This window comes from Rana temporaria, chromosome 1, assembly GCF_905171775.1.
Source record: "Rana temporaria chromosome 1, aRanTem1.1, whole genome shotgun sequence".
In the NCBI taxonomy this organism is placed as follows: Eukaryota; Metazoa; Chordata; class Amphibia; order Anura; family Ranidae; genus Rana; species Rana temporaria.
Window position 1 is genome coordinate 5,648,613 of NC_053489.1, and position 72,089 is coordinate 5,720,701.

At 41.9% G+C, this 72,089-nt stretch overlaps 1 protein-coding gene across 1 annotated transcript; it reads left to right on the forward strand.

Moving 5' to 3' along the window:
* Positions 1-13,056: 13,056 nt before the first annotated feature.
* LOC120923183 (vomeronasal type-2 receptor 26-like) lies at positions 13,057-29,289 on the forward strand. Its single transcript, XM_040334922.1, has 3 exons — positions 13,057-13,495; positions 26,494-26,617; positions 28,323-29,289. Exons 1-3 carry the CDS (start codon positions 13,319-13,321, stop codon positions 29,234-29,236), a joined length of 1,215 nt encoding a protein of 404 aa, XP_040190856.1. The 5' UTR covers positions 13,057-13,318; the 3' UTR covers positions 29,237-29,289.
* The last annotated feature ends 42,800 nt before the right edge of the window (positions 29,290-72,089 follow it).

The following is a 72,089-nucleotide window of genomic DNA, read 5'->3' on the forward strand; positions in this document are numbered from 1 at the left end:
GGGCTGTGAGTCTGTGCACGGGGGCTTGATAGGGATTTGCCAAGGATAGTCAAAGTGTAGCCGTGGTCCAGGATTCCTGAGAGAGTCAGGTAACTACTGACGGAAAGTTCAGGGTTTGCAGACAGGAACCAAAGACAAGTCCGGGGCACAAGCCGTGGGTCAAGGGCTGGAGAAGGCAGGGAAAATCCGTAAGTACAGGCAGGGGTCAAAGGGCAGGAGACAGCAGCATTCCAGGGTACATAAGCCAAAAAGTCAGAAGCCGGGGTCAGTCTTGTAGCTGAAGACAACCAGAGGAACACAGGAACCGTTGGCACAGACAGGACAATCAGAGAACAATGAACTGACAAATCCCTCAGAGTGAGGCAGTGCTTTATACCCTGGTTGATTGGGTAATCTGCCTCAGCTGGACCAGGATAGACAGGTGCAGATTGCAGGGAGATTCAAAGACAGGCAATCAGCACATAGTTCAGAACCAGACATCAATGGACAGCAAGCAGAATACCAACTGAGGAGTGGCTCAGAGGCAAAGAACTGGAGCAGCAACAGAGAGGTCCTGGGTTCAATTCCACCCAGAGCCACTTGGGGTGTGACCACGCCTCGCTGTCTGTTTGGCACGGTAGCGATCATGACAGTTCCCCCCCCTTAAAAACGCCCTCCGGGCGTTGGAAGGAGCTTCCTCATAGACACAGTCTGTAAAGTCCAAACCACCCTCTTCACTAGAGTAGTCAAACACATCGTCCGACAGGAGAGATATGTTGCCATAGGCATCCATGCCATATAAACAGTTCTCGTCCAAACCATGGGGAAACAAAGCACCAATGACAGAGTCCGAAGACTTTTTCTTTTTGGACTTCGTTGCTTTTGAAGTTCTGGTAGGGGGTGCACTCACTGCTTGTAAAGCTTGTTCAAACACTGCTAGATCCTGCTTACGGACCATAGTACCATTCGAGGCATATGTGCAGTCAGGTGGAAGAACTTCACTTGGGGACACCGGAGCTGGAACTTCAACCGGAGACACAGGAACTGGGGACACTGGAGACACAGGAACTGGGGACACTGGAACTGGAGACACCGGAGCCAGAACTGGAGACACAGGAACTGGGGACACCGGAGACACAGGAACTGGGGACACCGGAGACACAGGAACTGGGGACACCGGAGACACAGGAACTGGGGACACTGGAACTGGAGACACAGGAGACACAGGAGACACTGGAGCCGGAACTGGGGACACTGGAGCCGGAACATCAACTGGGAAGGTAGGTACAGAAAGCTGAAGAACAGGTACATCGGACTGGACAGTAGTCACCGGAATGTCAGACTGGGGCAAAGGAACTTCAAGCTGCATAGCAGGCAAAGATTCTGGGGTAGAGAAAAAACTCCCAATAGTACCCACCTGAAGAACCTTTGGCCGAGGTGGGCGAGTTGGGCAGAGAGATATAAAGTGCCCGCTAACACCACAATAAAAACAAAGTCCATAGCCTCTCCTCTGCTCTCTTTCTACCTTAGATAGGCTGGGCCGGATGGCCCCGATCTGCATGGGTTCCTCATCCTCCAAGGTAGGCATGTGTGCATCAACAGGAGCGTCAAGGCTTTGTGGTGTTGGAGCTTCATGGCTGGGCACATACAGAGCTTCATAGCTTGGCACATGCTGGGCTGGCTTGGTGTCATATCTGTACTGAGAATTCCTGTCCCTGGATACCCGTAGGCCACGTGAACTGAGCGCAGACTTGGGAACACTGGTTCTGTTAGAAACAGGAGTGTGAGAGTCTAGAGCAAACATGAAGGTTTCCCAGCTGTCCAAGACTGGACTCTTTTCCTGCAACAACTGATGAGCCCAAGATTTGATTTGCCCTGTTAGCAGGTTGATGGAAGCGCGAACCTTAACATAGTCCGTGGCATAGGTCTTAGGTTTAAGGGAAAACAGCAGCTTACAATCCATCTTAAAACATGAGAAGGATGCACGGCTACCGTCAAATTTCTCTGGCATAACAACAAACGTCTCAGGATATGCTGGTTCCGGGGCTGGGCGTGCTGTCCCTTTAAGTATTTGAGCTTCTTGCTATAGTTCCAGAATGGTATGGCCCAAGCTGGAGACTTGCAGAGCCAGGGAGGTGAGCATTTTGTACAAGTCTGCGGACTCCATGTTATTGGTCAGTTCATTATGTAAGGGCTTACCTTGAGTGGAGTCCATTTTGCAGATTTGTATGCTCACCCTTGCAAGTACACACAGCCCACAGTAATAAGGTAAGACACTACCTGGGCTGTGAGTCTGTGCACGGGGGCTAGATAGGGATTTACCAAGGATAGTCAAAGTATAGCCGTGGCCCAGGATTCCAGAATTCAGAGTAAACGATAAACATAGCCAGGGTCAGAAGCCAGGGTCAGTCTTGTAGCTGAAACAAACACAGGAACCTTTGGCATAGACAGGACAATCACAGAACAATGAACTGACCAATCCCTTAGAGTGAGTCAGTGCTTTATACCCTGGTTGATTGGGTAACCTGCCTCAGCTGGACCAGGATAGACAGGTGCAGATTGCATTGAGATTCAAAGACAGGCAATCAGCACATAGTTCAGAACCAGACATCAATGGACAGCAAGCAGAATACCAACTGAGGAGTGGCTCAGAGGCAAAGAACTGGAGCAGCAACGGAGAGGTCCTGGGTTCAATTCCACCCAGAGCCACTTGGGGTGTGACCACGCCTCGCTGTCTGTTTGGCACGGTAGCGATCATGACAACATTTATAGATACAGTCCCTTATCATCTCCTCCAATAATTTACCTACTATCGATGTTAGGCTGACTGGCCTGTAGTTTACAGGGATTTGTCTCTGCCCTTTTTTTTATATTGGTACCATATTGGCTTTTCTCCAATCAGTTGGGACAATTCCTGTCAGTAAAGATTAGGAGCAAAGGTCTGGCTATAATCTGACTGAGTTCTCTAAGGACTCTCTGGTGCAAGCCATCTGGTCCTGGGGATTTATTTGTATTAAGTATATTAAGTCTTCCCTTCACTCCGGCCTCTGTTAGCCACAAGGGTGTGTCCTGCATTGTGTTACTAACAGCAATGTCACAATATACCTCTTCTTTTCCTGCATAAAAACTGAGGAGAGGAAGGAATTTTGTACAGTTGCCTTCTCTGTGTCATCCATAACCATCCTCCCATCATCGTCTTTTATGTGGGAAATGTGCTCTGATCTCACTTTTTTACTGTTTTTATATATATATATATATATATATATATATATATATATATATATATATATATATATATAAATATTTATAATATATATACGTTTTTTTACTCTTCTCCACTATGTTTCTCTTGTGGTCTTTTTTTTAACCACCCTAATTGCGTTCTTACAAGTTTTATTGCATTCCTTGTAGTGTGGGCACCTCTCCCACAACTGATAAAAGTGATCTCATGGCGAATCTTTATCTTAAAAAGAAGTGCACAGCATCCCCAAAAATACCAGGGTTATGGCACCTAGCTGTTGGCATAACCCCGGTATTTAGCATCAAAATACCAACGTACGGGTACATTGTTTTGTTTGAAATGGTTAACCAGTTGGTAACGGCCCTATAGCCAAAATACGGCTACAGAGCGGTTCCCTAACTCTAGGAGGGCGTCAATGTACGTCCTCCCAGAGAGTGAGTTGTGCGCGCCCGAGCGGGCGCGCAAACGCGATCGCCGGTGCTCGCCGGGTCTACGGGACCCGCAGCAACAGCACTCGCGGTAAGGAGCCAATGGAAGCGGCTCCTTACCACGTGATCGCGCCGTCCAATGATGGCGCGATCACATTTGTAAACAAACCCTGCGGCTGGGTCACCTGCAGGTCATCTCTCTCCTCTCCTCACACCGTTGCAGCGTGAGAGAAGAGGAGAGAGATTTTTTTGAATAAAAGTAAGTGCTAGCAGTGCCCAGCAGTGCCCCATCTGTTCCCCAGCAGTGCCATCTGTACCCCAGGCAGTGCCATCTGTACCCCAGGCAGTGCCATCTGTGCCCCACTAGTGCCATCTGTGCCCCACTAGTGCCATCTGTGCCCCACTAGTGCCATCTGTGCCACCTGTGCCCCTCAAGTGCCCCACCAGTGCCACCTGTCCTACACCAGTGCACACCAGTGCCACAACAGTGCCACAACACTGCCACATCAGTGCCACAACACTGCCACATCAGTGCCACCTGTGCCCATAAGTGCCACCTGTGCCCATAAGTGCCACCTGTGCCCATAAGTGCCCACGGGTGCCGCCTGTGCCCACGAGTGCCGCCTGTGCCCACGAGTGCCGCCTGTGCCACACCAGTGCCGCATGTGCCACACCAGTGCCGCCTGTGCCACACCAGTGCCGCCTGTACCAAACCAGTGCCGCACCAGTGTCATCTGAGCCACACCAGTGCCACACCAGTGTCATCTGAGCCACATCAGTGCCGCCTGTGCCCATCAGTGCCACCTGTGCCCATCAGTGCCGCCTGTGCCCATCAGTGCCACCTGTGCCACACCAGTGCCGCCTGTACCAAACCAGTGCCGCCTGTACCAAACCAGTGCCGCACCAGTGTCATCTGAGCCACACCAGTGCCACACCAGTGTCATCTTTGCCACATCAGTGCCGCCTGTTCCCATCAGTGCCACCTGTGCCCATCAGTGCCGCTTGTGCCCATCAGTGCCACCTGTGCCACACCAGTGCCGCCTGTACCAAACCAGTGCCGCCTGTACCAAACCAGTGCCGCACCAGTGTCATCTGAGCCACACCAGTGCCACACCAGTGTCATCTGAGCCACATCAGTGCCGCCTGTGCCCATCAGTGCCACCTGTGCCCATCAGTGCCACCTGTGCCCATCAGTGCCACCTGTGCCCATCAGTGCTCATCTGCACGCCACCAGTGCTCATCTGCACCCCACCAGTGCTCATCTGCACCCCACCAGTGCTGCCTGTGCCCCACCAGTGCCATCTGTGCCCCACCAGTGCCATCTGTGCCCCACCAGTGCCATCTGTGCCCACCAGTGCCACACCAGTTCCACCTGCACCACTGCAGTGACGCCTGTGCCCACCAGTGCCGCCTGCTAATCAGTGACCCCAGAGCCACAGCAGTGCAACCAGACCCACACCAGTGCCACATTTGCCCATCAGTTACACCTGCGCCACTGCAGTGCCACTAGTGCCCACCAGTGTTCTGCAGTCCAGCCTCACTAGCCACCAGTATGGCAAAACAATTTTTTACCACCGAGCAGGCCTTCCAGAAACTATGGGCGTCTGATGACAGCTGCGAGGAGTCTCTGTCCGATTCCGATTCGGCCTATGAGCCCGTAACAGGAAGCGGGTCTGATACGGATTCAGAGGAGGAACCTGTGCCCGTTAAAAGAAGGCGTTCTGGCGTGGAGCAGCCTACTACTAGTGCAGTGCCGTCCACCTCGCGAGCAGTGCCGTCCACCTCGCGAGCAGTGCCGTCCACCTCGCAAGCAGTGCCGTCCACCCCGCAAGCAGTGCCGTCCACCCCGCAAGCAGTGCCGTCCACCCCGCAAGCAGTGCCATCCACCCCGCAAGCAGTGCAACAAAGGTCAGGCACCAGTAGGGTGTCCTATCTGCCCCAAAGGGATAGGGGCCATGCCAGCCTTCCCTATGGCCTTCAAAACCCCCTGTGGCTGCCTTCGAATTCTGGAGCATCAAGTATCCCCCCTTTCACCGCCCAACCAGGTGTACAGGTGAACACCGATAATTTTGACATGATTGATTTTTTTCATTTAGTTATTACAGAAGAATTATTGTCATCTATTGTGGCCCAGTGCAACCTCTACGCTCAGCAATTTATTGTAAGCAACCCCGATTCCAGCTATGCCCGCCCCTTTCATTGGAGAGACCTGACCGTAGAGGAGTTTAAAATATTCTTAGGCCTGACCTTCAATATGGGTCTCTCAAAAAAAAACAAAGGGTACTCCTATTGGTCTACCAAAGCCATCCACCACATGCCCGTCTTCTCATCCCGTGTGCCCAGATCCCGATACTTTATTATTCTACGATTCCTCCACTTCAATGACAACACCCAGTGCCCTCCCCGAAATGACCCTGCTTTTGACAAATTATTTAAAATTCGGCCACTTCTAAAAAAAAAATCTGAAAAATTCCCCCAGTTATATACCCCTCAACAAAATATATCAATAGATGAGTCCCTTGTAAAATTCCACGGCAGGCTGGGCATCAAACAATTCATCCCCAGCAAAAGGGCCCGATATGGGGTGAAGATGTATAAACTGTGTGACCGAGACACGGGGTACATCTACTCCTTCATTGTATATGAAGGGAAGGACTCCCAACTACATCCCCCCGAATGCCCCGAATACATCGGAACAAGTGGATAAGTCGTCTGGGAGCTCATCTATCCACTACTTGGAAAAGGATACCACCTTTACGTGGACAATTTTTATACCAGCTTGCCCCTGTTTAGAAATCTTTACCGGAGAGACACCCCAGCATGTGGCACAGTGAGAATAAACAGAAAGGGCTTCCCCCAAAAATTGTTGAATCAGAAGCTGAGACGAGGAGAGACGACGTCTTTACGGAACCAGGAGCTATTGGCTGTCAAGTGGAGGGACAGACGAGATGTCCACATGCTCACCACCATCCACAATGACACCTACGTGGAAGTCCCCAAAAGAAGCGGCCCAGTGCAGAAACCATCTTGTGTCTACGATTACAATTTATTTATGGGTGGCGTAGACTTCAATGACCAGATGATTGAACCCTATCTTCCCTCCCGAAAATCCCGTCACTGGTATAAAAAAGTGTCCATTTACTTTTTCAGTTTGGCCTTCTATAACTCTTATGTTATCTACAAAAAAGCAACACAGAATCCCGTTCCATATCTACTCTACCAAGAAGACGTTATCACCGCCCTTTTGTTCCCTGAAATGCCACCAGACATTCTTTGCACTGATTGCGTGAGCAGACTTCACGAACGGCACTTTCCTGACAAAATCCCCCCGTCGAACAGGTGCAGCCCGTCAGAAGAAATGCCGGGTGTGCGCCAGAGGAGGAGTCAGAAGAGACACAACAGTTTATTGTCCCGATTGTCCCTCCCAACCAGGCCTCTGTTTAGGTGCATGTTTCCGCCGTTACCACACTATTGAAAATTATTAGGTAAACAAAATTCAAATTTCCTGCCTCCACACCCCTGATGCCACTGCACTGTACCTACCTCTGCCTTCTCCGTTACCGACCCTGGACTGTTACATGACCACGATTTTGCCTAATGCTAAAAATACCTCTGCTTTCTCTGGAACTGACCCAGGCTTGTTATACGACCACGCTTCTGCCTAACGCTTAACTGTACCTACCTCTGCCTGCTCTGGAATTGACCCTGGACTGTTTGACCACGTTTTTTGCCTGCCCCTTGGATTGATCTTTTACCCTGCTATGCTAGTGGGAACACAGGGGTCTCACACATGTGAGGGGCTCCAGAATTGTTTTTCTGGATGAAAAAACTAATTTTTTAGTTTTCTCATTCCCAGATTAGGGTCTGGTTGCCCGGAGGCTTCAAAGAGATTTGGGTGGGAGAAGCCTCTACCCCTGTCCCCATTCTTTCCTGGCCTTACTACCAGGACCAATATTTTAGCACTGCTGGCTATGTACCAACTATGAACAATATTGCTGCCTGGACAATTCCATTCATTGTCGCTGACCACGTCCCTGCCTGCTGCCTGGATCAGGGCTCTCCTCCTGTGGACAATTGCACTACTAAAAACACAGGTAATCCTTTTTTTTTGTACCCATTACTCAGCAGAATGTATTTTAGGGTGTAACTCTTGGTATGTACATGCTGTGTTAGAAATATGAAGGGCCTTCAAAAATGTGATAGATTGTAAGGAAATTGGATGTGTAATTTGTGTCCCTACAACACCTGATGGTGCTTCTTGGATGTCGGGTCTCTATGTGGCCAGGCTGTGTAAAAGTCTCACACATGTGGTATCGCCATACTCAGGAGGAGCAGCAGAATATATTTTGGGGTGTAATTTTTGCTATGTATATGCTATGTGTTGGAAATATCCTATAAATGGACAACTTTGTGTAAAAAAAATGCGTTTTAATTTTTTTTCCACATTTTCCAAAAACATCTGCAAAAAAATGAACTGTTCAAAATACTCATTATGCCTCATAGATTATACGTTGGGGTGTTAGCTTTCCAAAATGGGGTCACTTTGTGGGCGTTTCCATTGTCCTGGTGCTCCAGGGCCTTCAAAAGTGTAATAGGTGGTTGAGAGATTAGATGTGTAAATTATGCTCCTAGAATGCTTGAAGTTGCTACTTCTGTGTTGGGCCTCTGTATGTGGCCACGCTGTGTAAAAGTCTCACACATGTGGTATCGCCATACTCAGGAGGAGCAGCAGAATAAATTGTGGGGTGTAATTTTTGCTATGTACATGCTATGTGTTGGAAATATCCTATAAATGGACAACTTTGTGTAAAAAAAATGCGTTTTCATTTTTTTTCCACATTTTCCAAAAACATCTGCAAAAAAATGAACTGTTCAAAAGACTCATTATGCCTCATAGATTATACGTTGGGGTGTTAGATTTCCAAAATGGGGTCACTTTGTGGGCGTTTCCATTGTCCTGGTGCTCCAGGGCCTTCAAAAGTGTAATAGGTGGTTGAGAGATTAGATGTGTAATTTATGCTCCTAGAATGCTTGAAGTTGCTACTTCGGTGTTGGGCCTCTGTATGTGGCCACGCTGTGTAAAAGTCTCACACATGTGGTATCGCCATACTCAGGAGGAGCAGCAGAATATATTTTGGGGTGTCATTTGTGGAATATACATGCCATGTGAGAGAAATAACCTGTTATAATGACAATATTGGTATGAAAAAAAAAAAAAATCTTAATTTTGCAAAGAATTGTGGGAACAAATGACAACTTCAAAAAACTAACTATGACTCTTACTAACTACCTTGGAATGTCTACTTTCCAAAAAGGGGTCATTTGGGGGGTATTTGTACTTTATTGGCTTGTTAGGGTCTCAAGAAATGAGAGAAGCTGTCAGTACTTCAGGTGTGATCAAATTGTTCAATTTTCAGAAATTGGTACCAAAGCTTGTAGACCCTATAACTTTCACCCAGACTAAATAATATCCAAATTTTTTTTTTTTTTACCAAAAATATGTAGCAGTTTGCATTTTAGGCCAAATGTATGAGGAAAATTACTTTTTTACAAAATGATATGATAGAAATGAAGAAAAATTCATTTTTTTACAAAATTTTCGTTCTTTTTTCATTAATAGCGGGGAAAAAAAAAAGCAGAGGTGATCAAATACCACCAAAAGAAAGCTCTATTTGTGGGAAAAAAAGGACAAAAATTTTATTTGGTTACAGTGTTGTATGACTGAGTTATTGTCATTCAAAACATGAGAGCACCGAAAGCTGAAAATTGGTCTGGTTATTAAGGGTGTTTAAGTGCCCAGTTGTCAAGTGGTTAATATGCTCCTGAAGCATTGCCATTTTTCGTCAGTTTTCAATGTTTCTAGGATTTGATCCTAATTTATGTCATGTAGTAATGACAGCAGTTCAGAAAAATTGCCTCGTGGGCGGTAACGCGTTTCAGAGCATGCATGGCTCCTTTGTCAGACCTGCATCCATGCTTGCCTGGTGGGCGTATGAGAGGGGAGGGGGAGGAGAGGGGAGGGGCTGGTGTCTGCTGATAGGCTGGGGGAAAGCGAGGAGGAGTGTAGACCTGTGGATTGAATGGATCTGGAGCCAGGGATATGTAGCCGAGACTCAATCGGGATGTAGTCTGTCAAGGGCATAGACATAGAGATCCCATTGTGGAAATGAGAGAGATTGGTGATACAAGTCTGGGTGCAGCTCCGGGGCATTGGAAGGTGGTGAAGAATATATATGAGCCAGTGTTCATGGAATATAGTATTAATCATAAACTGCAGCATGCTGAACATGGGAGTATTATGTTTAAATTGATGGATGTTGGTTCCATACAGGGACATAGTCATGTGACTGGACATGTGACATATTAAGTACATTAGATTTAGTGTGTGTCTGGTCTTAAAGGGGTTGTAAAGGTTCATGTTTTTTTCACCTTAATGGCCCCTGAACGCCGAGTGTATGACACGGGAGCACGCCCGCAAGGTAACTCCCCTTGGGAGAGAGCTTCCCAGAGGGGGTCAGCTATTACGGAGAGGAGCCGCGAGAGCCGCTGTGGTACCCCAGAACAGGAGGATCAGGGGCACTCTGTGCAAAACAAACTTCACAGGGGAGGTAAGTATGACATGTTTGTTATAAAAAAAAAAACTTTAAAACTTTAACAAACAAAGTGACACCATTGTGCACATCTGTGTATCACCCCCAAACAGATGGGTTGGTTGAACGATTCAATAAAACCCTAAAACAAATGTTAAAGAAGGTGGTGGATAGAGATAGAAAGGATTAGGACTGTCTAATACCCTATTTGATGTCTGCCATTAGGGAGGTATCTCAATCCTCTATGGGTTTCTCACCCTTCGAGTTACTCTATGGGAGACACTCAAGAGGGCTGTTGGATATTGCCAAGGAAACTTAGGAAAGTGAGAGATCTCCCCACAGGATTGTGATTGAGCATGTCGCCCTGATGCAAGATAGAATTGCACAGGTAATGCCAATCGTAAAGGAACATTTGGCCCAAGCGCAGTTAGCACAACAAAGAATGTATAACCATGGGGCCAAGACCCGTACCTTCTTCCCGGGGGATAGGGTATTGGTACTAATCCCTGCGGTTGAAAGCAAATTCCTCGCCAAATGGCAAGGCCCCTATGAGATAATGGAGAAATTGAGCAAAGTGAATTACAAGGTCAGACAACCAGGAAGGCAAAAGCCCAAACAGATTTGTCACCAGCTCAGTCTGATTGCATGATTCCTGAGGTTGGAATAGCAGTTACCTTGTCAAAGCCCCAACAACAGGAGGTTAAGGAGTTTGTGCTTCGCAACAAAGAGGTTTTCTCTGAGCTGCCAGGACAAACGTTTGGGGTAGAGCATGATATTATCAGCCCGCCCGGAGAAAGGGTGAAGCTCAAACCCTATTGCATCCCATAGGCCCAACAGGAGGCAATACGTGAGGAAGTACAGAGAATGCTTAAGTTGGGGGTGATAGAGGAATCCCAAAGTGATTGGTCCAGTCCCATAGTCTTAGTGCCTAAACCGGATGGGAGCTGGCGATTTTGTAACGATTTTCGACAGCTGAACAAAGTTACAAAATTTGACACCTACCCCATGCCACATATAGATGAGTTGATCGACCGGCAGGGAACAGCCCGATACATGACAACTCTCTATCTCACCAAAGGGTATTGGCAAATTCCCCTTGCCGATTCGGCCAAGGAAGAGACCACGTTTGTAACCACAGATGGGGCGTTCCAATATAAAAGAATGCCGTTTGGGTTACAAAATGCACCGGCAACATTCCAGCGGAAAATGGACCAGATTCTGAGGCCCCATCAGAAGTATGCTGCAGCTTTCCTGGATGATAAAATTATCCATAGCACAGATTGGGTCTCACATCTGCCAAAAGTGCAATAAGTCTCAGACTCTATCCGGGAAGCTGGGTTAACGGCCAACCCAAAGAAGTGCACCAATGGACAGGAGGGGGCCAAATATCTTGGGTACACCATTGGGAGGGGAGTGATAAAACCCCAAGTCAATAAAGTCGAGGCCATACAGAGTTGGCCATGTCCCAACAGCAAGAAGCAGATGCAAGTCTTTCTGGGAATCGCTGGCTATTATCGGCGAATCATTCCCTACTTTGCTTCTCAGGCTGTGCCCCTAACCAACCTGACAAAAGGGAAAGAGTCTGTCATGGTTAAATGGACCCCAGAGGCTGAAACAGCATTCCAGTCCCTAACCACTTAAGACCCGGACCAAAATGCAGGTAAAGGACCAGGCCCCTTTTTGCGATTCGGCACTGCGTCGCTTTAACTGACAATTGCGCGGTCTTGCGATGTGGCTCCCAAACAAAATTGGCGTCATTTTTTTTCCACAAATAGAGCTTTCTTTTGGTGGTATTTGATCAGTTTTTATTTTTTGCGCTATAAACAAAAATAGAGCGTAAATTTTGAAAAAAATGCAATATTTTTTACTATTTGCTATAATAAATATCCCCCAAAAACATATAATTTTTTTTTTTTTATGGACCCGACGGCAAAAGGGTTAAATGGCTCTTCTCCAGAATGAATACCTGTAATCTATCAGTCCTCATAGCTGAGATCCTCTGTCCTCCGTTTTAATTGTTTTGCCCTTCATGGAACTCTTTCTAATTCATCAACATCTTTCCTGAGGATTGGTCACCAAAACTGAACTGTATATTCAAGATGAGGCTGAGCCAGTGTATTGTAATGGGGAAGAATTATTGATTTATCTCTGGAGCGTTCACATTCACAAATCAAATTGTTTATAAATAGTCCCGTTACAATGTATCTGATTATAAATGCTCAGCAAACAGGTATTCTGATCCCGATGACATTCTCTGATTGAGATTGGGGATGAGCAAGTTCGCTCCAGAACATGCAAACAGGCAAAAAATGTTTCTTCTAACACATGAACATCATTAAATTCTATGGAACATGAACATGAAAAATCAAAAGTGCTCATTTTAAAAAAAGTTTTAAAAACAGCTGTTTTTTTGGGGAGCAGTGAAAAGTGAAATCTTCCTTTAAATTTCATACCTGTATTGCAGGGACCGACAATTTATTTATAGCCGCAAGTAGTTTTAAATGACTTTTTTCCTTTAGAAATGTCATTTTGTGCAGGGACAGTTCTAAACATAGGAAACATGCACTACTTTAAAGGCATACTATACACCCCCCCCCCCGTTACAAAATTTAAAGGAATATTTCACTTTTATTGTTTCACTTTAAGCATTATTAAAATCACTGCTCTCGAAAAAACTGCAGTTTTTAGAACTTTTGTTGCATTGATACATGTCCCCTGGGCAGGAACCATGTCCCCAAACACTTTTTATGACAATAACTTGCATATTAACCGTTGAAATTGACACTTTTGATTTCTCCCATAGACTTTTAAATGGTGTTCTGCGGCTTTTCGAATTTGCAGCGAACACCCCAAATTGTTTGCTTTTCGCCGAACGGGTGAACAGCCAACGTTCGAGTTGAACTAATGTTTGACTCAAACATAAAGCTCCTCCCTAATTGAGATATAACTAGATAAAAAATTTATAGTCAAAAAAATATTAAACATTCTATAAAAAAAGTTACCTATAATAATTTCTGTCATTATTTAAGCTGTCCCGCTATGTAAAAGAAGTCCAGTACAAGGATCCGAATGGTGAGGTCATGATTTTTAATGATAAAGGAGAACTACCCAGCCCAATGGAAATTGTAAATTGGATTACAAGAATTAAAGGTAGAAATATCACTGATTGGATGCATGTGGGTCACTTTGATGGGTCCCTTTCAGAGGGTCAGCAACTTACACTAGAAACAGAGCAAATATCATGGAAAGGAGACAAGGTGAGTTACACTGGGGAAGCTGAACATATACAATAAACATTCTAGTTTTGTCCCTAAACCCATCTCCAGACAAAATCTAACCCCCTCCCCCATCCTGTTCACAGACCACCAACATCTTCCCTGACTCATTCCATGGTGATTAGATGAAGGTGTCAGGTCTAGATGTGTGGATATAAATGCCGGGATATGTTCCCATCACTCATTATACCTGAAGAAGTGGATGAACTACAAAACATCTTCTAGACTTTGGAGTGGAATGACCACCAGTATTATCCATGGCCAGATTCTACCCAGACCTTCTGAATTCATTAGGCTGTAAACAGAACAAAAAAACAGTTCAGGGTAGTAATTCCCCTGATCAGAAATTTGCAGTTACTGTATATTCATAAAAAAAAACTAAACAACATGGAGCTACCTGGATTTCTGTACGAGTGACTCCTAAAATGCGGTCAAATGCGGTTGATTTTCTCTTTGGATTTTTAAAGCAGTATTTATACTTGGGACAAATTATTAGAGGTTACGTGAAATCACTGAGAAAACAACGTTAAAGGGCAATTGGATAACAAACTTCATGTGGTGGAAACAATAGTGTCAACATCAAAATTCTCAATGTGAACTCAAATCTAAAAGTCCAAAATGAATACAAATTGTTTTCCTGTCCATGCATTGCAACTGTGAGGCTTTGATTGCATGCAACCCTCAGTGATCACAGGCCGTCTGGCACATTTATTTCCACAGGGTAATCGGGATATTGCCTTTTAACTAGGGATGAGGCGAACACCACCCCGATCGGTTTGCACCAGAACCTGTGAACAGACCAAATGTTCGTGTGAACTTTAGAACTCCATTAAAGTTTATGGGACTCGAACGTTTAAAATCTAAAGTGCTAATTTTAAAGGCTAACATGCAAGTTATTGTCCTAAAAAGTGTTTGGGTCCCGGATCCTGCCCCAGGGGACATGTATCAATGCAAAAAAAAGTTTTAAAAATTGCCATTTTTTCGGGAGCAGTGAACTTAATAATGCGTAAAGTGAAACAAAAAAAGTGAAATATTCCTTTAAATTTCGTACCTGGGGGTGTATAGTATGCCTGTAAAGCAGCACATGTTTCCCGTGCTTAGAACTGTCTCTGCACAAAGTGTAATTTCTGAAGGAAAAAAAGTAATTTAAAATCATTAACGGCTATAATGAATTGTTGTCATTCATAAAAAAAAAATGCGTGGGGGTCCCCCCAAATTCAATTACCAGGCCCTTCAGGTCTGTTATGGATATTAAGGGGAACCCCGCGTCAAATTTAAAAAAGAATTACGTGGGGTTCCCCCCAAATATCCATTCCAGACCCTTCAGGTCTGGTAGGGATTTTTAGGGGAACTCCACCTCAAAATTTTAAAAAAATGGCGTGGAGTTCCCCCAAAAATCCACATCAGACCCCTTATCCAAGCACGCAACCTGACAGGCCGCAGGAAAAGAGGGGGACTGTACCAGTCCACATGCCCTCAACATTGGGAGGATGCTTTGGGGGTCTGCGACCCCCTCAAAGCAGCATGGCCCCATGTTGATGGGGACAAGGGCCTCATCCTCACAACCCTTTACTAGTGGTTGCTCACCCTGCTCCCGAAAAAACTGCAGTTTTTAAAACTTTTTTTGCATTGATACATGTCCTCTGGGGCAGGACCCGGGTCCCCAAACACTTTTTATGGCAATAACTTGCATATAAGCCTTTAAAATTAGCACTTTAGATTTCTCCCATAGGCTTTAACAGGGTGTTCCACGGCTTTTCGAATTTTCCACAAACACCCCAAATTGTTCACTGTTCGCCGAATAGGCGAACAGGCAATGTTTGAGTTGAACATGAGTTTGACTCGAAATCAAAGCTCATCCCTACTTTTAACATTGTTTTCACAGTGATTTCACGTAACCACTAATATTTTTTCACTTCATATATATTTAGTTTCTTGTAGATATCACTGATTGCACTACTATTAGTTGTTACAGAAGCTGCGTTTAACATTTATAATTTAACTATTTTTAGTAATCAAGGTGCGGGAACTATGGGCCAGATCCACAAAGCACTTACGCCGGCGTATCTCGAGATGGGCGCGTAAGTGTAGATATGCGCCGGCGTAACTATGCGCCTTATCCACAAAACTAGATACGCCTGAAAATCGGCTTCTTCCGACCGACGTAACTTTTCTGCGCCGGCGCATCGTGGGCGCATATATACGCTGGACGAGGTGTATCGCATCTTCCAATTCAGCCCTGATGCCATCCTGGAAATAGCCACAACCCTGCATGATGACATCACCAGCCAGACACATCGCTCACATGTAGTGGAGCCAATGGTCAAGGTACTGGCAACACTCCATTTCCTTGCCAGTGGCTCGTTCCAGCGTACAAGTGGAGTCGTGTTTGGGATGGCACAATCCACCATGAGCAGATGTGTGCACCAGGTTGTCCCCGAAATCCTCAGACGCATGTCCCACCACATCATCAGTGTCAAGGAAGCATGAATCAGACGTACAAAACAGATAAATGAATAAGAAGATTTTATTGGAAACCAAACAGCAAGGTCAAAGTCCACACTGACGGTTGAAACAGCCAGAAGAGTAGTCCAACGGTGCCAGGGTCGATAGCGAGGGATGAGAGTCAGCCAAGCCGGAGTCTGTAGCCAGAGACGGGGTGAAATGAAGCCGGGGATCAGGAACCAGAAGGAACGTCCGAAGCCGGGTCAGTGACCAGGAGCAGCAGCACGATCACAGAATGGGTGTCAGACAAAAGGCCCAAGCGAGGAAATGCTGCAGCTGCCGTCATATATATATGCTGAGCAGCCAGCTCCTCCCAGTGGGAAGGAGGAGCCGCAGGGTGTGGCAAGTTACAAGAACCCCATGAAGCAAGATGGCTGCTAGCACATGTCAGTGATGAGAAGCCTGCAAAGAGGCAAGACCATGACAGTACCTCCCCCTCAAGGGCCCGTCCTCCGCGGCGCAAAATACGGCTTCTGGGGAAAGCGCGCGTGGAAGGCTCGGAGGAGGACGGGAGCATGGACATCTGCAGAAGGAACCCAGGAATGCTCCTCTGGACCATACCCACGCCAGTGGACCAAGAACTGCAACCGGCCACAGACCAAGCGTGAGTCCAGGATATCGCTCACCTCGTATTCTTCATGATCGCCCACCTGGACAAGACGAGGCCGAGGAACCGAGGAGGTGAAACGATTGCATATTAGTGGTTTCAACAGGGAAACGTGAAACACATTGGAAACCCGCATACCAGATGGAAGCGCAAGAGCATAGGCAACCGGGTTCACCCTGCGGAGCACACGGAAAGGACCAACAAAGCGAGGAGGTTGAGATTGCGAGTGGACAACCATACACGATCTCCGACCTGGTAGGAAGGAGCAGGCAACCGTCTGCGATCAGCCTGGAGCTTCTGGCGCTGCGCAGAGGCCCTGAGGGACCTCTGGATATGTACTCATGAAGCACGTAGGGCAGAAAGGTGGTTCTCCACAGCCGGAACATCTTGGGGAGAGAATGACCATGGGCACTCCCCATTGGGAATGGGTTGCAGAAGTCCCAACGGAAGATGCAGAGGGGATTTATTCTGGGCACAAACAGAGCATGCCGCTACATATACGGCAATGTCGGACCGTAGAGAAGGCCACCAGAACAAGTGTGAGACAGCCCAGGACAGCTAAATCTTTCCAGGATGCCCCGCTGTCTTGGAGTTATGGTAGATTCGCAACAGCCGGGTGCGCAACTCCTCAGGCACGAAGCACCTACCATCGGGTCTCCCAGAGAGAGCACCAGATTGAGCCGCCAGAATCTGCTCTCCAAGGGGAGAGGTAAAGCTAGTGTTGATGGCGGCCAGGATCTGATTTGGAGGTATGACCGAAGTCGGTATCGAATCCTCTTTGGACAGCTTGGAGTATTGACGTGATGAGGCATCCGCCCTGACGTTCTTGGAACCGGGTAAGTAGGAGACAACGTAATTAAAGGTGTCAATCTCTTGGCCTCCGAAGGGTACGTCAGATTCTTGTGGTCCGTCAGGATGAGAACTGGAACCACAGAACCCTCGAGCAAGTGCCTCCATTCTTTGAGAGCCTGCACGATAGCTATAGCTGTCACCAATCTGGTAGTTGCATTCCGCGGGAGACAGTTTCCTGGAGTAGAACACACAGGGAAACAGAGGACCCTCTAGTGTCCGATGCTGAGACAGAAGGGTGCCTACTCCCGTCTCAGACGCATCCACCTCAAGGACGAAGGGCAACCCAGGATTGGGATGAGACAGTATTGGAGCCGAAGCAAAGGCTGATTTTAGAGCCTCAAAAGCCAGGATGGCCTCGGCCGGCCAATCATGGGAATTACTGCCCTTCCTGGTCAGATCCGTGAGAGGCTTGGCCAGCATGGAGAAGTCCCTGATGAACTTTCGATAATAATTGGCGAAGCCCAAAAAGCGCTGCAAGGAACGAAGACCAGTGGGCTGTGGCCACTGTAGGACTGCCGAAACCTTCTCAGGGTCCATGGAGAACCCCTCCGCGGAAATGATGTAACCTAAAAAGGTTACCTGGGACCGGTGAAATTCGCATTCTCAAGCTTACAGAAAAGCTTGTTCTCTCGTAACCGTTGCAACACTCGCTTGACATCCAGAATGTGGACCTCCACGGATTCAGAGTATACCAAGATATCGTCCAAGTAGACCACTACACACTGCTGCAACAGGTCACGAAAAACATCATTGATAAACTCCTGAAAGACTGCGGGCGCATTGCACAACCCAAAGGGGATAACCAGGGATTCGTAATGACCGGTCCTGGTGTTGAACGCGGTCATCCACTCATCACCCTCCCTGATCCTTACAAGGTTATAGGCAGCCCTCAGGTTGAGTTTGGTAAAGACCGTTGCCCCCTTGAGGCGGTCGAACAACTCGGAAATCAACGGGTATGCATTTTTAATCGTGATGCGATTTAGGCCCCTATAGTCGATGCAAGGCCTCAATTCTCCGCCCTTCTTCTTTACAAAGAAAAATCCAGCCCCCACTGGGGAAGAGGATTTGCGAATGTGCCCCTGGGAAAGCGCCTCCCTCACGTACTCCTCCATGGCTTCATTCTCAGCAACTGACAGTGGATATACCCTGCCACGAGGAGGAATGGCACCAGGTTGTAAGTCTATGGCACAATCGTATGGGCGGTGCGGACTCAGGGCACCAGCATGCACCTTATCGAATGCATCCAGATACTCCCTGTATTCAGAGGGCAACACGGAGTCTGAGGAGGCACACAACACCTTGACAGGCCCATGGATGCAACTAGCCCCACACTGTGGGGACCACGAGAGGATCTCAGCCGATCTCCAATTGAAAGTCGGATTATGCCTCTGGAGCCAGGGGTACCCCAAGACCACCGTAGTGAGGAGACGAAATGACCTGAAGACAGACCGACTCCCTGTGAACAGCCCCAATGGCTATCTCCACTGGAAGGGTCTCATGAGTCACCTGCGGCGGCTGAAGGGGTCTGCCATCAATCGCCTCAAGAACCAGCGGAGAAACTCGAGCCTGCAGAGGAATGGAGTTTGCGGCAGCAAATCTACTGTCAATGAAAAGACCACCAGCACCAGAATCCACCAACGCCTGAGCCATCACCGAACCTCCAGCCCAGGAGAGGACAACGGTGAGAAGTGGTTTATCAGCACGGAAAACCGGGGACGAAGAAACTCCACCCAAGATCTGTCCCCGACAGGATCTCAGGTGCGAGCGTTTCCCGGACGGTTCGGACATGACAACCGAAAATGCCCACTGAGGCCTCTCCCCCTCAGACAGGCGAGCAAACCTCAGCTGCATGGGTTCACCCTCAGGCACATCAACCCCAGGAGGCGTGGGAGGAGAGGGAGGTACGGGTGGGACAGCAAACGTAGGCGCCAATCTGTAGGAAGGCCTCCGCAGGCTCTCCTTAAAGGAAGGTCTCTCCCTGAGTCTGGTGTCAATCAATACCAGGAAAGAAATGAGAGCCTTGAGCTCCACGGGTAGGTCTTTAGCCGCAATCTCATCTTTCAAGGTGTCAGAGAGACCATGGGAGAAGGCAGCCACCAGGGCCTCATTATTCCAGCCCACCTCTGCTGCCAGGGTACGAAACTCAATGGCGTATTCGGCTACCGATCATGAACCCTGTCTAATGGACATGAGGAGCTTCGCAGCAGAGGCAGAGCGAGCCGGCACATCAAAAGCCCTCCGAAGAGAAGCAACAAAACCGGAAAACTCGGCAACCACCGGATTGTTGTTCTCCCATAAAGGACTTGCCCAGGCCAAGGCCTTGTCCGAGAGCAGAGAGATCAGGAAGCCCACCTTTGATCTCTCAGTGGGAAAAGCATGTGGCAGCAACTCGAAATAAATGCCCACTTGGTTAAAGAAGCCTCGGCACTGAGTTGGCTCACCCCCAAAGCGCTGTGAGAGGGGGGCAGAACCGGTCATACCCCGAGACACTGCAGGCGCAACAACGGGTGCCGGGGTAGACTCTGGCGCAACAACCGGAGCAGCAGTGGAAGCGGTAACAGGAGCGACAACCGGCCTAGCAGCAGCAGGAGCGAGATGAGCAGTGCGTGCAAGCAGGGTTTGCAACGCCTGAGCGAACTGACCCAGCAGGTGATCCTGCTGATCAAGTCTGGCAACTAGCATGGGTAGTGAGGATGGCCCTGTACCATCAGGATTCATGTCTTGGGCCTAATGTCAAGGAAGCATGAATCAGACGTACAAAACAGATAAATGAATAAGAAGATTTTATTGGAAACCAAACAGCAATGTCAAAGTCCACACTGACGGTCGGAACAGCCAGAAGAGTAGTCCAACGGTGCCAGGGTCGATAGCCAGGGATGAGAGTCAGCCAAGCCGGAGTCTGTAGCCAGAGACGGGGTGAAACAAAGCCGGGGATCAGGAACCAGAAGGAACGTCCGAAGCCGGGTCGGTGACCAGGAGCAACAGCACGATCACAGAAGGGGTGTCAGACAAAAGGCCCAAGCGAGGAAATGCTGCAGCTGCCTTCATATATATATATATAGAAAAAGAAAAAGTCGCGCCAGTCTATTAATTGACACTCAAAACTTTGTGTGAACACAAATAATGTTGTGAATAAATATAAAAAAAGTCCAAAAGAAAAATAATGTCCCTGGAACAGACGAGAATATCGCACCAGCCTGTATAGGAGACATTCAAATCCTTGGTGAAATATACATAATAGTGTGATGATAAAGTCCAAACAACTCTGAAGTTTCTTGGGACAAACAACACCCGGTGCACAAATGGTTAAGTGAGCCACCACCACATGGACTGGGGCTTACCAGAACACATATAAATAACAGCGTCATTTAATAGTTGCAGCAGGATATCCAGGGAGTATGCGGGAAAACCAGTGGCATGTCATGCAGAGAGAAAGCCGCACATAGCGTAATACGTCCAAAAATACGTTTATTAAAAGAATAAAAACCTACTTACATCATTAAAAATGAATACAGGCATATAAGAAGCAGTTTGCCGGCCGGCATAGATAGGAGCCCTTCCTCCTCGTACGAACGCGGTGACGTCACTGCACGCCGTCGACCCAGACGAGTTTCGTTATAGGATAACATTTTCAATGGGATGGGCTCTGCAGTGACTCACCGCTTTAAATAACCAGGCCTCGCTTTGATCGCCAGGAACCGGAAGTGGCGAAAACGCCATTTTGGAAGTGGGATACTGTATCGAAACAGCATACCGAGACAGGGATGCCTCGAATTAAAGACAGAGAGATTCCATGCCCTATAAGAACAGGATTATTTAAAAAATAAATAATATATATAGAACAAAAGTGAACCTAATTATCACAGATTGACAATGATCATTAGAGCAGCCAAAACTTATATAAATACCTGTGTAACATGCTACGAACACTCACTCCCCCTTGTGGGAAAGCGAGGAATTACGTGCACAAGTTAACTGGGAAAATAAATATTGAGCCTTCAACCAAAAAAGGCAGGAGGAATTAATTAATAACTCCTTTGCCAAATGTAATCCAGGGCCACAATAATTGGCCACTATAGATGTTACATGATGAATATACACTAATGAGTGCCAAAAATATAATTAAGTGAACAATATTTATGAATATTTAAATGTTCAAAAAACATTATGTTTTTAATTATCAATTGGATGGTGATCTGTTCTCAAATATATAACCACTAACCCTGAGAATCTAACATTAATCACCCTTATTGGATATGATCGGGAGTATTTATTTATATTTAATTATTTTATATTTACTCACAATTATTTGAGATCACTATAATTTATATTTTAATTGATAATTAAAAACATAATGTTTTTTGAACATTTAAATATTCATAAATATTGTTCACTTAATTATATTTTTGGCACTCATTAGTGTATATTCATCGTGTAACATCTATAGTGGCCAATTATTGTGGCCCTGGATTACATTTGGCGAAGGAGTTATTAATTAATTCCTCCTGCCTTTTTTGGTTGAAGGCCCAATATTTATTTTCCCAGTTAACTTTTGCACGTAATTCCTCGCTTTCCCACAAGGGGGAGTGAGTGTTCGTAGCCTGTTACACAGGTATTTATATACGTTTTTGGCTGCTCTAATGATCATTGTCAATCTATGATAATTCTCATTAGGTTCACTTTTGTTCTATATATATTATTTATTTTTTAAATAATCCTGTTCTTATAGGGCATGAATCTCCCTGTCTTTAATTCGAGGCATCCCTGTCTCGGTATGCTGTTTCGATACAGTATCCTACTTCCAAAATGGCGTTTTCGCCACTTCCGGTTCCTGGCGATCAAAGCGAGGCCTGGTTATTTAAAGCGGTGAATCACTGCAGAGCCCATCCCATTGAAAACGTTATCCTATAACGAAACGCGTCTGGGTCGACGGCGTGCAGTGACGTCACCGCGTTCGTACGAGGAGGAAGGGCTCCTATCTATGCCGGCCGGCAAACTGCTTCTTATATGCCTGTATTAATTTTTAATGATGTAAGTAGGTTTTTATTCTTTTAATAAACGTATTTTTGGACGTATTACGCTATGTGCGGCTTTCTCTCTGCATGACATGCCACTGGTTTCCCACAACGGTCCAAGAGTTTCTGTCTGTATCGAGTTTACCATATCCCTCCGTGGATTTATTATTGAAGGATACACGCTGTACATCCGATTGATCCTGTGTTGTAACCATACTCCCTGGATATCCTGCTGCAACTATTAAATGACGCTGTTATTTATATGTGTTCTGGTAAGCCCCAGTCCATGTGGTGGCGGCTCACTTAACCATTTGTGCACCGGGTGTTGTTTGTCCCAAGAAACTTCAGAGTTGTTTGGACTTTATCATCACACTATTATGTATATTTCACCAAGGATTTGAATGTCTCCTATACAGGCTGGTGCGATATTCTCGTCTGTTCCAGGGACATTATTTTTCTTTTGGACTTTTTTTTATATTTATTCACAACATTATTTGTGTTCACACAAAGTTTTGAGTGTCAATTAATAGACTGGCGCGATTTTTTCTTTTTCTATATTGTTTGTGTTATGACACGTTATTGCGGCCTTTCCCTATATTCACTTATTTAATCACATTGTTTTGGTTGGCGCAATTTTCTTTTTCCAATATATATATATATATATATAAATGCTGAGCAGCCAGCTCCTCCCAGTGGGAAGGAGGAGCCGCAGGGTGTGGCAGGTTACAAGAACCCCATGAAGCAAGATGGCTGCTAGCACATGTCAGCGATGAGAAGCCTGCAAAGAGGTAAGACCATGACAATCAGACCCACCCAGGAGCATCTGCGGCAGAAGGCAATGGCAAAGTTCTACAGTATTGCAGGAGGCCATTGATTGCACACATGTGGCACTACGCCCCCCCCCCCCCACCCCGTGACACAGAGCACATATACCGCAATCGTAAGCATTGGAATTCCATCAACGTACAGGTGATAGCCGATGCCCAATGCCTCATTTGGCACGTCCATGTCAAACACCCAGGGTCCAGACACGACAGCTACATATACCGTCAAAGCAACATCCCAACAGAATTTGAACAGAACGTGTACGGGAACAGCTGGCTGGTTGGTGAGTGACATGGCAGTCGGGCATGACTGTCCGACCCCATGATGCAGACATCACGAGGGGCACATGCATGACTAACATCCTCCTGTCTTTTCCCTTCCAGGTGACTCTGCATATGCACTTGGGCCCCATCTCATGACTCCCTTCCGGAATCCCGAAACCAGAGGAGAGCAAAAATACAATGAAGCACACGCACGTACCCGTGCAGTGGTGGAACGCACCTTTGGCCTCCTGAAGTTCCGTTTCCGATGCCTGGATAAGTCCGAGGGGACCCTGTTGTATTCCCCAAACTTTGTGTGCCAGATCATCGGTGCATGTTGCATGCTGCACAACTTCGCAGTGAGAAAGGGCCTGGAGACTGACATACATGATGACCTGACCCCTGAACCAGACATTCCCCCCCTAACCGAGGCTACCCCGTCTGCTGAGGGAAGAGCAGTCAGGAGATGCCTCACAGTAGGCATCTTTGCACGTTAAACACACACATTCATCATGGCACAAGAAGAATGCACGCATGCACACCACTGTGGTCCCTAGCTCACACACACCACATCCTCATCACATTGGATTAGCCCAAGTCCACCATGCAGGACTTGGGAGCAGCAACGCCACGTCAAGTCTCCAATTATGTCGCTGTCCATTTATACCACATTCACACGGTCCTGGGGATCACTTCTCCCTGACAACTGAGGGTGACACCCCTTTTCCGGCAGGAATGTCACCCCCACATTCAAACACCAGTCACACTGTAGCCTGCACTACTGACCGTGTGCTGGGTCTACCAAAAAAAAAAAAATACTCATAACCTGAGTTTTCACAAAACAAAAATAACTCATAACCTGAGTATTAAAAAAAAAAATTATAATCAACGGCGCTGTCGTGGCCCACACCTGGTGCCACGGCCCAGGCCCCGGCTCCTCATGGGAGACTCATGGGGTGGGAAATCAGGAGGAGGAGGAGCATCCCCTGGTCTCTCCACGGCTGACTGCCTGCCCTCCAACACCAGGGCGATGCAGGTGAGGACCGCATTGGTGTCGGCCTGCAGCAGCCTGGAATGCCTCCCCTCCGCCTGGATGGCTGCAATATTTTCCCTGACAGCCTCTGCCAGGGCGTGGACCTCATCCACGAGGCCTGCTGTGGTGGCCTGCAGATCCCCAGGCAGGTGACCACGGCAGCAGAATTGGAGCCAACATCCTGGACAGCTTCAATCATGGTGGCATAGGAGGCCATGCTGTCTTCCATACGCTCCATCTGCACGGCAACCTCACCCAGATGAGGCCTGTTCCCTCCTGAGGTGTTCCGGGAGGACATCAGACACCCCCCTAGTCTTCCTGGTCACCTTCCTGTGGCCAGAAGAGGCTTGGGGCCGTGTAGAAGGGGGGACCCTTGAGGTGGTAGCCCTGTTGGGGGAGGAGCCTGAGGGGCTTCCCCTGATGGAGGGCTGACTGGTCCCAGCCAAAGGGGGAGACCCCTCCAAATAGAGGCAGACCCCGTTGGCACTGGTCACCTCCTCCTCAACCACCTCCTGAGGAGAGGTGTGGCCACTCCCCTCCACTGATGAGTCATGGCTTGCCAGGGGGTCAGACTCTGACTGATGTCCGGGGGATGGTGTGAACTGGCCACTGGCATTAGATTGCCCAGCACCCTCCTACACATCTGTGGATGACACAAAACATTCACATGTTGGAGTACCCACACACTTGTCACATGTTCCCTTCCACCCCCACACTTGCTACACACCATATAGGAGATAAAACACACTTACCTGTCCTCAAGGCATCCTCAATGGAGTCAAAGCCCTCCACTCCCTCCACTTGATGCCTGTGGAGACACTGGGCAATCACCTGTTCCTCAGGAGTGAGCGTCAAAGTAGTTGCTGGTTCCCCTCCAGTGCCCCTGGCATGAGCCATCATCTTCGCCATCTTACCTTTGACCAGGCGACGCAGGTGGTTAATTTTTCGTTAATGTCATTGGTGGTCCTGACCTCGTATCCCAACACATTGACATCAGCCGCAATCTGCGCTAGGATCTCCGTCCTCCTGGCCTTTGTGGTGTTGGCACTCTCTGCACCATGGGACATGGCCCTGATGATCACCTCCTTCTCCTGTGGGGAAAAGTTCAGCTTCCTCCTCTTCTCTGAACCTGGAGCAGACATGGCTGAAAAAAAAACAGCACCAAACCAACCAGCAAAAAGTACCTTGCTTCAGGGGGGGAAACAAGCGGATGTACTTTTGCGCTCAATGGGCGCATGTCTGGGCGTATTTATGCCCTGGGCGTATCTCAGGGATTACGCCGGGCCAAGTTCTGAGTATGCGCAGAGAGGAGCGGGACATAGTCAGCGTCATGGCGCATGCGCCGTTCGTTCGGCCCTTCATTTGCATGGGGTCATGGTTCATTTAAAAGGAAAACGCCCACTTCCTTCCTACTTTGAATTACGACAGCTTACGCCGATGAATTTACGTCGCGCCGGCGCAAAGTTGGCCGGAAATGCTCTGAGGATACGGTACTTGCCTCTCTGAGTTGAGCCGGCATAGCGGAAATGAGATGCGCTAAGCCGGCCTATATATGCGCCGATGTACGTGGATCTGGTCCTATATGTTTAGCACATATACACATTTTTGAGTGTTTATGTTTGTACTGATAGTTTTGTTGCTATAACTTTTCTAATGAAAGGATTCTGCTAGTACTCCTAGATGTCTATTTCTGTCTTCTGGATCAGAACATATTCTGTGGTATCCAGACTAATGAAGGGCCACCTTCTGGAATGGTCCATGTGTTTCCACCAAGGTGTACTGTACATGCTGCATCATTGTAAACATCAGAAGCTCGGCTTCCCTACACTATTATATCTGTACTTTTACTCTTGAATAGATCATATAGCTCTATATTATCTCAGGTCCCAAGAGGTCAATGCTCCGAGGAATGTCTTCCGGGGTTCAGAAAATCTGTAAGAGAAGGATATCACCCATGTTGTTATAATTGTGCTCCGTGTTCAGAAGGAGAAATATCAAACCAATCTGGTAAGATTTATGTTTCTATAAGTATAAATTCTGATATTGAATTAGAAAATGAAAACATTTAAAGTCCTTTAACCACTTGCCGACCGGCCACCGCCGTTATACGTCGACAAGGTGGCTCGGATGGACGAGAGCACGTAGTATGACGTCCTCTCTCCCAGCCGTCACTAGGGGAACACTAGTAAGAACACACCCAGGCATACTTAACCCCTTCCCCGCCCCCTAGTGTTAACCCCTTCACTGCCAGTGGCATTTTTATAGTAATCCAATGCATTTTTATAGCACTGATCGCTATAAAAATGCCAATGGTCCCAAAAATGTGTCAAAAGTGTCCGAAGTGTCCGCCGTAATGTCACAGTACCGAAAAAAAAATCGCTGATCGCCGCCATTACTAGTAAAAAAAATATAATAAAAATGACATAAAAATACCCCCTATTTTGTAAACGCTATAACTTTTGCGCAAACCAATCAATAAACGCTTATTGCAATTTTTTTTTTACAAAAATTTGTAGAAGAAAACGTATCGGCCTAAACTGGGGAAAAAAATGTTTTTTTTTTATATATTTTTGGAGGATATTTATTATAGCAAAATGTAAAAAATATTCATTTTTTTCAAAATTGTCGCTCTATTTTTGTTTATAGCGCAAAAACTAAAAACCGCAGAGGTGATCAAATACCACCAAAAGAAAGCTCTATTTGTGGGAAAAAAAGGACGCCAATTTTGTTTGGGAGCCATGTCGCACGACCGCGCAATTGTCTGTTAAAGCGACGCAGTCCCGAATCGCAAAAAGTACTCTGGTCTTTGGGCAGCATTATGGTCCGGGGGGTAAGTGGTTAAAGTGATTCTGTACACACTTTACACTTTGCAGGCCGAACATCTCCCTAAATTGTATGAAATTAATGATTACTGATGAGGCCTTTCTGCACTTTTCTTCTACCTCTGACCTTAGTAAAAACAACACACAGTACACAAAAACACTGGCTAGCCACACAGTTAATCCTTTTATCTCCCCTGATGTTTAACCCCTTCCCAGCCAGTGTCATTATTACAGTGACAGTGCATATTTTTAGCACAGATTACTGTATTAGTGTCACTGGTTCCCGCAAAGTGTCAAAAGTGTCAGTTAGTGTCAGATTGTCACCCAGACTTGTGTCACCAATCTCTCTCATTTCCACAATGTGGTCTCTATGTATATTCCCTTGACAGACTACAACTCGATCAAGTCTCAGCTACATATCCCTGGATCCAGATCCATTCAATCCACAGGTCTACACTCCACCTCTCTATCACCCAGCCTATCAGCAGACACCAACAATATCACAGTCCCTCTATAAGTCGCTGATCACTGCCATTACTAGTATAAACAAATGTCATAAATATATACCACAGTTCACATAAACCAATCAATATACTCTTATTGGGATATATATTTTTTACCAAAGATATGTAGCAGAATACAATTTATGAAGGAATGCAATTTTTTTTATTGAATGTGTTTTATAGCAGGAAGTTCATTTTTATTTTCAAGATTGTTGGTCTTTTTGTTTATAGCACACAAAACGCAGAGGTGAACAAAACTTGGCCTGGTCATGAAGGGGGGTAAATCTTCTGGAGGTCAAGTGGTTAAGGAAAAATACAGAAAAAATAGTTAATACTGTCAAATAGCTACCGTGCCTAATGTTATTTTCACTTCTTTTTACTCTACAGACAGTGAACTCTGCAAGAAGTGTCCTGAAAATGAATGGCCTAACAAAGCTAAAACTATTTGTAGTGACAAGGTCAATGAGTATTTATCATACGAGGAGGACATTCTAGTTTTATTTTTCTCTATAACTTCAGTCATATTTGCTACAACATCTCTCCTTCTACTTGGACTATTTGTTTGGTTTCGGAGCACTCCCATAGTCAGAGCCAATAACCGGAACCTCAGCTTCATTCTGCTCCTCTCCCTCATACTGAGCTTCCTTTCTGTATTCCTGTTCCTTGGCCGTCCTGTGGATATTACCTGTATGCTGCAACAAGTCACTTTTGGAGTTCCCTTCACCATCTCAGCATCTTCTATCCTCGCCAAAACCATCATGGTCTTCATTGCTTTTAAAGCCACCAGACCTGGAAGCTGTTGTAGAAAATGGGTGGGAGTCAAACTTCCCAATACAGTCATGTTATTCTGCTCATCCATTCAGGTTATGAATTGCATTCTCTGGTTGTCCATCTCTCCACCATTTCAGGAGTATGACATGGACTCCTATCCTGGGAAGATCATCATTCAGTGTAATGAAGGGTCAGTTATCGGCTTCTACTCTATGTTGGGTTATATGGGGTTTCTGGCAGCTGTGAGTTTTCTTCTGGCTTTCATGGTGAGGACATTACCGGACAGTTTTAATGAGGCCAAGTACATCACCTTCAGCATGCTGGTGTTCTGCAGTGTCTGGATTGCCATGATCCCGGCCTATCTGAGCACCAGAGGGAAATACATGGTGGCTGTGGAGATATTCGCCATACTGACCTCCAGTGCTGGAATATTATTGTGTATGTTTTCTCCAAAACTCTACATTTTACTTTTCAAACCTGAACTGAACACAAGAGGGACAATGCTGGGGAAGAGAATGATGGAAATGTAACACATTGATTCAATGTATAATGCTGTAGATCAGATTAAACAAATTCAGTCATATTGTTTCCATCATCATCATTATGAATGACATCATCATCAGAATTATGATTTTTGGGGACATTGACTGCCTTCTGTCTGCCTATTGTACATAAGTGGATGGAAGGTGGATGTCACAGGATTGGATGATATTTTAGAGCTTCATTTTTTTCTTGCTCTTACACGCCCCCCAGCATGCACAAGCAAAGTATTGTCACTGCATTGTCCATTGGACGGTGCTGATCACAAATAAAATGCTGTGACCAATCAAAGCATCACACAATGTAACCAACACCTGAAGATAGCAGCTTGCCCCCACTTTGCCCTCACACACTGATTGGAGAGTGATAGAAAAGAAAGATTCCAGATCACCAGCCAGTACAAGTGGAATCCAGTACCAGCAGTACCAGAAACAGCTTCAGTCTTCCTTCTATTATCATTCATCCCTCTACAGCACAGATATCAAACACAAGGTCCACGGGCTGAATACGGCTCGCCAGGCCCTGACATGTGACCCTCCAACCCAGTTTTGTAGCCGGAATGTGGAACTCCATTCTAGTCCAAAAGATTCACCCCCCTTCCTGACCAGCCCATTTTTTGCAATACTGCACTGTGTTGCTTTAGCTGACAATTGCGCGGTCGTGGGACGCTGTACCCAAATACAATTGTTTTACTTTTTTCCCACAAATAGAGCTTTCTTCTGGTGGTATTTTATCACCTCTGCGTTTTTTATTTTTTGTGCTAAAAAAACAATAGTTCTAAAATAAATATATATTTTTACATTCTACTATAAAACACATCCAATAAAAAATAAATTATAAAATCAAATTTCTTTCATCAATTTAGGCCAACATGTATTCTGTTTTTGGTAAAAAATCCCAATAACCATATATTGATTGGGTAGCACAAACTTTATAGCATCTACAAACTATGGGATAGATCTATGCAATCTTTTTTTCACTAGTAATGGTGGCAATCAGCGATTACTAGCAGGACTGCGACATTGTGGCAGAAAAAATCTGACATTAATTGACACTTTTTGGAGACCAATGACACCAATGCAGTGATCAGTGATAAAAAATGCACTGTCACTGTACTAATGACACTGGCAGGAAAGGAGTTAACATCAGGGGTGAGCAAAGGCTTAAATGTGTTCTCTGGGAGTGTTTTTTTTTTACTGTGTGGGGGATGGTTTAACTGTACAAAGACAGAGATCTGTGTCTCTCACAAAATCTATGTCTTCCTTACTAACAGAACGGCAGTTTGTCTTGTTTACATAGGCAGACTGTCGTTCTGCCTCTCTCAGAATTATTGCCAGACCCGCTGATTGGCTACCGCTGTGTCCAATCACAGGCGAGCAGGTCTATGGCGGCGCACACGCACCCGAGGTCTAAAGACAAAATTAATATACAGTTATGTGGTTTCGCGTTTAAGGGCCGCCCTGCCGCAGTATATGTATGAGGGGCGGTCCTTAAGCACTTCCGCATATCTGTTAAATGTAATTTCCTGATAAATTTGCATTTCTGTCTACATTTCTACTTATATCTCATTGTGCTGCTGGATTCCTTATTTGTCTCTTTCACAAAGTTAGATTCATAATTTTTCAGTGTTGATCAGTATGTCGGGTGGCCCATACCCACCTAATTCTAGTGAATGGGCTCAGGATGTTCAGATAAGATCCTAGTCATCTCTGTAGGTGCAGACACTGTGGAGTAATAAATGATCAATGTTTCCAGCAGAAGTAGTTTCATTCTGATCCACCTTCCATGCTTGACAGCCTGCCAGACTTCTAATCTCTAATGTAAACACAGATCAGGTACACAGGAGGAGGGGAGAGCAGAGTGCTGAGCCCTGATTAATGGCTACATTGCTTCTATTAGGAATTTAAGGATGAATTGCTCCATGATGTTAGGTTATATTGGGACAAAATCAGAGCCCCCCCACCGCAAAGCACCCCCCATGTTGAGGGCATGTGGTCTGGTATGGTTCAGGAGGTGTGACACTTGCTCTTTCCTGACCTGCTGGGCTGCATGCTCGGATAATGGCCTGGTATGTTTTTTTGGGGGACCCCACGCCATTTGTTTTAAAATGTTTTTGTTTTTCCGGCATTTTGTTGTTTACATTTCAGCTGTCGGTGGGGAAGCCCGCTGACAGCTGATGAGTCATCGTTTGTTAAGGACGAGGTGGCCGGCTTCCCGTCCCCGCTGCTTAACAACCAGCTATTCTTCACACAGACTTTGAATCGGTCGATCATTTTTCGTCTGTTCCGAATTGTAATTGTTCTGAAAACTTGGAATTTATTACAAAATGAATAAACAAAATTAAATTGAATGAATTTAAACTAAATTTGTTACTATTTGTTACAATTTTATTTAGAGATTCAGATACAACCATATCTCTGAATAACCAAAAACTTCCCAGAATTTGTATTCACACGGAAACAAATCTCACATGTGTAATGAGCACGGCTTGGTTTCCTCCAGACATAACATTTAGAATTGAGGCCAAACATTTCCATTTTGGTTTCATCAGATGAGAGAATCTCGGTCCTCACAGTCTGAGATTTCTTCAGGGGATTGTTTTGTGATCTCCAAGAGAACCTTTATGTGTTTTGTACTGAGGAGAGTCTTCCATGTAGACACTAGACATGTGCAATTCATTTATTTACACATCAAAATTCAGACAACATTTTCATCAATTGGAGATTCGGATGTCTCTGAATTTCCAAATCACAATCATAACAAATGTCAGCTAATAAATTATAACAAAATGAATTATACAAATTTGCAAATTAATATGAATTTGAAATAGAAACATATTACAATAACACTGGACTACAAAGAGTAGAAAGGAAATCAAATGAAAGTAGCAAAATGTTTCCAGAATTGTGTCACTAATAAAGGAAAACGAAGTCCTGAGTATTCATTGGCTCCAGTTTCCAAGATACAACTTCAGGTCAAAATTGCATCAAAATAATACTAAATGATGAGGGGGATGTGCGATTATACACCATGGGGTAAAAGACGCAGTGCGGAAGGAATGTTTGGATATTATTTTTAGATCTCTTTTACAATTGGGGGAACCATGAAAAAATATCAGTCACTACTATGATTGGTGGGTTCCTCCACACCATTGGGACTGGGAAAGACATGGAATTTTTCTTCTTGTTTAGCCAATGACTCAGATAAGTTGCACATGTAATGCAACAACAATGAGGGGCCCGACTCTTGTCCTGATCCCCTGATTTATCACTGCTGTCACTTTTGGGGTGCAAATGTAACATTGTCACAAATGTATCAGACATTATCTTTGTTGTTTACACAGTTTGGAGGCATCTTGGCTAGACATGTGCACTGCCGAAAAAAAAATATTTTCTTTTAGTTTTATTCATTTTTTTCCGGGAAAACCGTTATGATCTCAATTTGTAAATTCAGGAATTTGTAAGTTTGAAAATTCATAAATTCATAAATTAGAAAATTTGAAAATCTGAAAATAGGAAAGAATAACTTACTCTCTAACTAACTAATAACATCTAACTAATAAATTATAGGTATTGGAATTTCCTTTCAAATTTTACTATTAGTGAACGGGACAAATACAAATTTAACAAAAGTTACAAATTATCCAAACTAATGAATGCTGCATCTCAGCAAAACAGATGGAACACAACAAAAAATTTATAAATAATAATAATAATAAAAAGTTGTTATTATTTATTTTTATTAATTTGTCACGTCACTTTTGTTGTAGATGTGGCATTCAGTGTTTCGGATAATTTGTAACTTCAGATAAATTTGTATTTGTTACATTCACTAGCTGCCAAATTTGAAAGGAAATTCCAATACCTATTATTTATTAGTCAGTAATAGTTAAGTTATTATTAGTTAGTTATTATTTCAGATTTTCAAATTTTCAGGTTTTCGGATTCTCAAATTTCAAACTTCCGAATTTCCGAATTTTCATTTTACCAATTTCCGAATTTTCAAATTGACCAATTTATGAATTTTCAAACATTAAAATTTATGAATATTCCGAAAAAATGTGTTAAATGGGTTTTCATTTGTTTGGATTTTTCCGGATTAACAAATTTCTTGAAATACTTTTTAAAGTATAACAAATACAAATGTATCTGAAATTACAAATTATTCCGAAACAACGAATGCTGCATCTAAACAAAAGTGACATGACAATTTAATAAAAATAAATAATAATAATAATAATAATAATAATAATAATAAAAACGTTTTATTATTATTATTTATTAATTATTTGTTGCGTTCTATCTGTTTTGCTGAGATGCAGCATTCATTATTTCGGATAATTTGTAAATTCGTATTTGTTCCAATCACTAACAGCCACATTTGAAAGGAAATTTCAATACCTATAATGTATTAGTTAGATATTATTAGTTTGTTAGATAGTTAGATAGTTAGTTATTCTTTAAAATTTTCAGATTTTCTTTCTTATTTTCAGATCTTCAAATTTTCTAATTTACGAATTTTCCAACTTACAAATGTTCAAACTTCGAAATGTATGAATTTTCAAATTCCGAATTTACAAATTGTGTTTATAATGAATGACATGGAAAAAAATGAATAAAACAAAAATATTTTTTTTTTCCGGCAGTGCACATGTCTAGCCAAGACGCCTCCAAACTGTGTAAACAACACAGATAACTTCTCATACATTTGTGACAATGTTACATTTGCACCCCAAAAGTGACAGCAGTGATAAATCAGGGGATCAGGACAAGAGTCGGGCCCCTCGTTGTTGTTGCATTACATGTGCAACTTATCTGAGTCATTGGCTAAACAAGAAGAAAAATTCCATGTCTTTCCCAGTCCCAATGGTGTGGAGGAACCCACCAATCATAGTAGTGACTGATATTTTTTCATGGTTCCCCCAATTGTAAAAGAGATCTAAAAAAGAATATCCAAACATTCCCTCCGCACTGCGTCTTTTACCCCATGGTGTATAATCTCACATCCCCCTCATCATTTAGAATGATTTTGATGCAATTTTGACCTGAAGTTGTATCTTGGAAACTGGAGCCAATGAATACTCAGGACTTCGTTTTCCTTTATTAGTGACACAATTCTGGTAACATTTTGCTACTTTCATTTCATTTCCTTTCTACTCTTTGTAGTCCAGTGTTATTGTAATATGTTTCTATTTCTAATTCACATTCTTTTATTTCATTGTATTTATTTTAATTTTGCAGGACAAATTGATTTATTCAAAATTCAAATTTTGGAATTTGAAATGAAACATTTTGGATGGCAGTTATGTTCTTTCTAATTCATTCTTTTTTACTCTAATTTTACTTTAATACTTTAATTTTGAAATCTTAATTTTAAAAGTTGGCTTTATTTTTTCCTATTCTATTCTATTTTGTTTGAAATGATGGGTTTTAGCAGATTACTGTGTAGTTTTTATTCTATTGTATTCAAAATTTGAAACTCAAATTTCAACATTTAAATTTCAGAAGGTTGCTATAGTCTTTATATTTTATTCTATTTTATGCTATTATTTTCTATTACAAATTTAAACTTTGAAAGATGGCTGTATTCTTTCAAAATTCAAATTTCAAAATTTTAATTTCTGAAGACATCTTTAGTCTTTCTATTTAACTTTGTTTTATTATATTCAAATTTTGAAGATTACATTTCAAAAGATGGCTTTCTATTTTATTCTATTCCATTCTTTTGTATTCAGAATTCAAATTCTGAAATGTAAAATGTAAATGTTAAAAGACAGATATATATTTCCTTTTTTCTTATTCTATTTGAAATACCAATTTTGGAAACCAGCTACATTCTTTCTACTTTATTCTTTTCTATTCAAAATTTTAACTTCAAAATTCAAATATTGAAAGTTAGTTATGTATTTTTTCTATTTTATTCTATTTAAAATTTGAATGTAAGAAGATGTCTATTTTCCTTCTTTTTTTTACTTTATTCTATTTAATTAAAATTTTGAAATTCAAAATTAAAATTTTGGATGAAACCTATATTCTTTCTATTTTATTCTTTCTATTCTAAGTTTGAAATTCAAATTTTTCGCAAAATAGCTAGATTATTTCTATGTTATTCTATGTGTTTCTATTCAAAATTTATATTTCAAAATTAAAATTGCCAAACATAGATATATATATTTTTATATTTTATTTTATGGTATTTGAAATACAAATTTTAGCTATATTCTTTCTAATTTATTTCATTCTCTTGTTTTCAATTTTCAAATTTGGGAAGAACTCCATTCTGTTTTAATCTATTCAAATTTAGATTTTTAGAAGACAGTTATATTCTTTCTATTTTAGTATTTTTTTTCTCAAATTTTTAATTGTTTATATTTTAAATAGGAATTAGAATGACAGCTATATTCTTTCTATTCTATTCTATTCAAAATGTTAAATACTAATTTTGAAATTCAAATTTTGGAATTGTGTTATAGATTTTATTCTATTCTATTGTTTTTGAAATTATGGATTTTAGAATTCCATTGTATTCAACATATGAAATTCATATTTCAAACTTTGAATTTCAGAAGAATGCTATAATCTTTTTATTGTATTAAATAATATTATTTTATATTCTATTCTATTAAATTCTGTTCAAAATTAGCATTTCAGAAGAGGGCTATATGCTTTCTATTTTTTTCTGTTCTATTTTGTTCAAAATTTGAAATTCAAATTTCAGAGGACAGCTGCATTCTTTCTATTTCATTCTATTCTATTATTTATTTATTTTTTAAAACATGTTTTAATTAAATTTAACATTTTGGAAGACAGATGTCTTATTTTCTATTTTTTTTATTCTATTTGAAATGTTAATTTTGGAAACCATCTACATTATTTCTATTTTATTCTATTGTATTATATTCAAAATTTTAATTTCTAAATTCAAATCATGAAAGTCACCTATATATTTTTTATATTTTATGCTATTCTTTTTGAAATTTGAATTTTCGGAAGAAGGTTGTATTCTTTTGATTCTATTCGAAATTTGATTTTCTAAATTAGATTTTTGGAAGGTGGCTATATTTTTTCTCTTTTACTCTATTCTATTAAATTCAAAATTCAAACTTTGAAATTCAAAATTCAAACTTTGAAATTCAAAATTCAAATTTTGAACAAAAGCTATATTCTTTCTATTTTCTTCTGGTCAATTATTTTTTACATTTGAAATTCAAAATTCGGAAGATGGTTATATTTTTTCTATTTTATTAAATTCTATTATTTTCTATTCAAAATTCATATTTCAAAATGTGAATTTTTGAAGACAGCTTGTATTTATTATTTTATAATTGAAATACAAATTTCAGAAAATTGCTATATTCTTCCTATTCTATTCAAAATTCTACTTTGGGAATACGGCTATATTCTTTCTATTTTGTTCTACTCCATTACATTTTAATCTATTCAAATTTAGATTTTCGAAAGATGTCTATATTCTTTCTATATAATTAAATTCAAATTCAAATTTTGGAAGACAGTTCTATTCCTTTGTTTTATTCTATTCTATTATTATCTATTGTCTATTCTATTATTTTCTATTCTAATCTGTTCTTTTTTTCTATAATGTGTTATTCTTTTATTGTCTATTATATTCTATTGTATGCTATTCTTTTATATTCTATTTGATTCTTTAAATACTTTTTATTCTATTGCATACTATTTTATTCTATACTAATTTATTGTGTTATTTTCCATTCTATTCAGTTTTATTCTTTTTTATTCTGTTCTATTCTGTTCTTTTCTATTCTATTTTATCCAGTTTTATTCTATTCTATTATAATATATCATATTTTATTCAGCTTTACCTTAGTATTTTCTATTCTATTATATTCTATAAAGCAGCCCAAGTAGTAATCATCATATTTTTTCTTCTAAACCTTAATGTTATTCCATTGGTCTACAAATTTGGGGAAATTATCACCCTCTGAGATAAAATGTGATAATTCTTACATATTTTGATTAGATGAATTAGAAAACAGATGATAAAGGTGCTGGTTGGCTAAAGTTTTCCAGACATTTCACAATAAATATTTATACACAGAGGAGTATATTTCCCTACAAGGGGGGGAGGAGTCTGATGGTCATGATGTCTCGTAACTTCTCCACAAAGTACGGAGAACAATGAAAATGGCACCACATGGAAGTATAAATGTATCTTCACTGTGACACTAAAGATTATTACCTGACTGTAATTTATTCTTCTTTTATTACAAGGTACATTTGTCTTGGTCAGATCTACGCCTCATACAGTTACATCTGGTGACTTGTGAAAGTGTCATTGCCCAACATTTCCAAGGGACAGTTGTGTGATATTTTCCCTCAGAAGACAAAATTAGACATGTGCCATTCGTTTCGATCCAAATTAGTTTTTTAAAAAAAAATCAGAAATGTGTTAATCCGGAAATATCCAAATGAATGAAAACACATTTAATATTTTTTTCTGAATATTCGTAAATTTGAATGTTTGAAAATTCCTAAATTCAGAAATTTGTGAATTTGAAGATTTCGGAAGTTTGAAATTTAAATATCTGAAAATTTGAAATGATGAAATAATAAATAACGAATAATAACTTAACTATTATGATATATTGTACATAAAACAGTAAAACATAGTTTTAAGGCCAATAATTCTGTGCTTATTATTATTATTATTATTATTATTATTATTATTATTATTAATATTGAGTGAGTGAGAAACTTATAAAGCGCAACACATGTGAACTGAATCGCCTCTGGGCGCTGTATCCATTCTATGGGAAAAACCATTTGACCTCAGAAGAGATGGGTTTTAATCTTTCTCCTGAAGGCCAAGTGGTCCGTCTCCAGTCGGATGGTAGTTGGTAGTGCATTCCACAGACGAGGTCCCTGGACTGCAAATCTTCGATCTCCTTTGGACTTGTATCTGGCTTTGGGTATCTGGAGTTGGTTTTGATTGATGGATCGCAGAATGCGATTGGGGTTATGGGCTTTTATTTTTTCGCATAGATATTGGGGGGCGTTTCCTTGAGTACACTTATGTATTAGACAGAGTGCCTTAAAGTGATTCCGTCTTTACTGGCAACCAATGAAGGGATCTCAGTGAAGGTGAGATTGATTCCCATGTTTTTTTCCCAGTCACAAGTAGAGCGGCCGTATTCTGCACGACTTGAAGACGAGTGATTTGGTATTTGGGGAGTCCGAGATAGAGGGCATTTGCATAGTCAAGTCTGGAATTTATGATTGTTCCCACCACGACTACAATGTCCTCTTTTGGGATAAAGGGAATAAGTCTGCGTAGTAGGCGCAGCAGATGGTGAGATCCACTGACCACTGACCCTATTTGTGCATCCATTGTCATGTAGGTGTCGAAAATGACTCAGAGACTTTTGACTTTGGTGCTGGGGCTGATAGTTTTACCCAGAATGGGTGGGGGAGTCAATGTTGTTGCGGGATGATTTTTTCGGTTGGCGTGAAAAAGGAGAATTTCTGTTTTCGAACCGTTGAGTTTGAGATAACTCTTTATCATCCAGTTTTCTATCAAAGTAAGGCATTTCTCTAGTCCAAGAGAATGATCCTTTTTGTTTCAAATGCGAAAATACAGTTGTGTGTCATCTGCAAAGGAGTGGTAAAGTAGCTTCTGGTTACTGATGATTTCAAAAAGAGGGCGGAGATAGATATTGAACAGTGTGGGCGACAAAGGGGATCCCTGAGGGGCTCCGCATGATACCGTGCATACCGTGCATATTCATAATATTATTATTGTATAAATACAGGTGTAGGTATAAGGTTTGGCAGCTACCATAGATTTGTGATGAATCTCTGGGATTTCGTAAGGTTTGTGAATCACAGACTTTTGGCTGAAATTTTTGCAGGGGCGCTAAAAACCTAATTAATAAAAATGACTAATATAAATTTAGTAGGTGATATAACAAAAACTAATAAAAAACAAAACACGGGGGCGTGGCTTGGCGCGCGATGAAGACGGCCGCACACTGAAGGAGCTCCGCTGACATAGGCAGCCGTACACTGCTCTCCACCCGACCACCGGCACCCCGATGCCCGGGAAGAAGCTCCACAACACCCCTCACTCTCGCACACGCCGCGGAGCGGCACCACACTCGGCGAGGGACATTACGGAGCTTTTTAAAAGTAAAATTCCGGCCCAGGCTAGCAGCCTAAAATCCAAGATGGCGCCGTCGCACCACGAGGAAGAGTTCAGTGAAGACTCGCAGTCGGCCGCTGAGGACTTAGACAGGGGTAAGAAGAGATCGGATCTCCCCCTGACTTTTGCTGACATGTCAGTGATTGCTGCGGACATTAAGTCCACCTTCTCAGCAGCGATCACTGACCTGAAGTCAAACCTGCTGGTGCTCAATGATAAAATGGCCACTGCTGAGACTGCTGGAAAACAGAGGGACAAAGCCATACACAAGCTTGAGAGGACCTCGCTTGCTCAGGCCCTGCACTTAATAGAAATGAATAGACACATAGAAGATTTGGATAACAGAGGGCGCAGGTGTAACGTGCGTGTAAGGGGGATACCTGAATCAGTGGGCCATGACCAGATAATACCGGCGTTACAGAGGGTCTTCAACAGTTTATTAGAAAGACAGGAGGACACAGCAATAGATTTTGTACGGGCGCACAGAGCCCTTCGATCGCGAGGACCAGACAACGCCCCACCGAGAGACATAATTTGTTGCTTTCAAAGCTTCACCCTGAAAGATGAAATTATGAGAAAGGCTAGGAGAAATGACCACATTGCCTTCAATGGGGAAAACATAATGCTGTTCCAGGACCTCTCCCAAATAACTCTGAAAAACAGGCGTGCGCTACGCCCCCTGCTGGAAAAGCTGCGGAACAAGGACATTCGCTACTCATGGCGTTTCCCATTTGCTCTGGCGGTTACCCTGAATGGCCAGCTACAAGTCCTCCGTACACCGGCCGACCTGCCAGACTTCTGCTCTGCACTAGACCTGGAACCGACAGATCTCCCTGACTGGTATGCCGAATTTCTGCACCCTGTCCTACCTCCGGTCCATCTCAGGTCACCGCAATCCACGCCTGAGAAGCGGCAGGCCAAACGGCAGAAGCATAATCGGGTGGGCAGCTCCAGGATTGAGACCCCGAGACGTCCAGCTGTCCCTGATCCGGAATATGACGATGATTGATCCTGTTGGGGCCTTCCCGAGTCGCATCGGGCCTCCTGCCTCTTCTTGACTTTCCAATTTTGATTTTCCATTTTTGCTTATTGTTTCTTTTTTCTGCCCTTCGACGCATGCTGAATTCTACTGTGAACTGACAGTGTTTTATCTACACATCCTATGGGGACTCGGACTACTAAACCCCCCCCCACCCCCATCCCCCCCCCTCCATCATCATCCTCGGGAGACGCGAATGCTCGTCCTACCATATGGACTGTAATCACAAGAGGATGTACTGGAAGCTCTTTGCCCGAGAACAGATCCACGATAACCGAGATGTCCCTCTCTTGCAGCGTCCTTCCTGCATCCAGTTTGCAGATGTTTCCTCACCAAGGAAGTGTCTCTAAGTGAACTTATGTGGTTGTTTTTCATATTTTTTTTTTTTTTCACCTCTTTTTTTATTATTACTCCCTTATTTTATTCAAGTACTTCCTCTTATGAAGAGCCTCTACATAGCTCTCATTGTATGGTTTATGATAAGTATCTGTTTATAAGGTGTCCTCTCTTTTGCTTTTATTTTTATTTTATTTTACCCTTTTCCGAATACCCAGGTCGGGTGTGAACTAAGCTCAGTCTGAGGGCCAGATAGTTTATTACTGAGTAGGATGTATAAATCCCCTTGCTGTTTTATGTAGGCCCCAGACCCACATTTTTTTTTTCTGTTTTTACATGTGCGGTCATTCACCTTTTCTTTGTTTGAATTTTTTCCTGCTAATTGCAGTCCCTGTTGGATTGTATCTCAGGTGGAATTCTACCATCTCCTCAAGTGCCTCCCTATAACCCCACAAAGTGTCCCCGTGCTCCTGGTTTTTAAGGACACAGGTGACACTAGACACATAGGAGTTACACACTCCAGGGTGGGGTGACCCACTCAGGGGACGTACCCATATCTTATCTTGCTCCACGCCGTATAAGTACGGCTCCCTGCTTCTCTCTCTCTTACTGTTTTATCCTCTCTATCTCTTTCTTCTTGCCCCCTCTAAACCCAACTCTCCCCTCTTACCCTTCCTCTCCTCAACCCCGACCGGTGGCCTCAGGGAGGGGGGGATTTACCTAGCCACTGCCGATCACTGTACATTATATCTGCATTAACCTGATTTTGTCTCTGTTTGCCAACACAGCTAACCTCCTGAACCGTCTCCTCCTGGCCCGCTCCAATGGCCTTCTCTTCACTAGGAAAGGCACCGACCGTGATCTCACACAATATTAGGGGTCTGAATATCCCGGAACGCCGCTCCACTCTTCTTCGTGAGCTGAAAAAAGGTAGGCCCCAGTTCGTGTTTATCCAGGAAACACATTTCAAGACACACCATGCACCCAAATTGACGGACGCATACTTTACAAGGGCATTTCATGCCACCAATAGTGACTCCAAGTCAAAAAGAGTGTCAATATTGGTGAGTAAGAACGCACCTTTTCATTTGACGGAACAGAAATGTGACCCCGGAGGTAGGTTCCTATTTTTGAAGGGGACATATGGGTCCACTCCGGTGACCCTAGCTAATGTATACTTCCCCAATAGAGAACATGCCTCATTTTGTAACCGGATAACCAAGGAACTTCAGGGATTCTCCTCGGGCTGTCTCATACTGGGCGGTGATTTTAACCTCCCGCTTAACCCATTGACGGATACCTCAAATGGTAAATCCTGTATTACTTACAAAATACTTAAAATAATTAAATCCGCTCTTCAGGGGCTGCAACTGGTAGACACTTGGCGTTTTCTCAACCCTGAGGGCCGCGACTTTACTCATTATTCGATTCCCCATGCTAGATATGCCAGATTGGATTATCTTTTCATCTCCCAGAGGAATTTATCCTCAGTTGAAGCAGCACACATAGGGATCCAATCGATCTCAGATCATGCCCCGGTTTCATTGGGCCTGAATTTATTGTCCCCTAAACAACCCACGTGGAGGCTTAACGCCTCCCTCCTAACAGACCCGGATCTTCTCGCCTCCCTCACTGGCTCTTTGAAGGAATTTTTCATGCACAATTCCATTCCAGGAGCAGATCCGCTCATGGTTTGGGAAGCTCACAAGTGCACACTGAGAGGGGAACTGATTAGAATGGGCTCTAAGCGAAAGAAAGACAGAGAGCGGGAGATCTCGAGGCTGTCGGCTTTGATCCGCTCCTTAGAGTCTCAACATAAACAATCGCTCATGGTAAAATCGGCGGGGGAGTTGCTGGAGGCCAGGAAGGAGTTGCAGCACCTGTTCGACTCAAAGTCGAGGCGAATGCTGTTCTTCAAAAAAAAAATATACTACGAGTCGGGCAATAAGTCAGGCAAACTTCTGGCCAGGGCTCTGAGAGAACACACTTTCGCCAATGACATCGCAGGCATTAGACGTGGGGATGGGAAAATTGACAAGACTACGAAGGCCATTGCCTCTCGTTTTCACGAATTCTACTCCAAACTCTACGACTTGCCCCCCCAACATAGGCCCAAGGACATGGCAGGAGACAAGGCTCAAATTATCCAAGACTACCTGACTAACAGTAGACTGCCCACCCTAACGACCGCTGATGTGTCACTGTTAGAAGCACCGATAACTTGTGAGGAGATTACCCGAGCTATTAAATCACTGAAGAATGGGAAAAGCCCAGGCCCAGACGGCTATACGGCCATATACTATAAGACTTTTACCGATGTACTGACTACACCGTTGGCCGCTGCCTTGAACTCCATGTCTACGCCCAAAGATATCCCGCACGCGTTTCTGTCAGCTCAAGTTGCCATAATCCCCAAACCTGGCAAGGACCCCATGGACTGCGCCAGCTACAGGCCCATCTCCCTTCTAAACATTGATGCCAAATTGTTCGCAAAAATTCTCGCGCTGCGCCTGAGCCTGCTTCTGTCGAATTTGATAGGGCTGGATCAGGTGGGATTTGTTCCGGGTAGGGAGGCAAAGGACAACGTAACCAAAGCCCTGCTCCTTATACAGGCAGCACGAGACGAGAACATCGAAGGCCTTCTCCTGTCTACCGATGCGGAGAAGGCCTTTGATAGGGTGGCATGGGACTTCCTGAGGGCGGTATGCGAACACATAGGGCTTGGTCCATGTATGCTGTCGTGGATCTTTGCCCTGTATCGTAACCCTACGGCGAAACTCAAAATAAACGGGACTCTATCAGATACAGTACACATCCGCAATGGCACCAGACAGGGCTGCCCCCTCTCCCCACTATTGTTCATTCTAGCCCTTGAACCTTTCATTAGAACTGTAAATCTGAGTGGCGCGGTTAGGGGATTTGAGATACGGGGGAGGGAGTTCAAGGTGGCGGCCTACGCGGATGACCTCCTATTCTTTTTAACTGACCCCGCGACCAGTATACCTAATCTCCTAGAAGAGTTCACTCGTTTTGGATACCTATCCAACTTAAAAATAAACTACTCCAAATCCGAGGCCATAAACATATCGTTACCTTTCGACCAGCTGACCCACACTAAAGCAGAATCTAAATTTAGGTGGGAGGATAAAGCTATCAAATACTTAGGAACCCACTTAACTCCACACTGAAGGAATGCGCAGCCGACCTTGAGAGGTGGCGAGTGGGCTGCTTTTCTTGGTTTGGACGCGCATCCATTGTCAAAATGGTGGTCTTGCCTAGGTTCCTATACCTTTTCAGGACACTACCCATAAAAATCCCAGCACACTTCTTTCGCTTGATGAACTCTACCATTTTAAGGTTCATTTGGAATCAACGTAAACCCAGAATTAAATTGTCTTGGCTGTTCAGGCCCAAAGATGCGGGCGGGATTGGGCTACCTAACTTTAAACATTATTATTACGCATCTCATATAGCCAGGGTAATTGATTGGCACTGCCATAGGCGTTCGAAGGCATGGGTGTCTTTGGAGGAATCCCTATTTCTGCGTCCGCTGAGGTTCTCCCTGTGGTCACCCAGACCTAAATTTAAAGCCACCTCTTAGATACAACCTATCACAAGAACCACACTGGGCGTCCTACATGACATTGCTAAAGGGGGAAAGATTACCACGCCCGGGGGTCCTTTGACACCCTTGATGGGAAACGCTGACTTCCCTCCGGGAGAGGACAATGACTTGTTCCAACCAGAGCATAGTGACATCCCCTTACTCGCGAAAGACTGTTTTTCAGGAGATAAAATTAAAGACCTTTTGGCACTGCAGGGCGGAAGTGGACTCCCACGACTGAAGTGGTGGTCATACTTCCAATTAAGAGATTACCTTACTAGACAAAGACACTCACAGGACTTCCGCAGACCATTGACCGACTTGTAGACGACATGCCTAGATGGAAACCCCCTAGAGAAAGCTACATCGGTCTCATATGGCTGGCTGCAACTGGCTGAATGCGGTGGTGCGGATGATTATAGGAGGAGATGGTCGGAGGAGCTGGGGAGGACACTCACGGACAAACAATGGAGGTATGCGTGTATTTTAGCACATAAAGGTTCCATAAGTACACTTGTCCAGGAAACAGGCTACAAGCTGCTGACACACTGGTACAACACCCCGGACAAACTCCACAAGTGGAATCCTCAAAACCCTCCGACGTGTTGGAGGTGCCAGAAGGCGAGAGGCACTCTTCTCCACATTTGGTGGGAGTGCCCACTGATTCTGCCCTTTTGGGACAAGATCACACAACTGATCAAAAAGATCACAGAAACTAAGTTGTCACTGGACGCAGCTTGTTGCCTGTTACATGTCAACCACCTTGCCTTACAGGTTTACAAACACTCACTGACCAAACACCTGATTAATGCAGCCAGGTCGTTGGTTCCCATCTATTGGAGAACAACTACAGTACCCACAGTGATTGACTGGCTCAAAAGAGTTAGAGACATGTGGGAAATGGAGGATGCTGTGGCGCAGGAACATAGCAGAGCCGAGGCCTTCCAAACTATTTGGAGACCTTGGATCATTTTCCGATACTCACAGGAATATGACGATATCATGCAAAACCCTTAAATAAGAGACGGTTCGCCTCAGAGGTGGTCCAATTCTCCGATACTTCTCCCCCACGCATCCCTAATTGGAGAGCAGATGTTGGCGTGGTGGCGTGCAATCCCCCCTCCTTCCCTCCTCACCTGTGTCATATATGGGGCCCCCCACTGTTCCTATTTACTTACCTCTCCCCTGTCTTCTCCCCTCTTTCTACTCCTCTTCATACATGGTTTCATGTGCAACGTATACTGTTGAGCCGTCACAACCTTAGGCCGAAATATTGTTGTTATCCTTTTAAATAAAAACTTTGAAGGGGAACTAGGCCAGGGCTCAGAAAATAACTATTTCACTTGTAATTAGACCCTTTAGGGTAAGCATAAGTTGTTTAAGTCAAGACCTTTGAGCTGCAGATCTGCTTGTATTGTGTCTATTCTGTAAATCTTTTGGCTCATGTACACACGGTATCACGCTGTTTACTGATACACCTGTACTTGCATATGACATGCTATGTAACCTGTTTCTGGATCTCTCCTTTTTCTTTTCAATAAAAGTTGAATGTTAAAAAAAAAAAAAAAAAAACACACTAGCTGCCCATTCAATATGATGTGAACAAAAAAAAACCCTATCCCTATAACGGAAAAAATAAAGTTTGGTCAGCGGGACTTTAAATGAGGCCAATCATCATGCAGAGTGAGCATGTAAGGTATATGGTATTACTTAATTGGGTTCCAACACAAAAGGGGGAGTTGGTTGAGGACTTGCAATGAGAAGTGTATGACAAAGAGCAGTCTTAGCAAGGAGCATTTTTAATTATGCCTTGTGATATAATATCAAGCATACTGAATGACAAAAATTGCATCCACAAAATCGCATGAACATGTTACAAATTACATATGCGTAACATCATGATACTTGGCATATCGTGAAATAAAAACAAGTCCTGCACAACATGAACCACTGGAGGTGCTTGATAGTATGATGAGAATCTAGGAGTAAAAAACTATACAAAACATAAAATCATCTGTATCAACATCATGCATCTATGTATGCACGACGCGTTTCATTGGGATATACCAACTCTTCAGGGGCGAATGCAATGGTGATCTACAAAAAGACATAACCATATGGTATCATTTTGTAGTAGAATAATATAAATATACAGAACAAGATAAATAATCCTATAAATACTCACGTCAACTGTATAGATGTGAGTGCAGGACCAAGGCCGTTAAAATTGTCCGGCATGGGAGCTGAGGTAGGGGCACCTGGACAGGTAGTGAGCACTGTGGATTCCCCAATGTGTGAATGCGGAAGACAATGGGCCGACACTTCTGTAGATTGAGATCAATGGTATATAATAAATGTATAATATTCTTATGAAGTGTGAAAAGCCCATGCCCCAAGTCAGATGAAAGTACTGAGCAAGCACCGAGTATGAAGGAAAAAAAAAAGGAAAGGGGATAATAAAGACGCCATAAGGATAGATTGTGAATAAAGTGTTGGAGGTATAGGGTGAAGCGTATAGAAATTTACCTTGTTAGATAACATGGAAGAAAGGAGCCAAACATAAGTGAGCTTGCATATGAAGGTGTTGCCAGAGAGACAGCTAGACACCTATAACGTGTATTAATGTGATGTGGGATGGTACTACCCAACTAAACAAACAATATACTGGATAATAATGCAACATATACTCATTATCCAATAGTGAGAATACCAATGCAAAAAAAACGTGAATACAGTTGACTGCTGTACAAGGAAATTCCTATGAATACAGTGCTTCATAAAATATAAAGTCCATCAAAATTCAATCTGTTCTTCCAATAAGTGCAAATAAAAAGTGCAGAGATCCACCGTCACCGTCCGTGATGTGACACCCAATGTGTTCAAAATATGGATGGCAGCTTACCAGATGATGTTGACCCTTTTTAATAAAAAAAGAGGTCAAATGCGCTTAATGCAGGATGCGCCTGCTAGATGGATCAATCAGTACACCTTACAGATCTCCAAACCCAATATGTAAAAACGAAAGGATATACCGCAATAGTGTAATCTCGTTTTATTAAAAACGTGTATACATAAAAACAGCCAAATGGCTCCTTATTTCGAAAGAGTCCCCCGATCCCGGGAATGAGGCTGTATAAGTCATGATGCTGTGTAAGCTGGTGTGCGTTCCACCTCTCTCACACTGCGATCCAGCGGGACCGGAAGTTACGCTGGTGCGTGCGTGACCAAGTACCGCCTCGACGTATGTTTCGTTGCCACGTCTTCAGGAAGCATACTTGGTCACGCACTGAATGGATTTTAATGTGTCAATCAATTTAACTAAGGGGAGGAGATTAGTAACAGCCTCTGTCCCGGCTCCAGCGGGTAAACTGCATTGAATACTAGCTTAGTATGCTTCAGCCTACATGACCCTTGATTGACCTGGATCGTATATATGATTATATATAAAGGATACATGTTAACACTATATACATAACCATCAATTACTATGTAACGAGAGGGCCCGTTGGACCCAGAAGCTCTTAGAAAGCATGAGCTAGAAAACGATGGACAGTCACAATATATCTTGGACTTCCTGAGATGGGACTATTATGTAATTATTATCCACAATATATTCCAGGATATCTGTAAGAACTATTTAGAGGTTGTTGATTCTGAACTCAACGGGTTAATTGTAAGAGTGTTTCATTCATCATGTTGGGACACATACTGTTAGATGCTAATTGACCCTGCTATTGTGGAGGTGTCCTGTGTGTACACTTATGGTAATGTGTATTGTATAGCAGGTGAGAGGAGCCGGGATGTCTACCTTGAAAGGTCATATCTCGGAGTCACCTAGTCTGGGTAAATGATTAGTTAATTAGCTCATGTTAATTTATGTTCTGGCTACCTCCTCTAACTGTATATAAGAGCCTAATTTTCTCAATAAAGGGTCTATTTGTGTGGAACCTCAAACAGAGCTGTGTGTCTCGTTATTGGGGGTTGTTTGCCTGACTGTGGAGTGTCGATAGCTATCTTGGGTTCGGGAATAGAATATCTTAAACGGCGTTAACCCCTGTCCCATTTGGGGTTCCGTTACATACTATAATTATATATATAACGACCTCCATGTCAGCTTACACCGCATCGGGATGCTCATCCACCCATGACATGCCATACAGCCTCAGTGCCGGGATCGGGGCACTCTTTCCAATAAGGAGCCATTTGGCTGTTTTTATGTATACACGTTTTTAATAAAACGAGATTACACTATTGCGGTATATCCTTTCGTTTTTGCATATTGGGTTTGGAGATCTGTAAGGTGTACTGATTGATCCATCTAGCAGGCGCATCCTGCATTAAGCGCATTTGACCTCTTTTTTGATTAAAAAGGGTCAACATCATCTGGTAATCTGCCATCCATATTTAGTCTATTATTATCTATCTCCTTAGACTAAAGTCCAAAAAACTGAAGATTTCCAGCACACATTTTGAGCCTTTCCTGGATGGGCCTGTCAGGACTATTGGGGTTAAAAATAATTAATCCCTAACGTATATTTTTCATGTATATTTTATGAACAACTCAGAAGCCATATTGCTTATATATATTTTTTTTTAAGAGGTTAACTTTAGTTCATTGTCTTTAAAACTCACAAGAGGGGGATCAGGAAGGAATTTTTTCCCCTGCTGTAGCAAATTGGATCATGCTCTGCTGTTTTTTTTTCCCTTCCTCTGGATCAACTGTGGGTATGGAGTTGGGTGTATAGGATTGTACTGTGTTTTTTATTTTGTTTTTTTATTTTTTGTGGTTGAACTGGATGGACTTGTGTCTTTTTTCAACCTGACTAACTATGTAACTATGTAAGAGGGTTTGTAAGAAACTCTAATGCCACACACGATCGGTTTGTCTGATGAAAACGGTCTGATAGACTGTTTTAATCAGACTAAGCGATCGTGTGTGGGCCCAATCAGTTTTTTATCCATCGGTTAAAAAACTAGGAACTTGTTATAAAATTATCTGATGGTTAAAAAACCGATAGAAAAAACAATCGTCTGTGGGTACGTCCATCGGTTAAAAATCCATGCATGCTCAGAATCAAGTCAACACATGCTCGGAAGCATTGAACTTCATTTTTTTCAGCATGTCGTTGTGTTTTACGTCACCGCGTTCTGACACGATCGTTTTTTTAACCGATGGTGTGTAGGCAAGACTGATCATCAGTCAGGCCCCATACACACGAGAGGATTTATCCGCAGATACGGTCCAGCGGACCGTATCCGCGGATAAATCCTCTCGAGGATTTCTATGCGATGGCGTGTACACACCATCGCATTGAAATCCGCGCTGAAATCCTCTGCCGATGACGTGTCGCGCCATCGCCGCTATTATGACGCGGCGACGGGCGCGACGCTGTCATATAAGGAATTCCACGCATGCGTCAAATCATTACGACGCGTGCGGGGAATCCCTTTGGACGGATGGATCCGGTAAGTCTGTACAGACGAGCGGATCCATCCGTTGGAATGGATTCCAGCAGATGGATTTGTTGAGCATGTCAGCAAATATCCATCTGCTGGAAATCCATCCCAGGGGAGATTTATCCGCGGATAAATATCCGACGGAGTGTACACACCATAGAATCTATCCGCAGAAACCCATTTGATGGGATTTATCTGCGGATAGATTCTATGGTGTGTATGGGGCCTCAGCTTCATCGGATATCTGCTGAAAAAATCCATCAGACCGTTTTCATCGGATGAACCGATCGTGTGTACAGGGCATAAGGATCCTCGCATTTCAGCTTAGATCGTAAATGAAAGGTCTGGACAGTTAGTAAAATAAACAATATAAAGTCCATGGGCTGGTGTGTATGGTAGGAGACCAATGTCTCGTATTTCAAGAGAACCATGAGATGAAACACATATTTCTTTTTCTTTTCACGATTGAGAGAGAGAGATAGAGAAAAATAACATATTAACAAATTGTGTTTCAAAATGATCTATATTAATTACTGCACTTATACAAATTAATAATAATACCCAATATATTTCATTATATTGAAGTAATTATATGCATGATTAAGTGAATCATTTTACATATATTGGTTTATGTATTTTAATAATAATTTTTATTTCATAATATATTGTTTTGTATATTCATAAAACCATTATTTTATATATATATACTGTATATATTATTACGATAAGGGTTACACATATGGAATCCTTTGAAAAGTTTAAAAGTATAGAAATTGTATTTGTGAAATAATACATGGGGTTAAATTCCACATTACCTAGTTTAAGGAATTTAAATATAAGTATCAGGAATCAAGTACTTACCGAGACCGATATGCAGAGGGTGGCTCACCTTTACGACCAAGTGCGCCCGTCCCCTGAGGTTGAGACAGGAGGCAGAAGCACAAGGCGGTACCGGTGCCAGCGAAGAAGCGGTGCTTGCAGGTAGTAGCAGCAGATGTAGTAGCTTCAGCGGGACTGCAGCCGGAGACAGGAGATAACCGAAGATACGTCAGGGATGCAGGTACGGATCAGGTCCAGATGAAGACTAGGGACGTTCCAAAACACAAGCCGAGGTTCAGGGGGCAGAGAAGGTAGCAGGTCCAAGTCACAAGCCAAAGTCCAAGGGCAGGAGAAAGTACAAGTCCGGGTCACAAGCCAATAGGTCAGGTCAGGAGAGTTCAAGCAAAGTAGGTGAGACAAGCCAAGTTTCAAAAGTTCCAGGAGAGAGCTGAGTCGGGAAGCAATCCACAAGGTAAGGTTTCCAGGAAACAGGATACGGGTCAGAAGCTGACAACGAACCAGCAATTAGCAGAGGGGAAGGGGCTGGCTTAAATAGGCCGCACTGGCCACTGATTGGTCCACAGAAAGTACAGGTTCAGCACCAGGCTCAAATGGATAGCACACAGGATAGCACTGAGCAGTGGCTCAAAGACAAAGAGCTGGACCTGAAATGGCGAGATCCCAGGTTCAACTCCATCCAGAACCAACTGGGGAAAGTGACCGCAAAAGGTCTGTGCCCTGACAATAAGGTAATTAGTGTGGGTATACTTCTCACAGCAAAAGTTTCTTAGACCACCGGTAAAGTATTAATTATTTTGATATTTGAATTATTTAGCATATACATTACTAAAACCATTTAAACATTGCAACATATTTGGAATTGTTTTGTTTCTAACTGCAGTACGAAATAATTATTTTTCCAAATATAGAGAAATACACACGGTTTTATATCTCAACAACAACTGACTTTAATAGTCTTATCAACGGCTTTGTTATGATATACCGTATATACTGGAGTATAAGCCGACCCGAATATAAGCCGAGGCCCCTAATTTTACCACAAAAAAATGGGAAAACGTATTGACTCGAGTATATGCCTAGGGTGAAAATGCAGCAGGTACTGTAAGTGGAAAAGAGGGTCAACAATGCCCATTTGAAGCCTCCCTGTGCCCATTTGCATGCCTCCCTGTACCCATTGCATGCCTCACTGTACCCATTTCATGCCTCACTGTACCCATTTCACATCTCACTGTGCCCATTTCACGCCTCACTGTGCCCATTTCATGCCTCACTGTACCCATTTCCCGCCTCACTGTGCCCATTGCACGCCTCACTGTACCCATTTGCATGCCTCCCTGTGCCCATTCGCACGCCTCACTGTACCATGGCATGCCTCACTGTGCCCATTGCACACCTCACTGTGCCCATTGCATGCCTCAAGGAGAGATAGAAACAGGGGGTCAGGGAGATAGAGGAGTGAGTTCAGAGATAGAGAGGGGGGGTCAGAGAAAGTGTTCACTTACTTGGAAAGCTGCTCAGGGCAGACTGCAGGAATAATGGAGGTGAAGTGGATGGAGCAGTGTGAGGAATGGATCCTCTCCACCTAGCACTACTAAACTTCCAGAGCCATCACCCGCACACAGAGAGCAGAGGACAGAGCAGCCATCATATGAGGGAGGGGGAGGAAAGGAGCAGCGTCCATGGCGGGCATCCAATGTAAAAAAGCTGTGCCTCCTCCTCGTCCTGTTTCGTGCTAGGCGGAACACTCAGTTTCCCAGCAGAGACTGCATTCAGTGTTACACCTATCATGGATGTCTCCTCATCCTCGTCCCACAGACGAGGTTGAGAGGACGTCCGTGATAGGCAGAACACTGAACACAGTCTCTGCTGGGAAACGGAGTGTTCTGCCTATCATGGACAAGGAGGAGGCGCAGCTTTTTTACACTGAATGCCCACAGTCTAACTGCATGTCACAGGCTGACAAGTGACTCAAGTAAAAGCCGAGGGGGGCATTTTCAGCCTAAAAAGGGCTGAAAAACTCAGCTTATACTCGAGTATATATACGGTATGTTTATTAATAAAATTCATTCGAGAATACATTTTACCATAAATAAGTCTTGATTAAGTTATCAAGCTCTGTGTACAGTATAACATTTTGGCCATGCATTTTTAAAGTGTAAGCTTGGAGGACTATTTGTTTTGAGAAGAATCACAAGTGTTAAAGTCAACACTGAGCCTGTTTACAGTCCGTAGAGCCACGGAAAGTTATTTTCATTATTTTAGTGTCACTAAGGATAAGTTTACAAAGTGTTGAAATAGGACACTGTGTAACAAGAGCTTGTGGTTAAATGTTATTACAATCTGTATTAACCATATATATTTGATATTTGAAGTTATATATATTTTTGTATTATCACCAAATATATCTGATATTATTTTTCACAGATTTTTTAGTTAATACAACCCATTAATTCAAGTTTGTTTACCCGTGCTATATATATATATATATTTAGCATATTGTTGTACTCACTCGTTTTCAAAATAGCACGGGTAAACAAACTTGAATTAATTGGTTGTATTTGTGGACATTTTTTTAAAGTCTTCCTAAACCACGGATTTTGCATAATTCCATACATATAATATTGTTTTAATATTTCAGTGTAAACATTCTGACATATTTGGAGGCCCCAGTGAGATCTGTCAAAGTTTGAAACAAGTGATATATTTGTGTAATGTAATTATATATATATTTTAATTTTTAGTTGCAATATTGAAAACTGACTGACACTAAGGCTAGGTTCACACTGCTGCGAATTCAAAATCGCACTAAAATTGCGATTTTACCGCAATTTCGCGGCTGCGGTTTTGCCGCGATTTTGCCGCAATTTTGGCCACGATTTAAGAGACATCTGTGCAGGGTTCAATGTAAATCGCGGCCCGAAATCGCAAAAAGTAGTACAGGAACTACTTTTTGAAATCGGTGCAGCGACGCAGATGCAGCGTCGCACCGATCAGGACGGTGCCATTGCGGACAATTGCCGGCAAATGCCGCCGATTTGAGATGCGATTTGACATGTGAAATCGCATCTCAAATCATACCAAATCGTACCCAGTGTGAACCTGGGCTAAAGATATTTGTAGCCGGTCCTGCTGATGCAGAGAATGAAATTGGTCTCCATCACAGAAAATAACGGGAGAATTGGTAAAATATCAGGTGATATCTTATGTCATAGAAGAAGGGGAAATAAAGACAGAACTTGGTCCCTATAAGTCGGCTATTGCTGCCAGAAGGACCATTTATACTTTGGAATGAAGGCCGAATCAAAGACACAGAGAATCTTTCTCAAGAATGCCTAAAGCTTGGCTGAGAAAAACCCTGATTTTGAATGCCGGGAATTTATCCAACTATTTTATGAGGCGTTGCCAAATAAAGTAAAAGTTACTTTGTCCAGAGAGTACAATCCCAGGAAAAGTCTGGATTGGTTAATAACAGAGAGCACCTCCCTTTTTACTGTTTTACAAAACGGTGGTCGGCCTCAAGATAAATGTAAAAAGCCGCTCAGATAATAGCTGAGGTTCAGTTTAAAAAGAAGCCGGGACAAACTGAGGCCCCAAAAAGTGGTTCCAGAACCCGGGCTAAACCCAAAAAGTGAACAGCTGGCTGAGGTGTCAAATAATGTAAATGTTACCAGTCAGCAAAGATTTGTAAATTAACTCAAATATTGAAATGTCTGTTATTGACCAGTAAAAAAAAAAAAATGAGCAAAGCAACTCTAATGTTTATATATATATATATTTTCTTTCTTTCTAAAATTAATTCTACCCCTCCTTTGCAAAGGGACAAGGAGGGGGGACTGTGATTTTATCTTGCAGACAAAACTTTCAACTGTGCAGAATCTACAGTCTTTGGAATGGGTGCCTGTGTAAAACAAAGTGGGGGCCAATCTCCTCCTATGGGTGAGTAAGTTGCATAGCAGGCAAGAACACAAATGTTATTGTCACTCCGAGTATTTTTTATTATATTTTGTTCCTTACAGGTATTTCATAGAAGCAGGACACCATAATGAATTTATGGGACACAATTATCCAAGCAACTATTTTGTCTCAGAAATATTTCCAACAAATTCAGGAAACATTTTCTGAAAATCATCAGCTGAAAAAGTTTCACAGACGATCTTGTAAATATTTTAGGCCCGGTCCTGAATTCATAGGAAAGTTGAACTTCAGCTTAGGGAATAAAGTCATTTACATTCCTGCATTTATAGTCAATGTGCCCTCCGATCGATTCATTATTAGTATCGATCTTCTTAAAAGATTAAGTCCCATGTTGTGATTTTATTAAAAAGGTTTTCTGGTCTCACGTGAAAAGGCCATTAAATATGAACCTTCCCAGTCCCATATTCAATCGGTGCAACTGCCATGTGATGAGGAAAGACTGGAATCTAGTGAGATCCACCTCATGGAAAAATTCAATTCTAGGTGGCATCTTTTTTACAGGAAACTCCAACTGCCACTACAGATGGTGGACAGGAGGATCATACCATACGTATGTCCCCTGGAAAAGGTTGAGAGGTTTGCTTGGAAGGTGATGTTCTCACTATTCCCCTCCATCCAGTATATACTGACTCTAATGGGTTCAGTCTTTATACTCAACTCTTCCCGGGATTGGAAAGGTGTATGGTGAGGTGTTCTCTTCCCTAAAGGTTAATGACCTGGGAAATATTAAAAAGTTTCAAATGGATTTATGTCGGGAATATAATTACATTAGTAGAAAGTTACTAGAATAGTTGGCCAGTCCTAAAATAAATAGGTCTTCAGACCCTCAGGATAATTGGCTCCATGATCTGGATAATGACTCTGATAGTCATAATATATTGATAAATACATATTATCCATTTCTATGGTGGGGAAAACAGCCAATCATATATTCATGGTAATCAATGACTCAAAATGTCACGTTTACATTGGCTACAATATATGACATCACTTTGCTACACACATGGATCCGGTAAATTCCACATTGTGGTCCAGAGTAAAAGAAAACCCATGAAGTTTCATAAATGAACATGAAGCCCTCAAATCCTCTTAGTTACTGCTACATGTAGTAAGAATATTAGAACCACACGAGGTCATTCTTCCTCCAGGTACTAATAAATAAAATGTACCCAGCCAGGTATAAATAGGACAAGATTGGAAGAATCCTGTGGCATTAATATTCCTCGCAGACATGATGTATCATAGAAGAGTCTCAGGAAATCCCACACACATGGTAAAAAGACGTTTTCATGGAGTTCAAAAATCTGGTTGGTAAAAGATTTGTGTGATTGGTGTAACAGACATACACATTGCCAGGATTCCGTCTGATCCAGACCCACCTCTTATTTATATCCGGCATCGCTGTCTTCCCCTCGCTTGTTATGATTCTCTAGTGGAAATCATTAAGAGTCTGAAGGAAGGGAACATTGTGGGGCGGTGCACAGTTGTTATGATAATCCTATACTTGGTATTCTTACACCAAATGGTCAATGTGTTTATATGCCGATCTTATGCAGATCAAAAAACGAGTGTATATGTACGGCCAACCCGTGCCATATATGATCAATGCTTGATATAAAAATTCAAGGTGCCAAGTACTTTACCACACTACATTATGATCAATGATGTTGGACCATTCGGGTAAGTCCTGAAACTTAATACAATACAATTAGACACGTGCAATTTGTTTAGTTCCGAATAAATGTTTTAACAAATTTTGACAAATTAGTTAATTTCAAAATTTAAAATTTTGAATTCCAAATTTCGAATTTCGCAAATTCTGAAATTCGAAAATTCTGAAATATGAATAGTGAGGAAGTTTAAAATTTCGAAAGTTCGAATTTCAGAATTTAAAAATTTCCGAAATTCACAAATATGAAATTAGGAAATTATAAATTAAGGAAATTCAGAATTCAAGAATTCGAAAATTTGAACATTCCATAATACGAAATTCTGAATATCAACATTTTGGAAATTTCATAATTCAAAAATGTGAAATTTGAAAATACTAAAATTTGAGATTCAAAAATTTGAAATTTTAAAAATCGGAAATTCCACATTCAGAAATTGGAAAATTAGAATTTTGGGAAATTGGAAAATTGGAATTCAAAAATTCAAAATTTAGGAGATTCAAAAATCGGAAATGCTAAAATTTGAAAATCTAAAATTTGAAAATTCGAAAATTTGTAGTTAGGAAATTCGAAATTCAAAAATTTTAAATTTGAAGATTTGAAAATTCGAAATTCAAAAAGCGTTGATTTGAAAATTTTAAATTTGAAAATGTAAGTTAGGAAATGTGTAGGGTTAGTGTTTAGAGTTAGAGGGTTAGGGGGTTAGGGTTAGAGGGTTATGGTTAGTGTGGGTACATTTTCTTAAGGTAATAGATCTTAGGAATCTTAGGAATCTTCACTAAGTCTGAAGAGAATGACATAATTTAGACAGTATTTGATAGTTGACGGCTTTCTGCTAAGCCTAAGCCAAAGTCAAAAGGTGATTCACTAATTAAACTACTGTAAGTAAATTTTTATAAAACACTGCCCCGTTTGGCAATGGTGAATAAAGGAAATAACTTTTTCTATAAGGGTTATCCAGGAAATAACATGTGTTTTATGTCACTCATGACATGAAAGGCATTTCCACACCCATATTCTAGGGGGGATTAAATTGTCAAGCTCTGTGCACAGTATAACATTTTGTCTAAGGCCTTTTTAAAGTGTAAGTTTGGAGGTCCATTTGTTTTGAGAAGAATCACAAGTGTTAAAGTCAACACCGAACCTGTTTACAGTATAAAAAAGATGGATAGTGGGATTGTTTCCAGATACAGATGACAATATCTCACAGTCCCATTGTTAAGTACAATAAAAGGAAAAAGACAATTTGGGAGAGATAAGCACTCTCCCAAAATAAGGGATTTTAAAGTGAGAAGTGTCAAATGCTGTTCAAAGGCAAGCACGCTAAACACAGATTGTTTTAAATAAATATATCAAAATTTAATAATAATTGTTAAAAACAATTCCAAAAATGAATATGGACCACAGTAGTTACAAAAGCAGGATAAGTGACAGTATGCAGGTAGCCAACAAGTTTCGCACAGAGGTGCTTCGTCAGGGCCTTGCAACTTTTCTTTTGAATTGCGTGGTCTGTGAAGGACATAAAAGTACGTCATTAATACACATCAAACAGTATAATATAATACATTACATATTGAAATCAGAAAGGAAAAAATTGCTGTGTGCTCACCAACTGAGTTACTAGCAGATTTGGTGAGCACCCAGCAATTGTTTCCTTTTGATATACAGGTGGTTCTCAAAAAATGAACATATTGTGATAAAGTTCATTATTTTCTGTAATGTACTGATAAACATTAGACTTTCATATATTTTAGATTCATTACACACAACTGAAGTAGTTCAAGCCTTTTTATTGTTTTAATATTGATGATTTTGGCATACAGCTCATGAAAACCCAAAATTCCTATCTCAAAAAATTAGCATATCATGAAAAGGTTCTCTAAACGAGCTCTTAACCTAATCATCTGAATCAACGAATTAACTCTAAACACCTGCAAACGATTCCTGAGGCTTTTAAAAACTCCCAGCCTGGTTCATTACTCCAAACCGCAATCATGGGTAAGACTGCCGACCTGACTGCTGTCCCGAAGGCCATCATTGACACCCTCAAGCAAGAGGGTAAGACACAGAAAGAATTTTCTGAACGAATAGGCTGTTCCCAGAGTGCTGTATCAAGGCACCTCAGTGGGAAGTCTGTGGGAAGGAAAAAGTGTGGCAGAAAACGCTGCACAACGAGAAGAGGTGACCGGACCCTGAGGAAGATTGTGGAGAAGGAACGATTCCAGACCTTGGGGGACCTGCAGAAGCAGTGGACTGAGTCTGGAGTAGAAACATCCAGAGCCACCGTGTACAGGCGTGTGCAGGAAATGGGCTACAGGTGCCTCATTCCCCAGGTCAAGCCACTTTTGAACCAGAAACAGCGGCAGAAGCACCTGGGCTACAGAGAAGCAACACTGGACTGTTGCTCAGTGGTCCAAAGTACTTTTTTCGGATGAAAGCAAATTTTGCATGTCATTCGGTAATCAAGGTGCCAGAGTCTGGAAGAAGACTGGGGAGAGGGAAATGCCAAAATGCCTGAAGTCCAGTGTCAAGTACCCACAGTCAGTGATGGTCTGGGGTGCCATGTCAGCTGCTGGTGTTGGTCCACTGTGTTTTATCAAGGGCAGGGTGAATGCAGCTAGCCATCAGGAGATTTTGGAGCACTTCATGCTTCCATCTGCTGAAAAGCTTTATGGAGATGAAGATTTCATTTTTCAGCACGACCTGGCACCTGCTCACAGTGCCAAAACCACTGGTAAATGGTTTACTGACCATGGTATTACTGTGCTCAATTGGCCTGCCAACTCTCCTGACCTGAACCCCATAGAGAATCTGTGGGATATTGGGAAGAGAAAGTTGATAGACGCAAGACCCAACACTCTGGATGAGCTTAAGGCCGCTACCGAATGCATCCTGGGCCTCCATAACACCTCAGCAGTGCCACAGGCTGATTGCCTCCATGCCACGCCGCATTGAAGCAGTCATTTCTGCAAAAGGATTCCTGACCAAGTATTGAGTGCATAACTGAACAGAATTATTTGAAGGTTGACTTTTTTTTATTAAAAACACTTTTCTTTTATTGGTCGGATGAAATATGCTAATTTTTTGAGATAGGAATTTTGGGTTTTCATGAGCTGTATGCCAAAATCATCAATATTAAAACAATAAAAAGGCTTGAACTACTTCAGTTGTGTGTAATGAATCTAAAATATATGAAAGTCTAATGTTTATCAGTACATTACAGAAAATAATGAACTTTATCACAATATGCTAATTTTTTGAGAACCACCTGTATTTCTTTAAAACAATCTGGGGCAGATCCTCAAAGAAATTATGCCGGCGTATCTGTTGATACGCCGCGTAATTTCAAATTTTGTGCGTCGTGTATTTGTTTTGGTATCCACAAAACAAGATACGACGGCATCTGTGTTAGATCCAACAGGCGTATGCCTTAGTACGCCGTCGGATCTTAGATGTAATTTTTCTGCGGCCGCTAGGTGGCGTTCCCGTTGTATTCCGCGTTGAGTATGCAAATTAGCTATTTCCGGCGATCCACGAATGTACGAGCGGCCATCGCATTTTTTTACGTTGTTTCCGTTCGGCTTTTTCCGGCGTATAGTTAATGCTGCTATATGGTGGCATACTCAATGTTAAGTATGGCCGTCGTTCCCGCGTATAATTTTGAAAATGTTACCTCGTTTGCGTAAGTCGTCCGTGAATGGGGCTGGACGTCCACGTCAAAACCAATGACGTCCTTGCGACGTCATTTAGAGCAATGCACGCCGGGACATTTTAGGGACAGCACATGCGCAGTTCATTTCGCGCGGGGACGCGATTCATTTAAATGAAACACGCCCCCTACCCGCCGAATTTGAATTCCGCGCCCTTACGCTGCGAGAGATAGACTGCCGTAACTTACAGCGCAAATTCGTTGAGGATTCAAACCAACTCAAAGTAAGTTACAGCGGCGTAGCGTATCTGACATTTGCGCCGAGCGCAGCGTATGTATGTGGATCTGCCCCTCTGTGTTTAGCGTGTTTGCCTTTGAACAGCATTTGACACTTCTCACTTTAAAATCCCTTATTTTGGGAGAGTGCTTATCTCTCCCAAACTGTCCTTTTACCGAGCCTATTTACATAAGTATGTAGAGCCACAGAACGATATCTACTGAGTGTTATTAAGTATAAGTTTACTAAGTGTTGAAAAATGACGCTGTGTAGTAAGAGCTTGTGGTAAAATTGTATTACTATCTGTATTAACCATTTATATTTGATATTTGAAGTTATATACATTTTTGTATTATCACCAAATATATCTGATATTATTTTTCACAGAATTTTTAGTTAATAAATATATATATTTTTAGCACATTGTTGTACTCACTTGTCTTCAAAATAGCATGGATAAACAAACTTCAATTAATTGGTTGTATTTGTGGAAAACATTGAAAATCTGCCTAAAACACAGATTTTTGCATAATTCCATAGATATAATAGTGTTTTAATATTTCAGTATAAACATTCTGACAGGCCGAAAAACACCTGAAAGAGAGAGTAAGCATATTGCATCTGGAAATAAAAAAAGACAGATTGCAATGTTTGGGTTATTAGATGAGAATATCATATCTGGAAAAGAAATAAAAATGTGGTTTGATTCAGAGACTGACAAGGCAATACATTTTACAATATGCACCACGGTTATTATGCCTTTCTGACAGGCTGTCATTTCTTAGGGACTGAGCAGACATATCATAACTGTAAAGAAAAAAAATGTGTCTTTATTCAGAGATTGGCAAGGCAATGAATTTTCAGTTTTGCACCACAGTTATTAAACCTGTATGGACAGGCTGTAATTCCTGAGGGAGAGAGCAAGCACATTGCATCTGTACAATAATTTTTTTTTTTATGAGACTGAAGATCAGAGATGTTCCGAACACCCCTCTGTTCGTTTCACAGAAGAACTCACAAACATTGAAGAATATGGGAATCAAATAGGAAAAAATCAAAAGTATCCATTTTGAAGACTTATATTCAAGTTATTGACCATAAAAGAGGTATAGGGGTCTGAGTACTGCCATGGGGAACATGTATTAACCTCTTGACCACCGCCCCATGTCCAAAGGACGTCCTGTTTTTAAAGATGGATATCTCGGTAATGGCAGCAGCTGCTGCCACAACCGAGGTATCCACCTTTTCAGTGGGCGGTGGTGTACACAATAACGACCTTCTCCACGGCGGATTTGCCGTGAGATCGCCATTATCGCTGGCGGGAGAGGGCCCCTCCCGCCGCTCTATCGCGCCCTCCGCCGCTTACCAGAGCCGTCGGTAGCGGCGGAGGTGATCGGGACTGTTCGGCAAGTGACTGGGGTTGCGAGTGAAGTAAAAATTTCCTTCAACCGTCCCCATAGCTCAGCTGGGCGGAAGTGACGTCAAAACGTCAGTCCCGCCGAGCGTCTTAAAGAAACTTTTTTTTTTTTTTTTGTCATTTGAAAAAATGACAGTTTCAATTTTTTTTTCTTTTTTTGCATTTAAGTCTAAATATTAGATGTGACGTCTTTTTGACCCCAGATCTTATATTTAAGAGGACCTGTCATGCTTTTTTCTATTACAAGGGATGTTTACATTCCTTGTAATAGGAATAAAAGTGATACATTTTTTGTTTTTTTTATTTTAGTGTAAAAAATGATTAACTAAATAAAAATAAATAAGAAAACAAAAAACACATTTTTAAAGCGTCCCGTCCCGACGAGCTCGCGCACAGAAGCAAACGCATACGCGAGTAGCGCCCGCATATGAAAACGGTGTTCAAACCACACAAGTGAGGTATTGCCGCGATCGTTAGAGCAAGAGCAATAATTCTAGCCCTAGACCTGATCTGTAACTCAAAAAATGCAACCTTTAGAATTTTTTAAACGTCGCCCATCGAGATTTTTAAGGGTAAAAGTTTGACGTCATGCCACGAGCGGGCGCATTTTTTAAGCGTGACATGTTGGGTATCATTTTACTCGGTGTAACATTATCTTTCACAATATGTAAAAAAAATGGGCCAGATTTATTGTTGTCTTATTTTTTAATTCAAAAAGTGATTTTTTTCCAAAAAAAGTGCGCTTGTAAGACCACTGCACAAATACGGTGTGACAAAAAGTATTGCAATGACTGCCATTTTATTCTATAGGGTGTTAGAAAAAAAATATATATAATGTTTGGGGGTTTTAAGTAATTTTCTAGCAAAAAAAACAGTTTTAGTCTCGTAAACACCGAATCTGAAAAACAAGCCCGGTGGGAAAGAGGTTAAAGCAAAAAAATGTTTTAAAACAATTATTTTTAAAGGAGCAGTGATTTCATTGATGCTTAAAGTGCAACAATAAAAACAAAAACAATCTTAAAATATAGTGACAGGGATCTCTTTAGTCTGCCTGTAAAGTAGCACATCTGTACCATGTGTATAGAACCTGCTGCAGCAAAAATTATACTTCTAAAGGAAAAAAAGAGTACAATTCCATTTAAAATGACTCACGGTTGCAGTTGCTGGCTATTAAAAAAAAAAGAAAGAAAAAAACGGAGTCCCCCCAAAATCCATACCAGACCCTTATATGAGTATGCAGCCTGGCAGGTCAGGGAAGGGGGGGACAAAGGAGATCCCCCCTCCTGAATCATACCAGGGCACATGCCCTCAACATGGGGGGTGGGTGCTTTGGGAATTTTGATGGGGACAAGGCGGACCTCATCCCCACAACTATGGTCTGTGGTTGTCGGGGTATGTGGGCAGGGGGCTTGTCAGAAACTGGAATCCCCCATCAACAAGGGGGTCCTCAGATCTTGTCCCCCCTATGTGAATAAGTATGGGGTACATAGACACCATATTTTTCACCAAAAAGTATAAAAAAGTAATAAAAACACAGAGACCGTTTCTGACAATTACTTTATTAAAAAAAAAAACAGTGTCTCCCTATGTAAATACATCATCAATCATGTTACTTGCCACACACACACAATAAAATTAAAATGCTCCTGCCATCCACAAAAGCCGACCACCTACTGCAGGCTCCACGGTTTGACAGTTCTTATATAGGTAAGGGGTAAATCCACCTTGTGATGTCACCTGGTGGCACTGCCCCCTTGTGACATCATGGGCTGGTGAATGCTGCATCAGTGTTGTCACAAGGGGGGTGATGCCACCAGGTGATATCGCCAGGTGGCCCCACCCTTACCTATATAAGAACTGTCAAACAGAAGATCCTGCAGTAGGTGGTCGACCTTCATGGGTGGGTGGCGTGATTGACAATGGATTTACATTGGGGGACACTGTTTTTTTGTTTTTAATAAAGGAATTGTCAAAAAACGTGTCTGTGTTTTTATTACCTTTTGACACTTTTTTGGTGATTGGGTGGGGGTACTCTGGGTACCCCCTTGTTAAATCACGATAAAAAAATCCTGTTTCATATTCCGATAAGCCTCCTGACAGTATACCCCACAACCACAGCCTAGGTGGGGACATGGTGCTTTAAGATGAGGAGGCAGAGACCTTCTGCTCCAAAGCACCCACCCCCCCCCCATGTTGAGGGCATGTGGCCTGGTATAGAAAAAATATAAAGCTCTAATGAGCAGATTGCAAATTTTGAGTGGCTGTGTAGGAATATTACATCTGGAAATAAAAGTAAATGAGTGTCTTAATTCAGAGACTGAAAGGGGAAACATTAGCCATTTTGCACCACAGCTATTTAGCATTTTTGGTCAGGCCAGAATTTCTGAGGGAGAAAGCAAGAAAATTGCATCTAGAAAGAAAAAAAATCAGTGCCTATTTGTTTCAATTTTAAAGAAAAATGCGTAAAGATTTGCATCACAATTTTGAAGCTTTTATTGGATAGGCCGCAATTTCTGAGGGAGAGAGCAAGAACATTACATGCAGGTTTAAAAAAATGAGCGTCTTACTTTGGAGACTGAAGATGGGAAAATGTTAGAGATTTGCACAATAGATATTCGGGGGAAGGGGAGGTTTCTATTTCTGAGTGACAGAACAGACATCTTACATCTAGAACTAAAAGTTTTATCATTTTTGTTTTAAATTGGAAGCATAAATTTGCACCACACTTTTCAGGCCTTCATTGGGTAAGTGACAATTTATGAGGGAGAGAGTAAACAGATTTCATGAGCAATTAAATAAATGACTTCCTTTTTTACGAACTAAATAAAGTAAAATGCGACAGATTTGCTGCTAAGCATGTGATCCTTTTTGGTCAGGGCCCCTTTTTTGAGGGAGAGAGGCAGTAGACTGCAGCTAGAACTAAGAAATTATATTTTATTTTTTCCAGCAATGAATCAGGGTGGTTCATGTTATCAGATTTTCACCACAACTTTTTAGCCTGTTTAGGTAGGATACTATATGCTGGCCATAGAATGAGCAGATTGCATCGGGTGAGTTGTCTTCTGAAACAGCAATCCCCCACAAGTGTTCAATAGATTATACAAAGGCTTTAGGAAAAATTATGCCATGCAATGTTGTAGCTGGTATGTCTAGGGGGCAGGATCCACACTGGGGCAGAGATTCTGTATGCTCTGCTGGGGCAGACTGAGAGGTGGCACTCCATCTTGTGCCAGGAAAAGTCATATATGACAACAGCACCAGCTTGTTGTCTGCCCTTCAGCAGGATAGGTTCCCATATGTGTCTTCTCTGGGACATGTCCCCAACCTGGTGGTGCAGCTATTCCTTAGACATGTGCGTTCCCGTTTGTAACAAATGGATTTTCGTACAAATTTGTTAGTATTCGTACATTCGGATCAATTCGAACATCCGAAAAGCTGAAAGAACCAAAATACGAAAATTACGGAATTACGAATAAGCAAAATAACGATCAAGCGAAAATACGAACGTATGATTGGACAATCTTACTAAAATACGAAACATAGAAAAAGCAAACGAAAGAAAATGACATCTATAACGAACGGTTTGCCTTCCGTATTTTAAATCCTTTGTCTGTTCGTATTTTCATTTGTGTGTTTTGTAAATCTGTTTCTTTGTCTGTTCGTAAATTTGTGTACTTGTATCGTTCTTTCGAATGGGCATTGGGCAGTGTAGTTAGTGAGTGATGTATCTTACTTAATATCTTAGCCAATCAGCTTATCTCTTTTGTGCTGAGTCACATTGTACAGTGTAACGCCTCGTACACACGATCGGACTTCAAACAAACTTTTCCGGGGATTTTTGTCTGAAGGGAGTTGGCCAGACTTTTGATACTAAAAAAGTTTGTCCAATAGAGCGTACACACGGTCGGATTTTTTTAGAAAATGCTCCTTTTGACATTTGTTGGCAAAAAGTCTGACTGTGTGTACGGGGCTTAAGAGAAAGTATATCTTAACCATTTAACCCCCGGACCATATTGCTGGTCAAAGACCAGAGCACTTTTTGCGATTCGGCACTGCATCGCTTTAACTGACAATTGCGTGGTCGTGTGATGTGGCTCCCAAACAAAATTGGTGTCCTTTTTTCCCCACAAATAGAGCTTTCTTTTGGTGGTATTTGATCACCTCTGCGGTTTTTAGTTTTTGCGCTATAAACAAAAATAGAGCGACAATTTTGAAAAAAAATAAAAGAATATTTTTTACTTTTTGCTATAATAAATATCCCCCAAAAATATACCAAAAAAATTTTTTCCTCAGTTTAGGCCGATACGTATTCTTCTACATATTTTTCGTAAAAAAAACACAATAAACGTTTATTGATTGGTTTGCGCAAAATGTATAGCATTTACAAAATTGGTGGGTAGTTTTATGGCATTTTTATTAATATTTTTTTTATTAGTAATGGCGGCGATCAGCGATTGTTTTTCAGTACTGCGACATTATGGCGGACACTTCGGACATTTTTGGGACCATTGGCATTTTTACAGCGATCAGTGCTATAAAAATGCATTGGATTACTATAAAAATGCCCCTGGCAGGGAAGGGGTTAACACTAGGGGGCAGGGAAGGGGTTAAGTATGTTCCCTGGGTGTGTTCTAATTGTAGGGGGGGTGGACTCACTAGGGGAAATGACTGATCGCTGTTCATACATTGTATGAACATAAGATCAGCATTTCTCCCCCTGACAGGACCGGGAGCTGTGTGTTTACACAGCTCCCGGCCCTCGCTCTGTAACGAGCGATCGTGGGTTTCCGGCGGTGATTGCACCCGCTTTGCGAGGTGACGTATAGCTATGGGCTCTCATGCAGGGGAGCCGACCTGCCGCCGTATAACTGCGTTATAAGTTATACGGCGGCTGGACGGCAAGTAGTTAATATGGATTAGCCGCGTGTTGCGATGTATTTACGAAAGTACAAAATTACGAATCCATTAAACGAAAATTATTATTTAACAAAATTGCGAATTTCGAATCAACGAAAATAAATTAGACAGAATTACGAATCATTCAGTATAAACGAAAATAAAACTGTTATGAAAATACGAACGGGTCCTAATAGGAAAACTTGCGTCTTACGAAATTACGAATCTACGGAACGAGACGAAACGGAACAAAAAAATACAAATTTTTTTGTTGTGCACATGTCTACTATTCCTAGATAGGTACCCTGACTTATAGGATATTTTTGAAGCAGAATAGAAGAGTTCGTAGCCAACTCTTTGTGTCTGCCAGCAGAGTTACCCAGTGGGTAATGAATGAAATATAACATCTCTGCCATGACTTGCTGGACTATGTGTCTGTGGTCAGGTGGACCCTTCTGCTGACCCCATGGTGGAGTGACTTATTAATATTACATCCACATGATGGTGGGGGCAGGGATGGTCTTACGGGAGAAGAATAGGGATGAGCCAACATTTTGGTCTGAACTTAGATTTGGACTGACCTGTGGCTGGTTGGGCAATTGTCCAAATATCTGAACCTTTTCCCATTCAGCCTCCTGTATGGTGAGAGCCGAGCATCACATATAGAAGTGGTACTTCTACCGCTGCTATACATTTATCCCGGAGTACGGCTTTAAGTTTGGCTACTTTTCTATCTACGGCTTGCTTACCAAATATAAACATTCTTGTAAGGCAATATCAGCAATAAAAGTATTTTTTTGCTGTAAGAGAAATTATATATGTATTACTTTGTTATATATGTTGTTACTGCATCATTGAGTTGATAGAGAAATGTAAACTTTTCTCTGGTCCATATGTGGGGTACAGGTGTGAGAGAGGAAGGGGTTAAAAAAAATCAAGAGGGGTGGTCCTCAATCCATCCATATAAATTATATATATTTATTCATAAATAATAATAATAATAATAATAATAATAATAATAATAATAATAATAATAATATTATTATTATTATTATTATTATTATTATTATTATTATTATTATTATTAGTAGTAGTAGTAGTAGTAGTAGTATTAGTATTATTATTAATAATACATTATTATAATTATTATTATTATTATTGTTATTATTATTATTATTATTATTATTATTATTATTATTATTATTATTATTATTATTATTAATTATTATTATTATTATTATTATTATTATTATTATTATTATTATTATTACTAGTAGTATTTATATATTATTGAACAGTACATTTATCATTTAATTATAATATACATTTTCTTAATATTTTTCATGCTAATAACAATTATATTATTTTGTAATCTTGCATCTATATTTTACATTTAATATATACTGAATATCCAGCAAAAGAAAGAACTAAACGTTATAACTTTTATTTCTGGGCATTGCTGATACTGGAAAGCAGTTCTTCAGTAAAGTATTATTAGAGATCTTCTTCAGGGAAGAGTCGGAGTTTCTTCTATTGGGTGAAAGTTTAGAGTCACATTTAGAATGATGTGACAATATCTCACACATGGCAGCAGATTGTAGAGAATAGTAAAGCCGGTGACTTCATTCTTCATTATTAGAGTGATTGTAAACCTTCTGTGTGCCGTTCTCCCGAGACTCCTGACACCTGAGCTGAGCGCCCCCTAGAGGCACCACAAGACCGGCACATGATTACAGTGGTGGGGCCGCTCCATTCACAATAGAACAAAAGTCACCAAAGAACAACAAACCTGAGATTTTATTGGATGGAAGTTTCTGCCGCATTCCCCCAGGAAACAGACGCTGAATTTACTGATCGCCATCTGCTTTCCAACACAGACTGTCATCATACAAGTCTTACTATGTCTCCTTCACTTTAACTATTCATTCACCCATTTAGATTAGGGGAATAGCAAATAAAATACAAATAAAATGTTAAATAATAATAATATTAAATAAATAATACATTAAATAAATTACATTTAAATTAAAATAAATGTAATTAATTAAAGTTTAGTTAAATTCGTATAAATGACATTAAAAAATAAATTTAAGTACCAACATTATTATTACTATTATATTTATTTATTTTTTGTAACTATGCAAATAATTAATAAATTCTACAGGGATGTTTAATGTGTACATTGCAGCTCTAGTTTGTATTAATGTGGAAATTCCATTGATGGTTTTGGACATTTTTCCCCTAAGACGCAATACATAATACAGATCAATATATTACTTACAATTAATTCATCAATACAGAAATGAATGAATGAATAAAATAATGTGAGTGGCTTCTTGTGTAGTTTATAGTGCCTGCAGTAAGCTAAATGATATATCAGAAAAAATCCTGTACACTATGATGTCATAGAAACAAACCAAATGCATGCATGTTTATCACACATCATCTAGTATACAGCACACAGATACATGTATGAGAAGTACAACACACTTCATGTATGGGTTACTAGAGGCGTTTTCTGTTACATTTGTTTCCATTCTCCTTCAGTAATAGACAGGCTTCCATCTGAAAAACTTGTCTGGCAGAAATGACTTATTCTGAATGCACTTAAACCCGATATATAATATTTAATGGAAATGATAAATGATAAAGGACGGGGTCACATCGAGTAAACAGATACCAAACACGCCACGCCTTAAAACTGACCACATCTGTGAAAATATGAAGGGCCGTGGTACCCCAAATTGTCCATGGGGGGCACTATAAAAGTGTTTACAGTTGTTTGTACTCTCATGTGTGCACAGAGAGACAGGGTCACTTTAATTATTTTACATTTATTTTATTATCTTTTACATTATTTAACATTGTTTTTTTATTTACCTTTATTGCTCCCACAAGGAGACTAACAATTCCAAGTGTGATAGTGTGACGAGATGACGGGTTCTCTTTATGGAGACATCAGGGGACTATTAGACCTCTAATCTCCCCTCCCCCCCCGACTGCAGCTAATAAAGCACAGAGCATGCTTGAGCAGCCACTTTACCAGCTATAGAATCCGGGGAATGATAGCTCCGCCCCCTGTGGTGATGAAATCCTCGTCTTTTCTGGGCTCACAAAGGAGATTTGGTACAACCTTCAGGAGATTTACCCCCCTTTATGACCAGGCCATTTTTTGCGATACGGCACTGCGATACTTTAACTGACAATTGCGCGGTCGTGCGACGCTGTACACAAATAAAATGTTTGTCCTTTTTTTTTACTACAAATAGAGATTTATTTTGGTGGTATTTGATCACTTTTGTGAAATTTATTGTTTGTGCTATAAACAAAAAAAAAGTCGAAAATGTTTGAGAAAAGTTTACATTCTGCTATAAAACATCCAATAATTTTAATCTAATTTATTCATGAATTTAGGCCAATTCTGCTACATTTCTTGGTAATAATAAAATCCCAATAAGTATTTATTGATTGGTTTGTGCAAAAGTTATAGTGAATACAAACTATGGGATTTGTACTGGAATTTTTATTAAATGTTTATCTTTTTACTAGTAATGGCGGCGATCAGAGACTTTTAGCGGGACTGCGATATTGCGGTGGACAGACGAACACTAAGTGACACTTTGCGGGGACCAGTGACACCAATACAGTGATTAGTGCTAAAAATATGCACTGTCACTGTACTAATGACACTGGCTGGGAAGGGGTTAACATCAGGGGCAATCAAATAATGAAATGTGTGCCTAGCCAGTGTTTATGTGTACACAGTGTGGTGCTTTTACTGAGGGATGTGCTTTGCAGGGAAACAAAGTCCATCCCCTCCCCACTGACTGGGCGGAGCTCTGCATTGTTTACATATGTTGGGGATCCTGTTCAAAATGGGGGCCTAGTGCAAAAAATGTATTATTACACATAAAAGGAACAACAATCTTTTAGCAGTTTTATTTTTGTTTCTGTGAATAAATGATGCTCTAGATTTTTAGATCTTATGCCGTGTACACACCATCAGAATTTCCGATGGAATAAAATCTGATGGAATTTTCGGTTGGAATTCCGTCTTCCATCAGTCTTGCATACACATTGTCAGACTAAATTCCAGCCGTCCGAAACGCGGTGACGTAAAACACTATGACAAGCCGAGAATAATGAAGTTCAATGCTTCCGAGCATGCGTCGACTTGATTCTATGCATGCGTGGGTTTTATCTCCGTCTGAGTTGCGCACAGACAATAGGAATTTCCTAACGTTTTTTTTTTTTTCATCTAAAAAAATAAAACATGTTCTATTTCTAAACACCAACGGAAAAAAGTCTGATGGGGCCCACACACGATCATAATTACCAACGAAAAAAGTTTTTTTATCGGAAATTCCGATTGTGTGTACGCGCCATTACAGTTATTATTTTCTTTATTTGAATTGATATTTATTTTATTTATTTGTATTTAATTCTAAATTGTGACCCAGCGTGCATAATATAATACACCTAGGAGCTACAATACATTGTATTTATGGATTTTTTTATATAATTAAAATAAAAAATAAAAAATGATAACAATGAAAAGAAATAAGATAAATATAAATAAATAACTAAAAATTAATGAATTGAAAGTAAATATATAATAAATATAAATGAAATGTGTATGATGTTACCCCTTGGTGGACTAATAATTACCTTGCCAATCAGAAATCATATCTAATTGATATATGTGTATTGTATTCGCTGATCATCTCAGTTGGTGAATACATGGACCCCCCTGTTTTATTTTGGGCGGAAACTTCACAAATTTGTATCAAACTATGACCTTATCCAATAATAAAAATCATTTGTAAACCCAAAAAATCTAAATACAATATTAAAAATTACACTTTAAAAATTAGATATAAAACAAGTAGTGTTCAGGCCTGAAGTGTAATACAGAGTGCTGGGTTCAGGGGAGTGTAATACAGAGTTCTGGGTTCAGGAGAGTGTAATACAGAGTGATGGGTTCAGGAGAGCATAATACAGAGTGCTGGGTTCAGGAGAGTGTAATACAGAGTGCCGGGTTCAGGAGAGTGTAATACACAGAGTGCTGGGTTCAGGAGAGCATAATACAGAGTGCTGGGTTCAGGAGAGTGTAATACACAGAGTGCTGGGTTCAGGAGAGCATAATACAGAGTGCTGGGTTCAGGAGAGCATAATACAGAGTGCTGGGTTCAGGAGAGCGTAATACACAGAGTGCTGGGTTCAGGAGAGTGTAATACAGAGTTTTGGGTTCAGGAGAGTGTAATACAGAGTGCTGGGTTCAGGAGAGCATAATACAGAGTGCTGGGTTCAGGAGAGTGTAATACAGAGTGCTGGGTTCAGGAGAGCATAATACAGAGTGCTGGGTTCAGGAGAGCGTAATACAGAGTTCTGGGTTCAGGAGACCGTAATACACAGAGTGCTGGGTTCAGGAGAGTGTAATACAGAGTTCTGGGTTCAGGAGAGTGTAATACAGAGTGCTGGGTTCAGGAGAGCATAATACAGAGTGC

Coding starts and splice junctions, on each gene's coding strand:
- LOC120923183 (XM_040334922.1), top strand. CDS start 13,319: ATGATTTTTAATGATAAAGGAGAACTACCCAGCCCAATGGAAATTGTA. Junction 13,496..26,493: donor TATCATGGAAAGGAGACAAG/GTGAGTTACACT, acceptor ATATTATCTCAG/GTCCCAAGAGGTCAATGCTC. Junction 26,618..28,322: donor AGAAATATCAAACCAATCTG/GTAAGATTTATG, acceptor TTTACTCTACAG/ACAGTGAACTCTGCAAGAAG.